A 72,089-nucleotide genomic window follows, 5' to 3' on the forward strand; every position below is an offset into this window, starting at 1 on the left:
ACCTGTGCATGCTCATTATTCCATTTTTGGTGTCTCTAAGTTCACCTATGATGTCAAACACAAAACCACACTCCACCTGAATTTGGCCACACAGATTTTCCAGGGTTTTTGAGAAAGATAGAGATTTCCCTGAAATGACAAGCTCCCAGGCCCTAATAAATATGTAAGCCCTTATCCCCAGGAAGCTGGATCTGCTACTTTACAGCTTGATGTTATTCCACATCTGAGACTACTACTCCACTCCTGGAAAGCTGCTATTCCATCAGCTCCAGAGAAGTTTTTCTACCAACCCCCTAGTTAATAGATCAATTCTAAGGCTATCTAATTAGTACCCAGGCAATCCCATCAGTTATTATACTATCTTAAAAACATTTTTTTCTTCCAAATAAAATTCTTTTCTTATTTCTGAACTGAACTGAGTTTGAACCTCCCATTCTAGGGAAAGGATCCTACTCCAAATTTGGATGTATTTCTCCCATAACAATAGCTTATCCAAAAAAAGTTAAATAAAAGGACATATTCTCTAAGAGTGAAGCTCAAGATGGTAGCCAAATTTGTAATAATCCAAGTAAGTAGAATTCTTCAGTCTCAAGCAACATTCAGTACTTCTCTAGCACATGTGGAAAAACTGAGATTGAGACATAAAGCTAGAGACTGACAACCTGAATACTCTCTCTGGGTTAATTCTACAACTACTTCACATTAGTGGTCTGAGTCCTTAGAGGAAAGCTCACTACTTGTGCCCTAAACATTCTAGACATAGTCCTAAGAGACTTGTTTTTGATAGTCATGTAATAACTGCCACTTGATATCTAGGCACATTGCTTATTAGGCAACCTTAATTGGCTTCTAAAGGGGGTATTTATGAAACAGGTATGACAAATGTAATTGTCAGCGAAATATCACCTACCTCAGCTCCCCCGCCCAAAAAAAACTGGGAGAAGATGTTCTTTTCACACACAGGCTATCCTTTGGAAGAGTGTGCTCAAATTTAGAGAGCAGATGTGGACAAAGGGAACACTCACAGCTCTGATTATGAAAATTCCTTTTATTCCTTCACAGAGTGGGTCTTCATAAAATTCCTCTTAATTTTGACTCTCTGATGGGTTTTGAGAACAGTGCCCTTGTAGAGTTCTGAAGCTTCCTCATTCACCCTTATAGAAGTATATAGTAGATAGTCAAGAGAGGGAGTGATTCTTGGTTGCTAATTCATCTGTTTGATTCAGCCCTAAACTGTTTTTCCTGGATATGAATATGCAAAGCAGCTTATAAAGAAGAGAAAACAAATAAGAATTTACTATATGTGTTGGTACAAACAAGGTACAGATTAATGCAAAACATAATCATGAAGCATTTAGAATAATTATCAGTCTTCCCACATAATATTATAAGTATTACTTATGTGAAGCAAGACATCCTTTAATTGTATGTTCTTTGCTCTTTTGTAAAAGTTATAGAACTGGTAATAATAGTGTTCTTCAGACTGTCTTAAGATAAGAGAGGGGATAAATATATATTTGAAATTCTACCTGATCATGTTCCCTTTTAAGCAAAGAATGAGAAAGGATATGAGCCAGCTGTAAAAGATCAAATATATAGAACCGCTTTGAGAGGAAGAGAAAAGCACCAAGGCTAGAGAAAATAAAGGAGATGGAAAGGTTCCTTATGTCTCAATTGTATTGTAATTGTTTCAGAAGAGTAATTTAAATATATATATATATATATACATATGTATATACATAAAATATGTGCATACATATTTTTACACATACATATATTTATTAGAGCTATTTATTAATGTAAGAGGCACAGTTGTATAGTGGATAGTGTTATGAGTAAGATGAGATTAGCTAGTTATTAGGAATTAAATTGTACCTAGCAGGAAGGAGCTAGAGCTAGGAATTCCAGGTTGGAATGAAGGAGGAGGAAGTCTGTCTGTGCCCTGTGTGTATGGACTCCATTAGTGGTGGGCAAAACTGTTGCCAGGCTGGGAGGCCTCAGAGCAAAGGACACCCTGTTTCCTGATTTCCCCTGGGATCCTGTGTGTTGTGGCATTTAGGAAAAGGACAAATCTACAGAGCCAAGAGAGGAGGAGAAGTTTGAAAACTGGAGGACAGTGCTTCAAGCAGAACCCTCTCTACTTGGTACCTGAGATCATCTTGACTCCTGGCATCCAGAGATCATCAGTGGATTGCAGTGAGAATCCCAAAGCCACTAAGTCCTAGCTGCACTCAAGCCTGGCAGGTTCCAGGTTTGAGGCAGAAACCCAGAGACTCCATTTATAGCTCCTTGGACCCTGTTAGTTTAGTAGAATAAGTCCTCCCATTGCTCTGTGGTTTTATCCCTTAGATTTTAAGTATAGAAATCCTTTCCTACCTTTTAGTCTAACATAATTAAAGCTGTTAAGTCCCCTTTACCTTGTTAGCCTGTTACTATACTCTGGTCTAGTGGAAGCTGGGTGACAGTTAAGATCAATTGCCATTCCTGTGGAGATCCAGTAAACTCTTGTCTCTTCACCCTGGTCCAGTCTCTCATAAATCCTCAAGTGTGTTCCCATAAACCACTTAGTTTATTGCAATATCCCTGGTGACCCCACTACCTTACTTATATTTTCTTACAATAGTCAACTTAAAATAAGAAAGACCTATTTTCCAAACCTGCTTGGTAAGTTTAATATAAACTGTAACCCTGTACCCCAGTATATTTATTAAGGCAGGTAACCAGCCAGTCATGTGACTAAAGGTTTGCATGGGTACCTTGAGACCTGACTTCCTGAGGAGGCTAGCAGAATTCCCACATGGTGGGCCTGGAAGTCAATACTTGGGACTCAGACTGTCCAGTCAGAGAGGTCCAATAGCAGTGGCATCATTGGCCTTATAAGAAATGGTAGAGAGCAATAACAAGCTCTCTTTTCCTCAGGACACTCTGAATGAACTTGAGACTTGCTCTCTTCTCTGGAGTTGTTAATGCTCCACGTGGAGCATGTTAGGAAGAAAAAAGGGTCTGGTCAGAGTTATATGCATTTGTTAATAAAATGAGAGTGAGAGATGAGAAAGCGAAAGAAGGGATATAGATATATCTCCCTTAAAGAAAGATTAACTTGAATAGGATTGATTCTCCATTTGGCTGGCTAAGGCCATATGCCTATCTCTATTGCAGAAGCCCAGAGAGAGCCCACATTGTGTTACTCCTGGGTTTTTCAAAACCTTCCCTGACCCATTTACTTTTACACATGTCAGAGGGCCAACTGTTGACCCTTCTTACTTTACTACAGCCTCGCATGGGACAAAACGCTCTCTCTCATTGTCCCCCACCTTAATTGTTGACTTTCCCACTGAACCCAGGGTGCAGAAGAGATTAGATTGTGCCATTGTGATCCAGATCCCCAAAATAACTTCCTTCACACAAGCAGAAGTCAGGAACTGGAGTAAAGGAAGTGTGACATGGCTTGGAGATTTTTGTTGTTGTTGGAGTGGCCTAGTAATCTTTCTCTCTTTCTTGTTTTCTATCTCTAACTTTTACTAATAAATAATTTTAAATTAGTATGCAGTCTTCAAAGAGATTTTAATTATTACACTACTGTAGAAACATACTGGCCATGATAGAAGGCGAGTCGCTTAGACTCTCAGTCTTCAGGAAACTCCATAACACTATAAACTGTCCATAAATTAATGATCTGCATCTTTGACAGAAATTTCTATGCTAAAAGTTTCTTATAAATCTATAGCAAAATATTAATGCAATAATTGCATTTAGGAATGATGCCACGACATATGTACTGAACTATTTGATGTAGGTGCTCTTGCTCCAGTTTAGATCCATGCTTTTTCAAGTGTTCTAATACTATGTAAATAATGCCACTTCTCTAGTAGTTTGTCCAACATACTGAAGACTGACCTCAGGATCTTCTGTGTAAGGCATTTTATGAAAATTAAGAAGCTATTATTTTCTAAATTCCCAAACTTTCTGAGCATTCCAAAGAAAGACACCACCCTTATTAATCACATGAAAGCATTTATTTATTCGGATGCCTTGATCAATCTATTATTTTTTCACTTACCTTGATATAACATCATAATACCTATTATTTTGGGGAGGTGGTTGGATTAAAGGAAAGAAGAGCACATAAATTCCAAAATGTCAGAAAATGGTTGTTAAAAATTGTGTCAACATGCTATCTGAAAAAAAACAAACACATTTTTAATTTAAAAAATTACTGATGATACAAATTTAGAAGAAATAATAATGACAATTTGCATCTAAAATAATCTAATATAAAGAAATTTATTAGTAATAAAAGGATATTTACATGTCTGGGTTAAAAACTCAACTTTATTATAAAATGAATGGCATATAACAGTGATAGTGGACCTATGGCACAGATGCCAGAGATGGCACTCAAAGCACTCTCTGTGAGCATTAGGCCACCCTTCCCTCCTACCTCAGGTTGTAACTAGAAAGGAAGAAGGATTCAGGTGGAGCTATTCCCCTCCCCCTTCCACCATACCTGACATTGTTTCACATTACCCTCTCCTCTACACAGCAGGTCAATGGAAGCCCACAAGGAATTAGATGGGTGGTTTATTGGCGGCAGAGCTGGAGTGAAGCAGAGCATCATTCCTCTCCCCCTCTCTACATGCACTGAGGTCATTCCTCACTTCACCTACTCCTTTGCCCAGCAGCCGATTGAAAGCTCTTCCTCTCTCCCCTGTGTGGGGTAAGGGAGGCAGGGGGCTCGACCAAAACTCAGTTGAGAGGGGAGGGCACAGCATCTGTTTGGGGGGGGCAAGGCACTTGGTCTAGGGGGTAGGGTGGGAGCAGGTCCCGCTACTCCATCTCAACAAGTTCACCATCACTTAACTATTCAGTAAAGGGGAAAAAAAACCCTACAAATAAGTGGACTATACTCCATGTATGTGTTGGAGCCAATTCAAACCACTCCTGAGAGCTAATCATCAAATTTTCAGTATATTTGTATCTTACAAAGAAGCAAGAGCCTCTTTGTTTTATTTATTTCCATAGTTAAGAAAGTAGAAGTGTGATGATTAGATTTTATCCAATCAAAACCCCTTTTTACCCCTTGCGGAGGAAAATGTCAATAATGCAGATTAATCTTAAAAACATGTTATGATTACTATTTTTTAATACAGAAAACTGGTTATTAAACATTTGTCAGCAGTCTCCTATTTAGTCAATAAAAGGCAAGAATATGATGAAAGTTAAAAAATAATTTATCTTCGATTGAATTAATAGAAATATAAATTTGAATAGAAAATGGGAATAGTTCATCTGGATTATTCACCAGTCAGATCAGACTATGTTGAATTTGGAGTACAAAATTTTGGGAAGGATACTGATAAGGGAGCCTCACTTTCCATTGCAAGGGAACCAGGATAAGAAGAATTTTTTCCCTTTCTTTTTGTCCATGGTGCTTAGAAGACAGCCTGGAAAATGCTAAGCACTTTGGACTAACTGAAACCATGCCTTAAGAGGTGTGACTGAAGGGACTGGGATTGCCTGTACTAGAGAAAAGGATACCCAGGGGGAAACTATACACTTATCTTCAATTATTTGGAGGGTCTTTAATTTGAAATGTATTTTTCTTGTTTTGTTTGATCCTAGAAAGAAGAACTAGCAGTAGTAGCAGCGATGGGTAGAATTTGTGGTAAAATAATTGAGTGGTAAAGACCAAAAATGTCAAATTTATGGGGATCTGCAAAACTTCCTATGGAATTTCAAATCAGATTAAAGTATAATTAGAAATTGTTTAACAAAACAAATAAAAATACAAAACAATGCCACATAAGTAACATTAATAATGTGGTTTTCTAACTTAGTATGTGGCTAGATCTATTTTAGTTTAATATCATGGGTTAGTGCAGAATGGTAGATTTGTAGTCATAAAGATCAGAGATTAATTACTATTTCAAACATTAACTGTTTGCACTTAGTAATTTAACCCATTATAACCTCAATTTCCTAATCTATAAAAGAGGAATGTAATAGCTTTTAATTATAAATACATCAACACATACATCATATATACATTCATGTATATACATTCATGTATTTATATATATGTGTAATGTGTATGTATATATGTGAGAAAAAAGTATTTACATATATACATACACATAAATATATCCCTTTAAAAAGTTTAAATATTAGCTAGTAATAATATTAATAAAATGTAAGAACCTTCTATTAGAACTACCAAAAAATAGGATTGGTTCTTTTTATAAGTAGTGAGTCCTCCATCACTGAATGTTTTCATAAATTTTATAATGACTTGTCAGAAATATGGGAGAAGAGATTTTTGCGCAGTTCTGTCAATGGAATCCATGCCTCCTGAGGTATTATAACCAAGATTCTATAATATTATAGATAAAAATCTTTGAAGATTTTTCAAAGAAATAAATTCCTCTCTTTGATGTCGTGAGAGATGAAATTCAGAAAGATGGTGGACTCCTCTCAATGAATTACTAACATGGAGTCAGGGAGCCTTTCCTTCAAAATAAGTTAAATTTCATGTGCCCAAAATAAGCTCCATTTCAGATAGAAAGTATTGAAACAGTCCTTGTGTTGATTAGTTAAAACTCACTTACATAATTGAGATAATTGGTTTTGTAAATTGCATGTTCATGCTTTCAAGATAAAATGATAACTCTCAAGTAATCCGCCAACAGAGAAAGAGGGGAGGGACTATTTTTGCATGGGGACTAGAAAAAAGGAAGACTCCCTGCTCCATATTTTGTACTTGTTTGCTGTCTGTAATACTTGTATCACTGATTCAAGAATACCCATTCTAGTGAGGATAAAATAAAAGGGCCTTTGACACTATGACTGAGTTCAAGATTCTTGGAATCTAAAAAAAATATTTTCCATTTCAGGATTAAAAGTGAAATTCAAAATGCTCATGTTGCTTTTCTCCCAATTACATAGTCACATAGTTTATGCTTTGATCATCTTATCACCTGCAGTATTGTAATACTGTCCTAAGTATTCTTCCCCTCTCCAGTATCTTCAGCTCCTATTCCATCCTCCAAACACCTTCCAAACTGATATTGCTGAAGCACCACCCTTTCTATAATTCTCTCTTGTTTAAGAATCTTCAATGCCTCCTATTGCCTCTAGAATAAAATATCAACTTAATTCTTTGGCAATTAAAGCCTTTTATAGTCTAGTGCCCTTATACTGTGCCAAACTTAATAATAATAATAATAAAATATTTACATGGTGCCATGTCCTACATGAGGTATTCATTTATGCCACAACTAGTGTAGAACAAAATTAATTTTTATATGTAACCACTCCTGGTTGTGTTGATCCTTTAATGGCAACCATGTGGCCCATGACTGGCCCAAAGTCTCAAAGGTAATAAGTGATTGGAAGAGTCAAGATTCAGATTCACATCCTCCAAATTGAATCTTTACTAGAACAGGATGCCTTTATTATTAAATTAAGTATTCCATGCAATTTGCTATTTTTCTTTAAAAAGTACTTGGCTTGACTATTGTCAGCCCTCATTTTAAGGAAATTTTTCAAAAGAAAATCAGTTCCCACATTAAGAAACTAATTCCCCTCTATGCCCAATTACCCATTTACTTCATTTCCTTCCTCAAGTGTTGTTTGCTGTGTTATATTGTGTATGTAACTGGTGAGTATGTAACTGGTGAGAGAGATCCTGAACTATTAAGTGCTCAGAACTATCAATATAGTGGTAGATGATAAAAAAAATTCTTGGGCAAGATCAGTGCTTTTTGCTGTTCTTTATATATCACAATATTGTGCAATGTATTAGCAACAACAAATTCATAAAAAAATAGATACCCTGGCTTTAGTGGACTCTTCCTCATATGTTTCGCCTATAAGAATTCAGCAGGTTACCCTCCCACTGCTCAAACATTGTATTATTGTATTAAGAGAGTCACATGAACAATTGCTCCAGCTGGAGTAAATGTACAGCTTTTTATTTCCATAGTTCTCTCTCCCAGGTATTCAGGAGGTATAGTCATGTTCTTATTTGCAAAAGAAACAACCCCCATTAGAGCAATCCCTGCTGTCCACTTGTAGGGTCTCTGCAAGATGCTCAATTGTTTCTTCCAAATCTCTAAATAGGGCCATTAACATCTCCCCCTTACTGATTGCCTGACTATATGCTAATAAAAGTCTCTCCCACAGTTAGCATACTGCCAGTGCCATTAGTTGGTCCCTGATCATTCTATGCTAATAATTGGCTCCTCTAAATTAGCTCTCATTTCAGGCCAGGCTTCCCACACAAGTATTTCTCCTCAATGGCTAGTGACTTCATCTTTTTGCCACTCTCTTGAACCTTGCTTCTCCTCACCCACAGTTATCCAAGTACATTTAATTCTTTTACTCTCTACCCTCATTCTTGCTAATGGCTAAACACTTGTGTGGAAATCAGTTCCATTGAATGCATACTTATTTGATATCCTGCTAGAATTAGTCCTTGGACTTCTGCTGATTTTAATCTCCATAAATGACCTGGCTAAGGGAAACAACTGTGAACTAGCTGGAATTACTGATGAGATGAAATTGTGATGAAGGAGTGAACTCAGAGGAAGTAACAAGCAAAACACAGATGGGTTTCAATGTGCCCTATAGCAAGGTGGATGGTAATAAAGCTATAAAATCCTACTTTGGCCTGAGCAATTCAGGAAGAAGTTAGGTGACTCAACAGAACTGAAAGAAGGCTTTGAGAACTAGCCTAAGGAATAATTGTAGACTCATCTCCCACAGAGCGTGAGAACGGCATGACACAGCAATTAAAATTAAAAAGAAGGGTGAAAATTACCAGCAAAGTAGATTTGGGAGTAGATGGGTAGTTATACAATAAAAGACAATTTGGTCTGACCTAGTCGACTCAAAAGCTGAGTCACAATGTGCTTTCCAGTGAAAGGGAGTAAAAAAATAAGATGATGCTTTGTAGAAGGGTAAAAGAACTAGCAAATTAGGTGAAAAATTAGGGTTGTAATAAGGTGCTCTAAATGAATTTAGTCAATAGTTATGGTAACAATCTAATATTTTGGAGTTACTCATGAAAAACTATGGTGTTTTCAAATTTATTCACATAAGAATTAGAATATCTGTTTGTATGCGCACACACATATATATATATACATATGTATGAAAGAGCTAATAACAGTGAAGCAATTTAAATTCAATTGAAGCTTTAATAACTTAAAATTCCACTGAGCCTTTTGTTCCACATTGTATACGGAGAGAATGAAATGTACTAGGTGATTAATCATTCAATGGCATATAGTCCTATGACATAAGGCTCAAACCACACATCTCAATCACCATCTCCTTTACTTTTCTCTAGATTCTGTTAACTTTGAAAAAACACAGAACTATTAAATAGTCATAAAAGCCACTCTTTAATTAAGGGAAAGGGGGAACAGGGCTGATTAGGCCTCCACTCAGAACCACGAACCATGTGCCTTATGCAGAGGGGAGGATTGAACTCTGCTTGCTCTGGTCCTGGGAGTGCTGGGAGTGCCACCATCTAGATGACTGGACCCCAGTTGGAATCAAACCAGGGATCTAAGGATCTACTGTCCTCCACTCTACCAGCTGAGCTATCAAAGGCGCTGCTTACAGTGGATTCTAAAGGATGGTTCCTGCCCAGGTGTGTCTTCCTGGGAAAGGGTCTTTGATACAATGGGGAAGACTACCTAAGACAAAAGGGTATTTAGCATTTACACTAGGGTCCATTATTCAGTCTGAAATGGCTAGTCTGGGATTCCCTTCATGGTGGCTTCTCACAGGAACAGGGAACAAACACAAGCTTTGGGGGTCTCCAACCTACAAGCTATTTCTAAAACTTGGGGTTCATCAGATCTCACTAGGCCACAAGTTTGGGTCTCTAGATTCCACATCGACAATTCAATTCATTTGGGTTCAATTGAATATTTTCCAAAATCCAAATTAAGAATCAATTATGTGTAAGGTTTCATGTTCTTATGGTTTATTTCCCACTGTACTCTTTGATCCGTTGATACTGACCTTCAGTTTATTACACCAAGAAAGACTCCTCAACTCTTGGCTCCTGCTATTGTTGCATGTCTAGAATGCTTTCCTTTCTCTCTTCTGACTTTTGACCTCTCTGTCTTCTTTTAAAGCCCAACCAAAATCTTATATTCTATAGGAATCCTTCTCCAACGCCTCTTTATTCCAATAACTTCCTTCTATTAATCATTTCCTATTTATTATGTATTCACTGCTTTTAAATATTTGTTTGCACATTGCATCTCTCATTAGAGTGTGAGCTCCTTGAGGGAAGGGACTTATATTTTGCCTCTTTTTGTATCACCTGTGCTTAGTACAGTGATTGATACACAGTAAGTGTTTAATAATTGTTGATTGATTTTGTATACATAGACACACAGTGACATAATAGATATGCACATTTATTTCCATGATTATTAAAAATGTAACAGTTTGAAAAAGAGAAAAAAGAAAATTATTCACTAGAAATTATTTTAAAATAGTAATGCCTTTATTCCAAGTTCTCTTTGTTGGGGAATTTCATTATTACTTAGTTCCACTTAGTTCTACTTTCCCTTTTTTTCTCTTTCTTTACTAGAGCCTTTTCAAATTTGTGTGTGATCAACTTTTCAAGTAAATAGATTTTTTTTCTGTTTGTTTTCTCTGTTACTTTCCCCTCTAATTTGACAACGTATTCCTTGATGAATCTACTTCAACCATAATCCTACATATGAACACCCATTCTTTTATCTTTATTCCTTAACTTATTTCAAGGCTCAAAATGCATAGGACCTGATTCCTGCATTGGCATACATGAAATCCAATCACTTTAATTGAATTCATTCATGTTTTGTTAACTATTTATAAAATAGGTAGTTCAAAAGAATTTCTGGGATATTATAAGGGAAAAGCCTGTCCATTATCTTTATAGCAGTAAGTATTAGAATTTAATTTAAAATCATCAAATGTCAGAGATTCAACTAACCTCAACAATCACCTTTGAATAAAATAATGAAAGAAGCAAATAGGCTTACAATGTACACATAAATCTTAATATCAATATTGAAGAGAGGACACATGCAGAAACCTGACTATGAACTACATGAAGGAGGAAAATTCATGGACTTAGGGTAACTTAAACCTTAAACTGCAGGCTTTGATGACACTAGATCAGTGATAGAAAACCTATAGCTTGGGTGCAAAAGATGGCATACAGAGTGCTCTCCATGAACACATGAGTCTCCCTCCTCCACCACCCTCCCCCCCAGAGCTCATTACTAGAAAGACAGAAGGACTCAGGTGGAGCTGCTCCCCTTCCCCTCTCCACCACGATATTTTTTCGTATCAACCACCCCTCTGCCCAGCAGCCAAATGGGAGCACATGGGGGCAGAGCTGGAGGAGAGGAGAGCACTCAGGCATTTGCCACCCACTCTCTACACTCACTGAGGATATTCCTCACTTTACCCACCCCCTTCGCCCAGCAGCCCAATGGGAGCATGCGAAAGACCAGGGATCTTTGGTGGCACAGCAGCATTACTGTGGTTGAATGAGTTCAGCCAGAGATTCAGATGGTATTCACAGAGGCTGTCCTAGTGCCATCTGCTGACTTCTTTTATTTATACCTTTTCTTTCTTAAGATTGCATACAGGGTTGGTATGGATATTACATAATCAACATGCATCTTTTCTTGGAGAGAGTGAACAAGTCATACACAAACCTTATTCCCAACAACTTTGTTACTAACAAACAATTTTATTACTAACAACTTTTCAAGGTGTGTTTACTCGTATCCTTGGCTATGGGGTGGAGAAAGCAGTCCAGTCAGTTGAATGGAACTTACCAACCTTTGAGTGTAATTTCTCCATTTTTCATCCATTGTTAACTACTGAATCAGGGAGGGGGTAAACTTGGCTTGTTTTTGCAGGCACCTGTGTATCTAAGTTAGAGTTTTAAAATCTTTAACATTAACTCACTATTTGCTGGTTTGTTATAGGGAGATTCTAGGGGAATTTTTTTATTATTACATATAAAGGTGGGGCTTTTCCTAGGAGTTTGTAGGGGGCTTGTAAGGGTTCTAATATTAGCTTATAGTGTTCTTCTCTATTTCCCTGGGGCTGAGTAGGGATATTAATCACTAAATAGGGAATGTTGGTAAGAAAAGAGTCATACAGGGAGGCCTGGGTAGGAATCCATTCTCCTGTAAATCTTGCCTTGCAGATTTCAGGATCTGCTTGTGACCTTGTCATCTGATGTGAAATCGATGGCCGTCAGCAGGAGCACTTTCTCCCTACCTGTGTAGGATAAGTGGGGTGCAGGGCACACTCAGCCTTTGGTGTGGGGGTGGGACATGGCATGCAGTATCTAAAAGGTTCACCGTCACTGCACTAGAACATTCATGAGCACTAACACCACACAAATTATTTTTTTTTCACTATAATAGTGTTGGTATTCACCTTTGTTCATTGGTCAAATTCTAACCTCTTCTTTACTTACATAGCTCTTACACTCTTTCCAGTTATCATTAATCTTAAATTTTTAAATGATTTTTCTTAATATTAATAGATTTCATTAAACTAAAGAACTTCAAACTTTATCAAACTGAGTATATCTAGACTATACATGTCACACCAGGGAATATATTTACTCACTTAGATGCAATGTTGTCTAATCAGAATGGTGCTGAGAGCAATATAACTCAATTTTCATGCAGTTGAACAGAATACAATTATAGTTGTCCCTTCTACACTTTTCACTTTAAAAAGCAAAACTCCCCATTTTCACACTTAAAAAATTCATACCTGTGTCCAAAGTTTTTATATTTCCCTTTTTTTAACTTTTTTCTTCTTTAGTGATAAATAATTATAAGCAGATGTGCTGATGTAGCAATAATGCTTACAAATCTGAAGGTTTCAGTGCAATAATTACTTTCTTTTGTGCCTGTGAAATTATGTTTCTTAGATTTTTATTTTGACATTTTAAATAAATGAAAGTCCTTTATCTATTTTAAATACCAAAATGTCCATTTAAATGAAATTCCAATTTTCATTTTTCAAAAGATTTTAATCTTTGTGTTTATGTCACAATTTGATTTTTGTTCAATATTATTTGAATTTTATCTAAATGTTATTTCTTCATAATCATTTATTAGTGGATTATTTTAAATTAAAATGAGGTCCTTTTTCTAGTACTTTTCATTGCAAAAGACTAATTTATGATAGTATAAATATCTTATATTATTTGACAGGTGATGAGAATCTATTCCTTTATCCCAAAAAAGTCTTCTCCTCACTATTACAAATGAAAAGGAACTTAAAGGAAGAATATATCTTATATCTTCATGGAGAATATGTTCAACTAATTTATAGATGAATCCTTAGAAATGTCTTTATCCACAGAAGGAATTCATGGAGTCAGAATGAAGATCAATTGAGACCTTTTTTCACTTTATTTTCTTAAAGATTTTTTATAGCTTTTACAAAATGATAAATATGGAAATATGTTTTGTTTGATAGCACATGTCATATCTGTGTAAATAATATCTAATTTCTTACTGTCTCAGAAAGTGGGGGAGGGAAAGAAGTGGAACTCAAAATGTTATAAAACAAATGCTAAAGATTGTTTTTACAAATATGTGGGAAAACATAAAATATTATTGAAGGGGAAAATGTATTTAGATGTACGAGTAGACATACAAGTCTGATATTATTGATTTATTCTTGTTTGGTATTTTTTTGATTTCTGAGGTCCAAATATTCTCTCATACTTTTAGTGTGACTCCCTCTCATATTTTGTGTATGAATCCCTCAGTTTCTTCATAATCACATTACCTGCATCACAGATCTTTTCTTTATATACTTGTTCTATTCCATTTACTTCTATCTTTCTTCTCTTTAGTGCCATTTCTCATCGCCTTTCTTTTTTAACCCTTACCTTCTGTCTTAGAATAGATGCTAAGTATTGGAGTTAAGTGATTTTCTCAGGATCACAAAGGAAGTGTCTGAGGCCAGATTTGTATATAGGACCACCAGTCTCTAGGCCTGACTCTATCCATTGAGCCATCTCATTCCTTGATAACAACCTCAGGGAATGTCTTCATAGGGTCCAAATCTGTTGAGTTCATATTCTTTGATGAAGAAAAACATTTGTTGGAATGTTTTTGGTAAACATTTTGTGTTTTTTATTCCTCTTTGTTGAGTTCTTTCCATATTCATTCTTAAATGCCTTTAGACTGACTTTAGCTGGACATCTTGCCAAACATTTTTGAAATTGGTTTTACCCTTCACAACTTTTTTGTGCTTTTTGAGAAAATTTTGCACATGACTTTAGACCTTTCATTTGTAAGATTTTACAAAGTTTATATTCCAATCAGGTGGAGCCATGGCAGTCATCTCTCTGTTAAGAAATTTAGAGGTTTGTTGACTGAGGTATTTTCTGAGTTCCTTTGGTCACCTTATTATCCAAACTAATTTACTTTGCTTTAATTTCTGGATGAAATTGTTATGATTATTATTGATCTTATTTCTAGGGTTCATTCTTATTTTGCCCATCCTGATGTCCATTTTTATTTTAAATCAAATATTTGAATAATTAAGCACTGAATCTTTCAAATATTATTTACCATTTTCTTTGCTCCAGTAGGTCAGTGATCAGACTGTGTACAGACAGCTAACTAATGGAAGAATCCCATCTCAAAAGTCTACCAAGCCATTTTACCTACACTAATAATGATATTTTTAAAGCCCTCAAAAGAGGGTTTTAGTCTACATTAAAAAGTAGACTTTTTCATTTTAGAGAACAAAGGAGTAACTTTGTCTACAAAAATAATTTCCATAACAGAATAAGCAGATTAATTCATTATTCACAAATGAAATTTATTCTTCATTGGCTATAAAAGGAGAGCTGTGAAATTCCCAAATGAGGGTTTATGTTTTTTATCTATAAGATCATCAATTTGATCAGAAAATTCTGATGCCATATATCACCTACAAGTAGAAAACTTTTTCTCTAACAATTTATATATGTTTTCCAGAAACTCTAAGGACTTTTACAATTTTATATTTAACCAATTCTTTTCAAAAAAATTTTTGGTGATGTTTCCACCAAAAAAAAAGGATACTACAAGAAGGGAATTTTCTCCTTCCCACAATGTTCAAAAGATTGCATGGAGGAAAGAACTGGGTTTATTATAAGGAAACTGATATTACTGAAAAATTTATAATAATTTTCTAACATTTAGACTCTCTTCTGTTTTCACAACAGGAAAAAATAAACTCAGGCCAATTGTTCATCTTTATTTTATTCCTTCTTTTTATTGCACAACTGATATTTTTACTTAGATCAATGGAGCTATTAGAAAGAGCAACACCCAGATGTAGCTGTAGTTTGTATGTTTAGAGCAAAGAGAGTTCTTATTTTTTTAATGGTTTTTCCTATGCAAATGAAATTAAACCCAGCAGGGACAAAATGCAAGTATCTAAATATTGTCACTAAGAGATTTGGCTAATAGAATTTTTTAAAAAAAATTAAACAGAAATAATATCACATCTGGCTCATGACAACCTAAAAAGCAGAGTTTTCATTGTCATCAATTCCCAATCCTGCATTTAGATAGGCCCATGACAAACTACCAGATGCTCTTCATGGACTGACCATTCTAGCATTTCAACAAAATGAAGATGTTGTTGTTCAGTTGTTTCAGTCAATGTCCAACCCTTTATGCCCCAATTTGGAGTTTTCTTGGCAAACACTGCAGTAGTTTGCCATTTCCTTGTACAACTTGTATTAGAGATAAGGAATTGAGGCAAACAGGGTTAAATGAGTTACTCAGAGAAACAGCTAGTAAGTGTCTGAGTCCAGATTTGAACTTATGAAGATTAGTCTTCCTGACTCCAGGCCTGGAACTCTATCCACTGTGCTACCTACCTGCCCACTGGATGAAGATACTACTCCAGAATTCAAGACCAACCAATACAACTAGTTCATAGTATAGCCAGTAAATTGAAGCTTCCTGAATTGTACTTTCTGAACAGATGATAAATGGTCTCACATTATGCTGGAATCCTTCACTTTAGCATCTGCGTTTAATTTAATTGAAACCATGTCATCATAATACTTTTACATGTCAAAGTCCATACTTATCCTATGTGCCAAGGGTCCTAGTTATAAACATAGGAATGCAAAGGGGAAAAGAATAAGCATTTATATAGTACCTAATTAAGTTCTTTATAATATTATCGCGTTTGGTCCTCACAACAATCCCGTGGAAAAAAAATAGTATTATGTTTCCCATTTTATAATGGAAAGAATGAGGAAAACAGAAATTAAGTGGCTTGCTCAGGATCACAGAAATAATGTGAGACTGAGGTCAAATTTGGACTCATTTCTTCCCTACCTTAGGCTAGTGCCCTAACCATTATGCAAACATCTACCTCAAAAAAAAAAGAAAAAAAGAAAAAGAAAAGAACAGAACAGAAGAAATAGAAACAGAGAATGGAAGACAAAAAATACAAATAAGTCAAGAAGAGAAGCCCATTTCTGACACATCTTTTCGATAAATTCCATCAGATGAAATTCCCCAGGTCCTGTTTTTTATTTTGGTTGGTTTTTTTAGGACAATGACAATATTACAGTGACTCAAAGATAGATATAGGAAAAGATGGGAAATTTAAATTAATACTAAAAGAAAAACTTGATGTTTACATGTGCATTTTTTTCATAAAAATGGCCCTTTCAACTCTTGAGGAGTTGAAATTCTAGGAAATATACAAGAATCCTATAATCCATTAACCACTGTATTAACAAAGATCTGTTCCTATTTATTCCCCCCATTAAAGATAATTAATATTTGATCTTTCTTTTTTATTTTATGCAGACAATATATAGTTAAAATTCAAATTGTGGCAGTCTTGGATGAGAGAAAAATCCTTAAAAAACTGTGAACCTCATCAGCAATGGACAATAGAGTGGATCCCAGTAGCACAGCCCTGTGGATCTAGGAACTGATATATATATAATGGTAAAAATGGGCACATTTTAGCCCTGTGCTGGTGAAACAATGGCACATGTACCAGAGGGAGCTGCTTCCTTCCTCCTCTCCATGCATGCCTAAAGTCATTTTTCACAAGACTTCCTCCTCTGCCCAGCAGCCTAGTGGGAACACTTCCTCCTTCCTCTGTCTGGGGTAAGGTGGTGTAAGGGGTTAAAAGGGGTTTTGATTGGGTGAATATTAAAAGTTTTGGTTGCCATGGAATTGAATGATCATCAATTCCCAATTAAAGAATAACCTCAAGTCAGAATGACTTTTATGGAAGTTTATTTACAAATGAGGAGAGGAAGAGAAAATAAGAAAATCAGAAAGAGGATAAGATAGAATAAGTAATCTAACACACTAGGTAATTTGCTCCCGCCCCCTAGTTTAACCCAGGCAGATCTAATTAGTCCTCAGTCAAGGGAGGCTAGCCTAGAGCCCAAGGCTGGAAGGCTTGAAGGCCCTGGAGGTGAATGAAGCAAAAGCTTCAATCACAGAGTCTCTTTTGAAAGAGCAATTTCTTCAGGCCTAGATATGGGAGGTCCTAGGTTCAAATCTGGCCTCAGACACTTCCCACCTGTGTGACCCTGGGAAAGTCACTTGACCCCCATTGCCCACCCTTACCACTCTTCTACCTTGAAGCCAATACACACTATTGACTCCAAGACAGAAGGTTAGGGTTTTAAAAAAATAAAAAAAATAAAGTGCAGTTTCTTTAGAGAAGTCCAGGAAGATCTAGTCTTTACAGTCACCACATGTAGTTCTAAGGTAAAGATTTAAGAACAGTCTCACTAAGGTCTCAAGGACCCAGGTCCAGCACTCCTCCAAGTCCAAGACATGAACAAGAAGAGAGCAGCTGAACTCACTAAACTCTCTGTTAAATGGGCTTCTTTTGTGTCACTTCCTGTGCTTTCCTCCTAGTTTATGTGTCCCATCACAACAGACCCTTTTCTTAGGACCCCTCTAGAAGCAGTCAGTAAATTCTGATTCATCATTCACTCTAGCACACATGGGTCACAGACCTCCCAACTTGTGAGTTAAGTGGAGTTGTTTCCACCTTTGGTGGTTAGATTTGAGAATGGGCAAGGTAGATTTAATCTCATTATCACAGTAGGGGCATGAGGGTTGCAGTTTAAGTATTCAGTTTCTAAAAGGTTCACCATCACTGATTTAGTCTATTATTTTCTTTAACGTGTAAGTGCTTAACCCCTCCACACTGATACTAGTAAAACATCTAGTTATCGTGATAAAACTCCTAATCATAAAGAGCATGGAAGACCAAAGACTGGCATAAGAGGGAAGAAAGCTTTCTTCCTGGCAACAATGGGCAAGTGAAATTGATGAATTCCCATTGGGGAAGCAGACAGTCCTTCTGAGATTTCATATGGGGTCAATATTTATATCTCCTCCATGGGATGCTCAGTGATGAGGGCCTTCATGGAGTAGTTGTCCAGGAAAATCTAAGTGGATGGTAATGTTTAAGATGGTTTTTTTTTNTTACCAAAGAATTGCTTTATCTTGGTTTTAGGGCTATGCTATCAATTCATCCCTGAATTTGGAGGAGTTTGGCCCAATTGGGAGTGAACTATAATGACCTGGAATTTTTTATTTAAGGGAAAGTTGTATACTTGATTTTTTTCATCTCTATATGAAGGCATGCCTTTTAGGAGCCTAGGCATCAAACACAATTGAAATGTGAAAAAATCAGTCAAAGACTTTGTATACTTACCTTAAATATATAAATATATCCAAGAATCCATATTAGCAAACATGTCTGTTACAGATATTTGATTCTTCAAATACAAAACATTTGGAGAACTGATTTATGTAAGCTTTCCATTAACACTATGATCTCAAATATGTTGAAGCTAAAACTATATTTTTTGGCTTTTGATCCTTTTATCACACCACTCATACTTTTATAGAAATTTATAAGATGAAATAGTGATCTTGATCTCCTTTCCAGAAGAATTTTGTGATGTTTAGATGAAAACCAAACAAATCTACCAAATCTAATGGTCAGTAAAAGCAAAGACAGGGAATTGCTGGAACCCAATATTATGGCAGTTGAAGAGGAAGTAGGTGTTTGTCTAACAAAAAATGATTAATTTGAACAGAATATATTTGAAATAATTTCTATATTCAGATACCTTCTAAAGGGTCTAACAAAAGTTCTCTGGTGTGGGAAAATTAGGTTCATTCTGAAACAGTAAGAACAGCAGAATTATTGTTGACCTAAGGAAAGGATGCTGCCTGCCTTCCTAATTAAATCAATGCCAAAAATGTTAGAGAATTCTAAAAAACAATTTTATTTATGCTGACAAAATTGTCACCATTTTTACTCTGAATCTTAAATTAAAACATTTACCAAAAGAATATGTTGATTAACTTTTGGCTAAATTTCTTTTCTTCAGCATCATGTATTCTTTTCTTGGGTGTTTTTTTTTTGTCTCTGTCTGTTTGTTTGTATGTCATATCAAGTCAGAAAGCATTTAGTAAATGCCTCCTATCACATGCACTCTGCTATATATTTTATCTCCCTTGCCTCTCTTCCTCTTCTTTACTTTTCCTTTATTAGTTTCCTCTTTTCCCTTTGCCTTTCTTCTGTCCCATCTCTTCACCTCACCTCTCTCACCTCTTTTCATAGAAACAAAAGTGCTTTTAAATCATGTGGGTGGCTAGGTTTTCAGAGAAATGAGGCAAAACTCATGACAAGAGACTGGCATTACATATTATGTATGGCTGGGAGTGAGGCAATGATGATTCTTTTTTCTATAATTGCCTTTGCTGAGGAAGAAAATTGAAAGCTCATTTTCATTTAAGGAGCACTTCACACACTATCAAATAACTATTGTGTACTGGACCACAGCAACAGATAAATGGCCTATGTGGCAATCAGTAGTATTAACTCTTACCATGACCTTTCCCTCTCAGTCTCCTCATCTGTAAAATCAGGGCACTGACCTAAATGATCTCTTGGGTCCTTTTCAATTCTAAGATACTGAAAATGTGAATCTAGTGCAAAACCTGTATAGCTAGAAAAGCAAGAAAACAGAACAGTATCTATTATCTATTAGAACCACGAGGAACTCTTAACAAATGTCTTAGAGCTGGACGAGTGATTTCAGTCACATAAGGAATTTATAGGTGAGGAAGTTCCCTATATCAATGTGAGTCTACATCTTCTCTTTAATTTGTGGTCTTGAGTTGCCTAGGATAGAGGCATTAAATTCCTTGTGGGAATCATGCAGCCCCCAGTCTTCCTGAATGTATATTTTTTAGAATTAGATTAAAATTAAATTGAGAAACATTTTTAAATAAATAAAATATAACACAACAAACACATATTTTTATTTTCTATGACAATATGCAGCCTATAAGGATCCATGTCCATTTGAGTTTGACAGCACAGGTCTAGACTGAGCATTGATTGGTTCAGTGATTTGTCCAGAGACAAATAGCAAGTTTATTCCAAAAGTAAAATTTGATCTTCTTGGCTAGGAGGCCAGGTTTCTAATGATTTCATTAAGTTATATGCCAATGCAGCCAGGCAATGTGCTAAGTTCTGAGGATACAAAGAAAAGCAAAAAATAGTGCTTTCTAGGAGTTTGAAATCTAAAAAAGAATTTTGTTACTGTCTGTGTGTATATGTGTGTATTAGAGAAAAAAGACTAGAAACAATATGATGTCCACTAATTGGGAAAATAGCCAAATAAATTGTGGTATATGAATGCAGTGGACTGATAGGCTATAAAATAGTGATTAATAAATAGGAAACTATGGGAAGACATCTGAAATAATTCAGAATGAAATAAACAAAATCAAGAAGAACAATATACATAAGAATGCAACTAAAGTAAAGGGAAGCAAACCTTAAAAATCCCTAAACTGAGATGAGCTACAATGAACAACTTGGAGCTTGAGAAATCAGTGTTGAAATAAACTCCATGCTCTCAGAGAAGAAATGAAGGTCTACTAGAACAGAATACTGTATGTATTAACACTGCACTTGCTTTGTTAGTTTTAACTGACTTTTTCTATGCTTACAAAGGAGAGTACAATGTGAAGGAGGTATCGTTATAAAAAAATTGATTTCTTTAGTCTCAATCAAAGTTGTTTTTAATTCCAATTTAGTTTTCTCCAGAGGTCTATCGAATCTAATTTTATAAAATTCTATTTGCCTCCTTAATTTCTTTGTTATTTTTGTTTGTTTGTTTGATGAATCTAATTCTTAAAGGAAAAAGGTAATATGCCCTATTAATGTGGTTTTCTTTTCTGTTTCCTCATAACTCATGTACTTTCTCCTTTTGGAATTTGACTGTTATGCCATTTAGTGCATATATATTTAATATTGATATTATTTCATCATCTGTGGTTTCTTTATGAATATGTAATTTCCTTCTTCATCTCTTTTAAGTTGGTCAATTTTTACTTTTGTTTTGTCTGAGATGATAACTGCTACTCCTGCTTTTTTTGTCTTTATCTGAAACATAGTAGATTTTGTTTCATTCCTTTACCTTTACCCTGTTTTAAATGAGTTTCTTGTAGACAGTATATTGTGGGATGCTGGCTTTTAAGGCACTCTGCTATTTTCTTCCATTTCATGGGTGAATTCATCCTATTCACATTGAGAGTTATGATTAACTATGCATTTCTCTCCATTCTATTTTTACCATGTTTATCCTTCTCTTTCTCTAATTTCTGCCTTTCCCTGTTCACAAATGTTTTTGTTTCTGTTTATACATCTCCCTAAGTTACCTCTGTCTTTTGTCTGTTCCTCCTTTTTGTTCTCCACCTCTTCTTACTTCTCTATTGGGTAAGAGAGATTTCTACACTTAACTGAATATAGATATTATTCCCACTTTGTGCCAATTTTACAAAGAGAGTAAGGTCCAAACATTCCTCACTATCTCCCATCTACCATTCTACTGTGTTGATTCTTACATGCCTCTACAAGTGAGGTAATTTACCCCTGATTTTCTCTTTTCCCAATGTATTACTCTTTCTTATACCTTGATTTAAAAAAAATTCATTGTTCTAATAGTGATAAAGTTCTTAAGTATCTTCAGTACCTTGAGTATTTTATGTATATTAGGTCCTTCAACTGTCATAGTTATTTTAAATATCCTAGTTATCACCTTTTTTTAGTAATGTAATTAGTTTAACTTCATTGTTCCCCTTGATTACCCTAAAGTATTTTAAATATCTTAAATATCTCTTGTACCTTAATTATTTAAAGTATTCTAGTTATCACTTTCCTACTGCAAGGAATTTAACCCCATTGTTTCCCTTGATTGTTTTAAATATATGAAATGCTTCAGGTATCTCTTGTACTATAGTAATCTTAAAAACCCTAGTTACCACTTTCCCATGAAGTGATTTAATTAGTTTAACCCTTTTCATCCCTTTGAGTTTTTTTTGGGGGGGTTACCTTTTTATATTTCTTTTGTGTATCAAATTTGCTTATTGCATTTTTTTAGCTCTGGTCACTTCATCAGGAATGCCTGGAATTCCTCTTATTCATTAAATGTTCATTTCACCACCTCAACTATTATGCACTAAACAGATTTTGCCCAATAGGTGATTTTTCTTTGTCAGTGCAGGCCCTTTGCTTTACAAAATATCATCTTCCCCATCTTCTGATCTTTATTATTGAAACTGTTAAATTCTATTTAATTCTAACTGTGGTTCTACAATATGTGAATTATTTTTTGCTGGCTACTTGTATTTTCTCCTTGACTTGAGAGTTCTGAAATTTGACTTTAATATCCTAGGATTTTAAATTTGGAATTTGTTTGAGAAAGTGATCAATGGAGTCTGTCAATTTTTATGTCCCCCTCTTGTTCAAGAATATCACAATAGTTTTCTCTGATAATTTCTTTCAAAATGGTGCATAGATTCTTTTTTATAATAGCTTTTAGTTAATTCAATGATTCTTAGATTATCTATCCTGGATCTATTTTACAGGTCAATTATTTTTCCTGTGAAAAAATTTCAAATGTTTTTTCATTTTTTTTAACTTAATTTTCTTGTTTCTTGCTGTCTTATGAAGTTGCTAACTTCTATTTACCTCATTCTAATATTGTGGAAGAAATTTTATTCTTTGAAGCTTTATACTTTTGGGGGGAGTTATTTTCTTTTGAGTGTGACATCCTTTCCCATTTTTTTATGCTTCACAGTACTACTATTTTTAATTTTTTTTTGCTGTCCTCTTCTGAACTTGCATTTTGGTCATTTGAGGGTTATTTTTTCCTTGAATTTGTCTATGTGCTTGAAATTCTGTTACTGAGGTAGAAGGAATCTGATTCCACACTTGTACAGTGGTTGGCTCAGCTTTCAGAGGATGCCTGCATGATCTGTTGTGTGTAGGTTTAAAGCTATTCAGTTCAGCTGGTTTTAGTTGGGCTCTTCACAGTTCTATTTAAGCTGAATCTTGTTGGGCTGAGTTTCTCCCACTCCTACCTGCTATGGGGTATGTCTGGCCTCTGTTATAACTGGATTATACAAAGCCATTTTCCTCTCACTGCTACTTTTTCTGTTTTGTATTGGGTTTTGTTCTTACCCTGCTGAGGCTCATTGATACAGGTATGCCCTGTCTGATTCTATTTGCACTGTATTGTGTTTGAGTTCTGCTGAGGCTTGTTCAGCACTCTCTCTTCATACCCCAGTGAGATTAGCCCTCTTTGCTGTAGCTCCACATTTTTATGGGCTAGTGTATTGCTTTACCTCTCCTACTGTTGATTCTGATGCTCCAATATTCATTTTTGAAGCTTTTTTGTCATTTGGAGGGTGGTTAGTGAGCTTTGAGTGTTTCTTACTTTACCATCTTGGTCTACTCTTTTCAATAATCACCAAATTAGTTATCTTGTCTATGGCCTCTGCAGCCACTACTACTCCCACTGTCACCTACTCAACTAAGGCAATTGCCTAGATTGCCCAAAAGTTGTTTTTGAAAGGATAATTCTCAAAAAAGTAATGTTTAAGCTATGTCTGTCCCACTTTGGTAGGTAACATGAAAAGTTTCATCTCCAAATACAAAGACTAGTCATTTCTTTTGAACACATAATTTTCAATTATACATGTTAATAAAAGTTTATCCACAAGTATATTTTCTCCAACAATTCTGACTTAAACTTTTGGGGCCTTTGTTTACTCATTGTTAAAAGGATCTCTTTGTTCTCTATTCTCTCTACATCTTATGATCCAATATATGTATGTATAAGTATAATGAGTAGCTGAAGATGCATGATTTCATGATATGTATAATCCTTCCTTTAACACAAAATGCAGCCCTTCTATACCAGTGTAGATCATCTGTATGGCCTAATGTATCCAAAAATTTTCATCACTTGGTGGTCAACTCTCTGTTGATAAGCTTTTCCAAATTAATTAATCTAGTCATGGAATATCATCCATGTAATCTACTGATACATACATACTTGAAGCTAATATGGTTTAATAGAACTTGCAAGAGATTAGACTTTGCTTTCATAACTTAAAAAAATCTGGAGCCTCCAAACCAGATAATCTACTATTGCCATAGAACTCAGCTAGAGCTGAAGGGTGGGAACAAGGAAGGTTTGCATTTTGGAGAATGTAAGCCACTTTAAGAACTTCAAATGACAAGAATTTGGTTATAGCCTATATAAAATTGTTTATATACTCAAGAAAATAACAATAACAATAACAAAACTGCACAACATTTATATAGAACTCTTAAGATTTACAAAACCAAATTGTACAGCGAATAAATTATATAATATATCCAATCAATATAGATGGTTGGTGATACTAATTATTTGGATTTAAAAAAAATTCAACTAATTTTTCCCTTTCAGAATCAGGATATTTTAGATCATGCAATCATGAAAAATTTGGTTTTATTTAATTATGTCAATTGAGAAACATTCAATTAGGATTTTTAAAAGCATACCCAACAACATGACCATATTCCATTAAAATTTTATATTGAATAAAAGTTTTGAAGCAGTGAATATTTAGTTTATAACCTGAATTAAGATATAAGTGCTTTTCTGAAAGTAAACGCACTATTTGCTTAGGGATGTAATATTATATATTCTTGGATAAATTGGTATTCAGAGCATTTAAAGAAGAATTGATAGCTGCTTAAATTCATATTTCCTAATAGATTAAGAAATTCCCATACTCAACTCAAATGTCTTATCTACTGTGACAAGAATCATTAAGTAATAAATATATCTAAAGACACAAAGTAATAAGAGACAATCATCTAGTCTAACTACCTTATTGAGAGAATGGAAACATGGAGTTTAATTGCCTTGCCCAAGGTCACTCAAAAGAAAGAGCAAGGATTTTAATTCTAGTTCTGTGAAGCCAAGGCCAATGAATCTTCCAAATTGTATTTATTATCGGCTGTTTTGCATCCCTAGATCCTACACATCTCTTGGAAAAATTGCAATGACTACAACAATTTCTCTTAAGAAATTGTAATCACTTGGCAATGATGTTTTGTAATATTTAAAAATAAAGCTAGAGTGTTTCTACTCCTGCAGTTCTTTCCCTGGATGTGGATAGTGTTGTTTCTCATAAGTTCCTTTCTTGATTGTCCTGGGTCATTGCATTGCTGCTGGTGCGGAGGTCCATTACAAAAAATAAATAAATAAATAAAGCTAGAGCATATTTATTAATGGGCATATAGAAATGAAAACATAGCAAACACTTTGGAGATCATGGATCTAGGTGAGTAGTTATTTTGTAAACCTTAAATTCTTCAATTTAAAAATTCAATGGTCCGTGAGTTCCTTCCATAAATTTTGTTCTTTGTTAGATCACAATCAATTCAGTTCACCTTCAGTTATTCTTATCTCTATCCTCTATAATATAAGTTCTATAATGGGTCCCCCATCAAAATTGGAAAACACCTGCTAGTATAGAATTTTTTTTACATGGAGTAGGTTGATACATGGGTCCATTTATTATCCCTCATCTTACTATGAACACACTTTATTTCCCAACTCATACATCTCTGGGAGGAAATATTTTTGACACTTATTAAAGATAACATCATCATTAATATAATGCAGCCTAATTATACCCCACAAGTGTCATTCTATGAAAAGAGTGTTAGACTTGGAGACTATGGAATTTATATGTTCTCCAAATATTATCTATACCAGTGATGGGCAAACTTTTTAAAGAGGGGGCCAAAGAAAAGGAAATGCTCATCTGTCAGTCTGTTTCTAAGGAAACTTTCGAAGTTTCATTGTATTGTATCCTACTCATTGTATTCTTCAGATTAGGCCAGTTCAGGGGGCCACACCTGGCCCACCAGCCATAGTTTGCCTATTACTGATCTACACTATTAATTCCATGTGTTACCTGCAGAAGTTATTTAACCTCTCAGGATGTCAATTTCCTCCGTAAAATGACAAAAATTTACTAGATTATTGGTACAAAACCCACATATATTGTATATTGATGTAGAAAACCACAAACTAACATTATCTATGTAATATTTTATTTCATTAAACATTTCCTAATCACATTTCTGAAGTATTTGGGGAGTTTTGTGGGTTATGGATGCCATCAGTATGCAAGGGGTTTTACATCTATGACCTTTAAACTTCTTGTAGCTCCAAATCTATGATTATATGTTTTTATCAATAAGAGTAACTGTGAACATATTTTGCAGGAATGCTGAACACTGTATTATAATAAAATTATTATTATATGCATGATTTATAGGTTTTTACATAATATTCATATAAGAAAAGAATTGTAGAATTTTAAAGTAGCAAGGGATCTCTTCTGACATCTAAGATTAGTTACTATTATGTACCCCAGTGTTCATCCAGAGTGAAGAGTTTTGATGAAGGAAATCTCACCACTATTTAAAGTAGTACATCATCTTTTTTTTTCTTTTTTTTCTTTAGAATATTTTTCCATGATTCTATGATTCATGATTCCTACTGTAATAATTAGATATTTGATATTATATATATAATATACATATATACATATATATATGTATTAAGGGGTGGTCGCTGGGAATCAATAATTCTGATTGATTCCACAATTAAAATAGACAGAAGTCAGGATGGGTTTTATGGTAGTTTATTTACAATTAGGAAGTTAGAAGGTAGGAAAACAGAGAGAGAGTCTGGGAAGGCCAAGGTAGGCCAAGAAAGTCAGCCTAACTTACCCACGTGATAATTCAGAGGAGAAGCTGCCTGAGGTCTCAGCAGAGATCCTTTAGCACCAAGTTCAAAGTGGGAACTCCCCAACAGCAAGTAACCAACATACTTGAAGAGATAGTGTCTTTCGTCACTTCCTGTGGGTCCACCTCTAATTCAAGTGGACAAATGGCAGCCTCTACACTGATTTGTACTGCCCAAAGGGTAGTCCCTTGTTCTTGATTTGTTACTTATTGTCATGTGTGGGTAACTCATCTCCCCTCCCCACTAAGGGAGGTGGGGATGACATCATCTCTGGTAGTAGAGTTTTGACTATGAATGGGCTAGAGCTAATTCCATTTACACACTACCCTTTCCCTCCCTACTACCAGAGCTGACAAGCAGTTGCACTGGGTTATACTTGTATCATTGTTCAAAACCTATTTCCATATTATTCATATATGCAGTAGAATGATCCTTTAACATCAAAACCCTAATTATATCCCCATCAAACCACATGATCGATCATGCTTTTCTTCTGCATTTCTGTTCCCACAGTTCCTTCTCATAAATTCCTCTGGATTGTCCTGGGTCATTGCATTTCTGCTAGTAGAATATTCTATTACATTCAATTGTGGCACAATGTATCAGTCTCTGTGTATAAGGTTCTCCTGGTTTGGCTCCATTTACTCTGCATCGATTCCTGGAGGTCATTCCAGTTCACATGGAATTCCTCCAGTTCATTATTCCTTTGAGCACAATAGTATTCCATCACTATCATATACCACAATTTGTTCAATCATTCCCCAATCAATGGACATCCCCTCATTTTCCAATTTTTTGCCACTACAAAGAGCACAACTACAAATATCTTTGTACAAGTCTTTTTCCTTATAATCTCTTTGGGGTACAAACCCAGCAGTGGTATGGCTGGGTCAAAGGGCAGGCACTCATTTAAAGCCTTTTGTGCATAATTCCAAATTGCCCTCCAGGATGATTGGACTAATTCACAACTCCACAAGCAATGTATTGGTGTCTCAATTTTGCCACATCCCCTTAGTACATCCTTTTTAAGGCAATTGTAAATTGGAAGAATTTCCCCCTCTCATATTATGCCAAAATTTGGCCCTTTTTTACTTGCATCCTTTGTTCTTGAGTCTATGTGTTTGGCAGGGTTAGGAAAAGGATGGTATGCAGTGCAACCAAAACAAATCTAATCTCTCTTCTGTATGATAATCCTTATAGAATGTTATCTCCCCACCCACTCCCAGTCTACATGAATCCAGTGTATACATTTCAAATTCTCCTAGCTCAATTGAAAAACTTGGAGTCCAGTAAAAAGCCAATAATTAATAATGGTCAGAATATAAGGTGGAGCCCAGCTAGAACAGTCTAACTAAAATGAGTCTGTGTGAGGCACTTACCAATCAAGAAAGTGTCACACCAATAAGGAGGCCTCAGAAGTTAGTGTGTTAAATCTTCCAGGATATATTCTCTGGTCTGAACAATCAGGAGGCTATCTAGGAGATATGTTAGGTGTTCCAAAATAACTGATGATAGCATTTGCATATCATTTTGTTTATTATTATTTGCTATCTCATTTCAAGGCATCTAGGTGGCTCACTGGATAAAACATGGAGTCTGGAATCAGAAAGTTCTGATTTCAAATTCAGCCTCAGACGCTAGCTGTGTGTCCCTGGGCAAGTCACTTTAAGTAGTTTTGTCTCAATTTTCTCATCTGTAAACTGAGCTAGAGAGGTAAATGGAAATTCACTCCCTTATCTTTCCCAAGATAACCCATAAAGGGGTCATGAAGCATGGGACAGTATCATTTGGGGAATGGCTGAATACATCATGGTATATGTTAGTGATAGAATGCTATTGTGCTATAAGAAACGATAAGCAAGATGATTTCAGAAAAAGCTAGAAAGATCTACATGAACCAATGAAGAACAAAACAGGCAGAACAGAGAGAACATTATAGGTAGTAACAGCAATATTGTAGGACAATCAATTGTGAAAATTTGGCTACTCTCAGTAATGCAATGATCTGGGCCAATTCTGAAAGACTTATGATGAGGAATGCTATCTACCCTCAGAGAAAGAATTATTAGAGTTTGATAGATGTAGATTAAAGCATATTTTTCACATCTTTGAATTTATGGTTTATTTGGGGGTTTTGGTTTTGTATGAGTGTGCTCTTACAATGACCAACATGGAATAAATAAGTAGAATAATAAAAAAAAGAAATGGACATGACAACAGCATCTCATTTTACTCATTACCTGGTTTTATCTTCATAATAACCCTGGGAGCTAGGCATTATTGTCCTCATTTTATAAATGATGAAAGTTAGGTTGAGGGAGTTCTTCGAGGGCAGAAACTGTCTTTTGCTTCTTTTTCCATCTTCAGCACTTAGCACAATTGTTGGTACATAGTAGTCATATAATAAATATTTGTTGGTTGATTGATTGATTGATTGATTAGATAACTTGTCCAGTGTAATAGTAAGTGTCTGAATGTAGATTTTAACCCAGATCTTCCTGATGATAAGTTCAGTAGTCTATCCATTTAGAGACCTATTTCTCAGTAAGTAGTGAGGACCTCCAAAGAAGGGATTGAATCTCTCTGAATTTTATCTGGTTCTTGTTGGTTAACTTCATAGACAAAGCATTAACATCCAGTATCATGGGATAACATTACTAATTTGTTACTTTATTTTTCAAGTTATTTTTCAGGCCTCCTGATAAACTGCTTACATGCTAAAGAAATATTGCCTCTGAATGCTCCCACACAGTATTTTCATTAATAGACTACGTTTACTAAGATGTCTTTACTAGTGACTTTTCTCTAGATTCAAAATTAAATTGACCTTGTAAATTATTGGAAAAAATATATCCCACATATTGCTGTGGGACGGGAAGGAATTTTTCTATTTTTATTATAATTAATAAGCCTCCAAAAACAGGGCTTGTGAGAGGAGCAGTTTTACAGAAAAATACAAACTATGAAGACAAATTCAGCATTATAAATAATATAATAACCCATAGCTCTATTTGCATGAATGAGATTTGCAAATCCCTGAAGTCTGAAAGCCATTTCCTGATGCTAGTAGGCAAATGTGTCCTGTGGTGTCATTTTGATTTAAGTGAAATGATTTGACTACTTATCATTATCTGCCACAAATGTACTATATTAGCTTGAATTCTTAATGAGTCATAACCAGGAAACATGTTACCCAAAGGTACTTTGACAAAGATGCATAAGAATTAAAGTGAAACTCTGCCTTCTAGCCTTGACTGAACTGGATACTGTTTTGCCCATTTCTACTATTTGCTTTAAAAAACAAGTTAGAGTTAATTTTTATTTTTAGAATATCCAAAGCTAAACTCTTTATTTCCTACCCCAACTCCCAATTCTAAATCAAATCCTACCCAAATTTATAATTTTGGTAACAATGTCATATTTCTAACTTTTGTTCCAGGGTCTTTCATCAGTCAGTCAATAAGCATATATTCAGCATCTATGATGTGCAGGCACGGTGTTAAGTGCTAGACTAGCTCATGAAAGGTGCTGCTTCAAACATTACTGCTAGTTCCTTCCCCTCTAAGATTACCTTCCCTATGTATCCTGTTAATCCTTACCCATGGACAGGTTGTCACCCTCCAGTAGAATGCAATTTCCTTGAGGGCAGGAACTTTTTAAATCTTTTTTATGCTTAATACATAGAATAAATGCCTAATAATAGTTTGTTGGTTGAGTGACATTCAAGTGTTACCAGCCCTAAACTTTGTCCTATGAAGTCTCACATCTCTGCCTGATTATTAAACATCTTGATCTGAATATCCTGTAAGTATTTTAGCAGAACATATTCAAAACTCAATTCATTATTTTTCCTCTGAAATTCTCCCCACTTACAAACTTTCTTCTTACTATCAAAGACACCACCATCCTTCCAGTACCCCTAGGCTTAATACCTAGATTTCATTCTCAACTCCTCATATCTCTGGCCCTTCCTCTTTGTCCAATCTGTTGCCAAGGCTTTTGATTTCAACTTCGTAACACCTCTACAATATCTCTACTTTTCTCTTATGGTATTACCAACACCATGGAGCAAACCTCATATCCTCATGGCTGCACTATTGCAGTCACCTGCTAGTTGGTCTGCCTATAATAAGTTCCAGTCTACACCAGTCCATCCTTAACTCAAACACAAAAGTAGTTTTTCTAAAGTTCAGGATAGAGCTGTATCAGCTCCCTACTCAAAAAACCCTGCTGGCTCTATCTACATCACCACCAGAAACAAATGCAACATATTTTTGGTATTCAAAGCTTTTTTATAACCTTACCTTCCTTGTCTACTTTTCATTTGTATTATACTTTACAACCTACACCACCACCATGTTATTCTTTGATCTAGTGACTCTTGGCTCCAATCTATTCTTTGCAAAAATACACTTCATCACTTAACCATTTTCAATGACTTTTTTCCATGTACATCCACCTGTTGGCTTCTCCGGATTCCTTTAAATTCTAACTTAAATCCTCCTTACAAGAAGCCATTGCCAAGTCCTCTTAATTCTAGTTCTTTCCCTCTGCTCAGTATTTCCTATCTATTATGCCTATAGCTTGATTGTACAGTTATTTTGCATCTTATCATGCTTATTAGACAGTCAGCTCCTTTAAAACACAGACTGTTGTACCTTTCTTTCCTCAGTCCTTAACAGAGTTTCTACCATATAGTAGATATTTAATAAATGTTTCTTTATGTACCCAAATTTTGTGAGATAATTTCTCACATCTATTTCATCCTATTCCTTCCCCTCTATGTTCTTCTTCCTTTTTTATTTTGAGATAATGAAAAACAAATACTCTCATGATTTCTGTCCTTTTAAAAATGTCCTCCATAAACCAGACTGATATTAGGGTTTCAAGGGGAAAATTAGTATCATCTACCCATACTAAATAATATTTTTCTTCAGTTCCAACTCATTACCCACTTATATTTACCTTTATATGATTATCTTCATATACGTATGTGCATATATACATAGACACATATGTCTGTATGTATATGTATATATATTTTTTTTCTTGTGATTAGGTAGTTAGATAGAACAGTGTGTTCCACTTGGAATCAGGAACACAAGTTTAAATCTAGCCAGTGATACTTAATAGTTTCATGCCTGCAGGAAAGTCACAATTTCTCTTTGCTTCCATTCCTTCATATGTAAAACTGGAAAAATAATAACACCTAATTCCAAAAGTTATTATGATAATAAAATGCAATAATATTTATGAGGGATATTACAAACCTTAAAGAGCAACATATAAATGATAGTTATTGCCTCATATTATATTTCAATGTTTCAACTCAGCTCTGATATTTTCTTTAGTAATACTTAGAAGTCTTCAATTATATTATGGATTGATTTTCTCCCTGAAAAATTATACTGATGTTTTCTGAGTAAATTAATTTGCATTTTAAAGTTATCCCTTTTGCTTTTACAATATCATATTTTAAACCCTCTGTTCCTTTACAGTGGTGGCTGTTAAGATTTATTTAATTCTGACTATGTTTCCTCAGTACATTGATTTTTATTTAAAAGAATTTTATTGATGGTTTTTCTTATGTCTTATGATATTTCATGAATCTCTCCTCATGGCCTTCTTCTAGAGTCATTCCATATTTTTAGAGATAGGAAAAAATAAGCATAATTGAACAATTCAGTGATAAAGTCCAAAAATATATCCAATGTGTAAAAAACCTTTGAACTTCTCACCTCCACCAAGGATGTGTTGGGGGCATCTTCTCATATCTTTTCATTTAAGTACTACTGTATTTTGATATTTTTGTTACATTGAGTTTTAAATTTTTCTGGTGTGTCATTTGATCTTTATGTTTACATTGCGGTATTTACCATGTATGTTGTTATCTTGTCTCTATTACTTTATTCTGCATAAACTTATATATCTTTCCATGCTTCTCTGTATTCATCACATGAACCATTTCATCAGTGAAATAGTATTCCATTATATGCTGGTACCATAATTTGTTCATCCATTCCACAGTTCATGGCCATTTATTTCATTTCCAATTTTATCTACCAGAAAAAGTTCTACTACAAATATTTTATAAGCAGCTAGATGGCACAATGTATAGAGCAACTTATTGGACTCAGAAAGACCTGACTTAAAATGAACCCTCAGACACTTAGTAGTTGTATAACCACGGGTAAGTCACTTAATCCTATTTACCTTAGTTTTCTCACCTATGAAATGAACTGGAGAAAGAAGAGGCAAACCACTCTAGTATTTTCTAGATAAGAAATTAATTAATTAATTAATTATAATTAGTATTATATTTTATTATTATATATTATATATAATAATTATTATTATAGTTAGTTAATTAGAAGGATAATAAATTAAATAAATAAATTAAGATAAGTTAAGAAAACTCCACATAGAGGCACGAAGAGTTGGACATGACTGAAATAATTAAATAGCAATACAAATATTTTGGAGTATATAGGGACTTTTTAAAAATCAAAACTTGATTAAGGTATATGCCCAGTAATAGAGTCTCTGGTTAAAAGGGGATGGACATTTTAGTCACTTTATTTGCATTATTCTAAATTTATTTCTAAAATGGTTATACTAATTCACAACTCCACCACTAATGTATTAATTCCTAAATCCTAAAAATAAAATTAACATATTAACTTTTGGGGTTTTTGTCATTTCTGACAATTTAGAAAATGATTTGCATTTTTCTTGTTACTGGTGTCTTGGAGCATTTTTGTGAGGTTATGAGTGCTTTGCAGTTCATCTTTTGAGAACTCATTCATTTGTTTATATTTATCTACCAGAAATGGCTATGTCAAAAATGTATGCATATATATGTACATATGTATACATGCAATTATTAATGACTTAAATCTTGGATATCAAACATCTTTGTCCTTACTTCTTTTTAGTATTTCCCTTGACATTCTAGATCTAACATTTTTCCAAATGAATTTTGTTATTATTTTATCAAGTCCTACAAAGCATCCTCATAGTAATTTTGTGAGTATAGGATTGAAAGTATGAATTAATTTTGGTAGAATTGTTATTTTTATCACATTAGCATAGCCTACGAATAGGCACTGAATATTCTCCCACCTATGTAGGATATTCTTGAATCTTTAAGGAGTGCTTTCTGACTGAATCTATACATGTCTTTCTTATATTTTCAGGGAATGATCCCCAGATATGCTATTTAATTTATAGTTATTTGAAAATTCTTCCTATTATCACTTTTTTGTCTTTTGTGATAATTATTTTGAAATGCTAGTAATTTTTGAAGATTTATTTTCTAGTCTGCAACTTTGTTGAGGATATTGTCTCAAATAATATCTTTGCTTTTTCCCTATGATTTTCCAAGTAAACAATGATATCATCAGCTTATGGTTAGTTTTATTTCCTCCTTAATTATCTTTATTCCTTTAAGTACTTTCTCTTGTCTTATTGCCATTCATATTTTTACCAGAAATATATAGAAAAATATTGGGGGAACTGGATAACCTTGCTTCATTTTTATCTTTTATCTTTTTTTAATCAAGATTGATTTTTAAATTGATTAATTATGTTAATTGTTTTCCTAAAGTTGAAATATCCTCATATCACTAGTATAAATTCCACTTGATGAATTATTTCTGGAATAAATTATTGTCATTAATTTGATAGAATTTCATTAAAAAATTTTTCAAACAATATTCATTAAAAATTTTGGCCTTTGGGGCAGCTGGGTAGCTCAGTGGATTGAGAGCCAGGTCTAGAGACTGGAGGGCCTGGGTTCAAATCTGACTTCAGATGCTTCTTATCTGTGTGACCTTGGGCAAGTCACTTGACCCCCATTGCCTACCCTTATTACTCTATTGCCTTGGAGCCAATACACAGTATTATAAAGGGTTTTTTTTTTTTAATATATACAGGGTTATAAAAAACGTTTTGGCCTTTAGTTTCATTCTGTCTTGTCTTTTTATAGGTTAGGTAATATGTCTATATTTGTATCACTAAAGGACTCTGGTAGGGTTCCTGCTCAATTTTTAAGAATAATTTTTGAAGTAAGGGTAACAACTTTTCTTGAAAAGTGGGATATTAATTATCCTGTGAATCCATCAAGTCCAGACTCTCCCACTCCAAACCTTGGTGGTTCCTTGACAGTTGAATCAATATCCTTTTTCAATATCAAATTGTTTGAGACCATTATCTAGTATTATTAAAGTATTTTGTATTTTTGAAGTCATTCTTCTATTTCTTTTAGGTTCTCCATCTTAAAATTATATAACTGTTGTAGTGCAAAAGGGTGCATATCAACCCTGCAAAGCCTTACTTTAGAGTTTCTGACAGTTGAAAAGGGTTTAGAATCCCGAGGTTAGACAGTTGACCCTGCTGACTCAATGAGAGTAGGATGGTCAACTGAGCTCTAGTCTTTGGATTAAAAACCTGGCCTATATTCTGCAGCTTTTCTCTTAAAATTTGTTAGCTTAACTATTTCCTTTGGATCTCCTTAACCTCCCTTATTCCCAATCATCATTTTCCCTTCCTAAATTTCTTGGGGTTTTTGAAAGGAGGGTGGATCTGGTGTTAACTTTCAAACTTGGTAGACATAGTTTCCCTGTAGACAAATAGGGCTTACTCTTGTTACAAATTATCTCTTGAATCATTGTATCCAACTTTCCTAATCCTATAGGCTACAAAACCTCTTGGAGCTGAGTTAAGGCAGGTCCTTTCTCAGTCTCACATTCCTGTCTCCCTCCCCCACCTGAAGCTTTCCCTAGGCGGCTATTAGAGTTACCTTGTATCCCTCCATCCCTTCCAATCAACACTAAAAATCAATAAACCCTGTTTGTCACTTAATCAAATCTTTGGCTAGTTCATTAGTTGATTGATAAGAGAGGGAGAAGAGGAGAAAGGAATAATATTGTTTCTGGGTTGTGAAGGGAATTAGAGGTGTTCATTTTGGAGGAAGTGCAATCTCAATACTTCCTCTGAACTCTTCCTTTGTAAACCTGAGAAACTGACTAGAAGCCCTCTAGTCAGTTTCAAGCCATTCTTGGCTGGCCCTAACCTTTGTCTGTAGAAGTGCCCTTCCTACTTAAAGGGCTCAGTCTCTTTCCCTTTAGTGTCCCTGTCTCAAACCTGTGTCCCAGTCTGTGTCTCTCAGGCTGTAGCTGTCTGCCCTTGCAACTCTTTATACTTCCGTGTTTATATTCCCTAAACTCAGTCATTCCCTTACTTCTCCTACCACCTCAATCTACCACCTTCACCATTGTATCTTCATTAACTGTTTACTGCCTTAGGGATCCACAAACCCCTATCCAGAGTGCCTTATCCCTATTCACATTACCTTTAGTCCTTTACCTACCTTAATCCCCTATTGCAACCTTACCTTGCCTTAATCTCCCTATTACCTCTAGCCTATTCCCATATTACAATCAGCTATTACCAATACTAGCTTAATTCCCCTTATAACACTCTACATGTTATGTTCGGATTCTTCTTTTAATTTCTTCCAAATTTGCTGTGATTTCAAATTGCTTATTTGATATCTCATTGATTTGATTTTCTATTCTCTTCTTTTTCATCATATTACCTGAATTTATCCATTTTATTAGTCTTGTCAAAAACCAGGTTTTTGTTGTGTTTATCATTTCAATGTGTTTTTATTTCCAATTATATATTTCTCTCCCAATATTTAGTATATCATCTTTTTTGCTCTTTAAATTTTCCTTATATATTGTTTCTCTAATTCATGAGTCTTCTCTTTCTTTACTTAATGTATGTTTGCAAAGCTATGATTTTCCCCATTAGTCCAGCATTAGCTGTGTCCCAGAAATTTTGCATATTGTTTTAGCATTATTATTTTGTTTTGTATTGTTATTAATTATTTCTGTGATTTTTCTCTTTGGACCACTCATTATTTATTATTTAATCGATGAAATTCCATTTGGATATGTACCTTTGGTTTATGATCTCTGACTCGGTTTCTATTTTTATTCTATTATGGTCTATAAAGGATATGTTGATTAGTTCTTTTTCATTTGTTTGAGATTCCTATGGAAACTATTGATATGGACAATTTTTGTAAAATTGTCATATAGTACCAAGAAAAATACATACATATGTATACATATGTATGTGCATTATATATAGATATTTTTCCTATCCTCTTTAAAAGATGTCATAAGTTTTTTTACATAGCTTCACCACTCTATGTCTTCTACTCTGTTTGGTTTCATCACCATGCTGCTGACTCAAGCTTTAACTGACATTACATCCCTTAACTTCCTCTCCACTTTGATTAAAGAGATAAAGGATGGATTACCAAATTCCACCCAATGACTTACTTTATAGAGGCAATACCCTGGAATTTTGGTCTCAGTCCATTCTGTATTTGTTGCTCTTCTGTGTTTTAACTGAATGGAATAAGATGCCCCAATGCCAGGTACCCCTTTTTTGCCCGCCTAAGACTCTCCTTTTTCTTTTTTTTTGTGTTGTCTTCCCTCCCATTGGATTGTAATTACCTTTTTTGAGGGCAGAGACTGTCTTTCTTTTTTATTAATTGTGTACCTATCACTTAGCATAGTAGTATAGAATAGGCACTTAATAAATGTTTTTTGGACTGAATTTTAACTCTAATGTATTCAGAAAAATGTTGATTCCATATTTTCCCTTTTGTTTATTGCTATTAGAAGTATACAAAACTAATGGAGAGATACTGAAGTTTTTGTCATTGTGTTGCTATATATGTCTTTTTGAATCTCAAATAATGTTTCCTTTGAGAATTTGGATGCTAAGATATTTGGAGTCCAAAAGGTTACAAAACAGTATACCTTGACCCCACAATATCTCTACCTAGGTGTTGCAGTCAGGGAAAAAATGAAATGCCAGGAGGGCCACAGAGGTTCTTGAAGAATGGGGGTGGATATACGGCAAATGGGAAAAGAAAGCACTCAGTCTTCTGATGTTCAACAGTCCATCTTTAATTTCCACACAAAACTAAACAACTAACTATTCCCTAACAATAGGTACAGAAGTATAGTTATAATTTTTACCCAGGAGAAAATCAAGCCCCCCCTAGCATCAGAAACTATCCAGTCACGAAAATAGATTTTTGGAAATGTGATTTCCTTAGAGTTCTGGGAACTCCTTGTTTTCTACCAGCAGTGGACAGATTAGACACCTGGAGCAATGGCTTTGTTTAGATCATCCTCCCTGTCTGAAACTTGTCTTTTCCCTGAGCATGTACTTGTCTGATCTTGTCCAAGAATGCCTAGTGGGGAGGGGAACAGAGCAAAGAGGACTTAGCACTTTACATTCTCTACACCTAAGTCTAGAACCAAAGAGATCAAAGGAAAAGAAAAATGACACATATGTACCAAAATATTTCTATCATCTTTTATTTACTGTGGCAAAAAGAAGAAAAATCAAAGAGATATCCATCAATTGGTGAATGGCTGATCAAGCTGTGATGTATGATTATGATAGAGTAACATTGTGCTATAAGAAATTATACCAGCGGTGTTTACAGAAGTATACATGGGAAAACCTATATGAAATGATTCAAAAGAAGAACAGCTGGGAGATGAGTGTCCAGAGCAATGTCTTGCTATTATGTCTCATTGATCAACTGTGAAAGATCTGGCTACTCTGATCAATGCAGTAATCTAAGCCAGTTATAAAATTGCAAAAAATGCAAAAAAAAACCATATCTCTCTCCAGAAGGAGAAATGATGAAGTCTGAGTGCAAACTGAAGAATAATTCTCTATTATTCTTGTAGTTTTTAATATGGCTAATACAGAAAAATGTTTTGTGTGATTTCACATAACCAATTGATGTATTGTGTTTGTTCTCAATGGATAGAAAAGTATGGAGTAGGAGGAAAGACACTTGGAAACTTAAAATTTAACTAAGAAAAGAATGTTAAAAACACAAAAAATAAAATTTAAAAAAGTCATAGAGGGTAAGTTCAATATAAAGAAACAAACATAGTAAACCATGTTAATAACACTAATAATTTTTAAAACTGTTTGATTGTAGTAATACATGTTGAAAAGACTTTTGACAATATCCAAAACTCATTTCTTCAAAAAGTTGGAAATAATATTAAAAATGATCTTTCCAGAAATGTTAATAATCTTTCTTTTCTGTTATTTATTTAATTATTATTAGCTATTTATTTAGGTTACATGTCAATGCAATTTTAATAATAGTATTCTGACAGTTTGTAATCTATGCTCTTTCTCTTCCTTTTACAGCTCCCCCTTGCCTGAGAAGGCAGGTAATAAGAATTAGGTGTACATATATTTTCATACAATATATATTTCTGTTTGTCATGTTTGAAACAAGATACATATTATTTACACTGTAGAAAATTCATGGAGGAAATAAAGTGAAGAATGGTATGTTTCAATCTGCATTTAGACTCTATCCCTTCTCTGGTCATGGTTAATCTTTTTTGTTGAGTCCTCTAGAGTTATGCTTGATCCTTGCCTTGCTGATAATAGTTGTCATTCACAGTTGATCATCACACACACTATTATTACTGTGTACATTTTCCTTGTTCTGCTCACTTCACTTCATAAATGTTTTTCCAGTTTTTCTGTGATAGACTTGTTTGTCATGTCTTATAGTACAATATCTCCTTATAATCATATACTACCACTTGTTCAGCCATTCCCCAATTGATGGATAGCCCTTCAGTTTCTAATTCTTTGCTACCACAAAGAGAAATAATATACATATGTTTGTCAGAGGAGGTCCTTTTCCCTATGTTTAATCTCTTTGGGAGAGGTGTGATGATTAAAATACTCTGTATGTTGTATATTTATAATCATTTTTCAGAGAGAGAAAGAGAGAGAGAGAGAGAGAGAGAGAGAGAGAGAGAGAGAGAGAGAGATGGTCACTTGGCTGTGCCTAACTAAAAACTGCTTCCATGTTTTGTAGTAGGAAAAACCTCAGATTCCCTCTTGAATGGTCCCTTCTAATTCTCCCTTGAATGGTCCCTCCAAATGGTCCCTTTAAACATCTCCCCCATGCTCTGAGAACTAGCTTTCCCAAGTTGACCCCACCCTGCTCCAAACACAATGCTGCAACAGGATATTAGAGTGGACTTTCCCTGCTTGCTGAATTGCGATCCCCTCAGTGCCTATGTTCTAATGCACATATCTGCCCATCATGTTTGTGTTTGTATCAGGTAACCTATGAAAACCCACAGAAACCTTGATTGTGTCTGTATCATGTAACCCATGAAAACCTTCCCCGATTCTGTATAAAATAGCCAAAGTGCCCTGCCTTGGGGCCCAGATCTGATAGCTATCCTGTCAGGTCCACACATAATAAATTTTCCTTACTCTGGAGTGACATTGTGGCTTTCTTCTGCCTGGCTAAACCAAAAATCCCACATTAGTTCCCACTGTTCAGACTCCAAGGGGAGAAGCAACATGCAGCTTAAGTGGCTGGATGATTGTGAAATAAGACAGTGTCTGCCAAGTGTTAAATGCTCCAGAGAAGGAATAGAGAGCAGATTCCACATCCAGCAAGAGAAAGAGACAGCTTCCTCTACATTCACTTATAGAGCCCTTTTTTGCCACTCTTCTGGGGGAGTTCTCTTATTGGACAGTTCATGTCTTGAGTCCTGACTTCAGGATACGTCACTCTATGCATGGTGTCTTCTGTCAGCCTTCCATTAGTCACAACTCCATTAAGCCACAGGGCACATGAGCCAACCTCTCTCAGGAAGCCAGAGATCCTGCCACAGTATGCATGCATGGATAGTCAAGGGTGTGGCTCTCAAATAGAATAAGGGGATACAATTTATATTAAATTAATATAAATATAATGCAGACCTAATAGTGCTAAAGCATATGACCAGTTTTATTGATTAACCTTTCTAATGATATCAAAGGAAAAGCAATGAAGACCATTTCACCACTACTATTTGACACTATGTTAGAAATGCTCACCACAGCAAACAAAAGATCAATAAGTCCATAAGCATAAAAAAGAGAGAAAAATTATCACTTACTGTAGATAATATATCTATTTTGCTTAAATATATGTATAAATATATTAATTATGGAAGACATTAGAAAGAAGTTAAAATAAATTCTTATAGAAATGCAAATTTTTTAACTTAAAAATTAAAAAAGAATGCTATGATGATGAACCATATGTCACTGAAAGCAAAGAGTGGAAAGTCAGTCAGTGAGGAGCACTTAATTTAGACGTAACACTATGTTGTCCCAGTAAAACCTAACATATATCCAAGTAGTGGAATTTGCATATCCCCAAGAGTATTGCAAGTCTGAAAAACAGATCTCCATTCTTCAGTCCTACAGGCCCAACTTACAAGGGATTTTTTTACATTCCTTTTTTTCTTAGGAGACTTTCATATAGCATATTTTTTCACCTGTAAATGTCAATTCCCTAGATGGATTTTCTTTGTTTGTTAATTAATATCTTATTACATTTCCTATTATTTTGGCATTCCTAATTCTCTTCCTCCCTCTATCCTCTTCCCTCTACCATAGTCGGCAAATAATTTGGTATATGTTAGTCATGTGCAGTCATGCAAAACATATTTTTGTATTAGTCATGTGAAAGAAAACAGACAAAAACATTAAAAATTACAAAAAATTTTAATAGTATCCCTTCAATCTGCATTCAGAAGCCATCAATTCTTTGTTAGAGTTTCATAGCTTTTTTCTTCAATAAGTTCTTTGAAATTGTCTTGGTTCAGTGCATTGCAGATAATATGTAAGTCATTCACACTTGATCAATATACAACACTGTTGTTACTGCATATACTCTTCTTTTGGTTCTACTTAGTACACTCTTCATCAATTCAAGTAAATCTTTTCAAGTTTTTCTGTGATCATCTTCCTCATCCTTTCTTATAGAAGAACACAATTCCATCATAATCAAAAACCACATTTAGACATTACCTAAACGATAGATATTCCATGAGTTTCCAATTCCTTGTCATCACAAATGTGCTGCTATAAATATTTTTGTACAAATGGGTCTTTTAACTTTTTATCACTTTTTATATTTATAGTAGTGGTATTTCTGGGTTAAAGGGTAGGCATAGTTTTAAAGCTTTTGGAGGATAGTTCCAAATTGCCCTCCAGAACAACTGAAACATTTCAAAACTCTACCAACAGTGTATTAGAATCTCAACTTTCCTATACCATTCAAACATTTAACATTTCCCTTTTATGTAGTATTAGTCAATATGATAGTTGTGAGGTGGTACCTCATAGTTGCTTTGCATTTCTCTAATCAATGATTTGGAACATTTTTCATATTGCTATAGATACCTCTCCTTATGCTCAAAAACAGCTTGTTCATATCCTTTGATCATTATCAATTGAAGAATGGTTTGTATTCTTATAAAATTGACTTAGTTTTATATATATATATACATGTAAATGTATATATATATATGAGATATAAGGCCCTTATTAGAGAAACTCATATTTTTTTTAAATTTTATATCATTGTTCAATTACTCTCCATAATATTTTCAACCATTTATCATATTTTCCCTCTTTTCACCCTGTCCCTCCTCAAAAATACTTTGCTTCTGATTAGCACCTCTTCCAATCTGCCCTTGCTACTTTGGGCACCTGTTTCTCTTATTCCATCCCCCTCTTATTTTCTTGTAGAGTAAGAAATTTATACACCCAACTGAATATGTAAGTTATTTACTCTTTGAGCCAATTCTGATGCAAATATAGTTTAAGCACTCCTAACCCCATTTCCCCATCTTCCCCACCACTGAAAAATTCATAAATACCACTTTTATGTGAGATAATTTATCCCATTCTATCTATCCCTTCCCCTTTTTCCCCAATTCATTCGCCTTTCTTAAACATTTTTGGTTTTTTAGATGTTATCTTATCATAGTCAATTTATACCTATGCCATTTGTCTATGTATACTCTTTCTTTTTTTTTTTTAAATCCTTAACTTCTGTGTATTGGCTCCTAGGTGTAAGAGTGGTAAGGGTGGACAATGGGGGTCAAGTGACTTGCCCAGGGTCACACAGCTGGGAAGTGTCTGATGCTGGACTTGAACCTAGGACCTCCTGTCTCTAGGCCTGACTCTCAATCCACTGAGCTACCCAGCTGCCCCTATGTATACTCTTTCTAACTATTCTTAGGAGTTATAAGCATCACCTTCCCATGTAGGAATTTAAACAATGTAAACTTATTGAATCCCTAATTATTTCTCTTTCTGTAAGGATGAGATATGTGCAAGGGGGATGGGGCAAAAGGAGCCAGAGAAGGAGTGGCTGACAGTTAGTGGCAGTTGGTGACATTTGAGACCAGAGGATTCTGGGAGTTTTCCGGAGGAGGAAGGAGAGGAAAAGCCTTCCAGCAAGGACTGGAAGGAGAAAGGAGGAGGATATCTCAGCTCGAATCCAGTCCTGAGGGCTCCCTGAGGATCGTTCTTTGGACATTGATACCCTGATTCCCTGGTCAAAGGCATCCCAGAGCTTCTCACCCAGAAAGTTAAGTTTTGGGGCTCCTTTTTGGAAGTGATCTCTTAGACTCCTTCTCCCATTATCCAACCTTGGTGAGAGACCTTTTCCAGTCTAACTTACAATTATAGAAAGGATAGAAATAGAAATAGAAAAAGAAGGAGAAGGCGGTGAAGCTTGGGATTGGGAACCCCAAAGGTTCCTACCCGAGTGACAGACCCCATAGAAATAGAGAAGAGGGCACCCCAAAATCCCTCTGCCCTTCACCCATTTCCCCAACCCCTAAATTGTGAATAATAAAAGTCATTCATTAGTCAAATAGCATTCCAGCATGCCTGAGAGTCAACGAGGGGCAGGGAAACCACAGTTTGGTCTGGCTGCCTCCATCTTGGAGCCAGACTACCCGCTGTGAAATTGAGTGAACTTGGGGGAGGCTTGTGTGAACCTTGCCCTCATTAAGAATCTGATTAGGGTCCCACATACCTCATCTTATATAGAAGCCTTGCCCCCCAACTCCTGTGGGGCAGCACGACCATCCAGGTCACCCAGTTTTGGGGTGATGCCCCTTCAAAGTCTCAGCAGTGTATATTTAGCACTAGGGAAGAGCTAGAAGAGAGTCTCACTTCATAGACTTTCTCTCTCTTCCTCCTATCATAACATTGGTAACTTGGCTGTCATTATTATTACAGTATTGGCAAAGGCTCTCTTTATTCTTATACAGTCTAAACTTATTGAATACCTAATTATTTCTCTTTTCTGCTTAACTTTTTATTCTTTTCTTTCATCTTGTATTTGAAAGTTAAATTTTCTACTAAGTTCTGGTTTTTCATAAGAAATACTTGAAAGTTCTCTATTTCAGTGAATATCCACTTTCTTTGAAAAGGATTATACCATTTTGCTGGGGAGGTAATTCTTAGGTGTAATCCTTACTTATTTATCCTCTATAATATCATATTCTAAATCTTATGATCTTTTGTTTTAGAAGCTACTGCCTTTATTATCCTGACTATCTTCACAATATTATTTCTTCTTGGCTGCTGACTGTGTTTTCTCATTGATGTAGGAAATCTGGAATTTTACTATAATATTCCTCTGAATTTTCATTTTGGATTCTTTTTTTTTAATTTTTTAAAACCCTTACCTTCTGTAATACACAGTATTGCCTCCAAGGCAGAACAGTGGTAAGGGTAGGCAATGGGGATCAAGTGACTTGCTCAGGGTCACACAGGTGTGAAGTGTCTGAGACCAGAATTTTTTATTCTTTTTAAGGAAAACAACATATTATTTTCATTTCTATTTTTCCTTTTAGTTCAAGAATATCAGGTCAGTTTCCCTTCATAGCATTTCCTTCTTGACAAATGATTTCTCTATTCTTTTTTGACCATGTATTTAAGGTAGTCTAATAATTCATAAATTATTTCTACTCAATCTATTTTCTAGGATTGTTGTTTTCCCATGAGATATTACATATTTTCTTCTATTTTTCATTCTTTTGTTTTTGATTTATTGTTTCTTGATGGCTTGTGCAGTCATTATTTTCTTCTTGCCCAATTCTAATTTTTGAGGAATCCTTTTTCTAGAGTGATATCCCTCTTTTGGTAGTAGTCAGGGAAGACTAGTACCTCTAAGATGAGAGCTTTCCAAACCTTTTTCAGGTATGTTTTTCTTTTTTGTCCTTTTCACTTGCCACCCAGTTCTCTCACCTGTGGCTCCAAGAAACTGTAGTATGCACAGTGACTATATCCCAATAAATCACCTCAGTAAGCAATGCTAAAAATTGTTGCGGGTAACCAATGTAGTGAGTTGAGAGGGATATCTGCCTGAGGCCTATGAAGAACTCCCTAGACAGGAAAAATTTTTTTTCACCCAAGGAGGGAGCGTGACTTTCAATATATCCATGTTCCTAATCACTGTAGCTAGAAATTCATCTCCTAAAAATCACTGGTAAGGAACTAGTCTTTCCCTCTAAGAAGGAAGACTTGGTTTTTCTTTTCTTTTTAATATTTAACAATGTAAAATAGTTTTTATTTTGAACTGTTCCACATGGATTTTTCCCCAGAAACTCTTTAGTACAAAATACTAGGAAATACATAGGATATGTATACTATAAATCATCCAAAAGTCCCTAAGGATATATCCAAGATTTGGGTCTGTGGACCTTGTCAGCCACACTCTAGTATATTTACTGGGCATAACAAATATGAAAACTGGAAGAAGAATATAACCATGGGATTGATTGATTTACTGAACTCCATCTCATGTAAGATAAGTGATAAGATGTTCAATCAACCAACTTACATCAAAGACTTCAGACCAAGTGTGAAAATGAGACAACAAGAAAGAAAAAAAGGTCTCTTTCTCAAGGAGCTTCAATGGAGAAAGGCAAAACATAAAGGGAAGCTGAAAGAATGAGGAAGGTAGAGGAAAAGAAGACATCCAGAGTATATCCTGAAGAGTAGTAAGCCATGGTAGGCCTGGATAGCCTTCTCAAATAGTGGATTAAGGAGGCCCTATTAAATCAGAAATTCAGCATATGGGATGAAGTTACTTTCAGTGTGCTATTACTTATACTGCTGTTAGTGTAAAGCTTCAGGCTGAAGACCTGGTACATAATAGAGAAGGTCCTGAGTATAGCATGAAGAGGATGAAAATTCCTCAAAAAAATTTTGATAGGAGGCAGTTAGGTAACTCAGTGGGTTGAGATCCAGGCCCAGAGATGGGAGGTTCTGAGTTAAAATTTGTTCATAATCATTTCCTAGCTCTGTAACCCTGGGCAATTCACTTAACCCCCATTACCTAGCCCAGTGGTTCCCAAACTTTTTTGGCCTTCTGCACCCTTTCCAGAAAAAATATTACTTAGCCCACTGGAAATGATTTTTTAAAATTTTAATTGCAATTAATAGGAAAGATAAATGCACTTGTGGCCATCACCACCCTCCTGGATTGCTGCAGCACCCACCAGGGGGTGGTGATACTCATTTTGGGAATCACTGACCTAGCCCTTTCAACTCTTCTGTGATAGAACTAATACACAATATTGATTCTAAGACAGAAGGGAAGGGATTTTTTTAGTTGATAAAGTAGAATCATATAAGATAGATAATCTATTCCAGTTGGATGAAAAATTTCATCAAACCTGAGTCCAGAAATTAGAGCAAGAGTGAATTTTCAGTAAAATACTGAGGAGAAACCATGTGAGAGTGAGAAGGAGTCAATCTGGGTTTAGTTTCAGTGAGGTTTCCTCCCACTTCCTAGACAACTACCCTCCAACCCTTGATTGAAATTGGACCTTGTAATCTTTGGAGGGTGTGGAGGATGTTGTATTTTTAAGGTTCTCATCAGTGACCTGGCATTGATTCTGATATGAGGAGAGTGGTAGTTGGCACTAGCTCATATATCATGAGCCAAGGTCCTATTAGACAAAAATTCACCATACTTGTGGGGAATTTCTTAAGCATCCTGTCAGTGAGAGAAGAGGATTTCCAGTAACCATATCTATGAGTGTCTCCTTTGTCAAATGTTCTTTCCAAACAGACCTTTTAGGTAAGACTGTGCAAACTATTCTTTAGTAAATAAGCTATTCTTGAAATTACTTAAGATTAACTAAATGATTATTAATTGACGCTCATAGGGTGAAGCATACTGATGGATGCCAGCACTATTAGAAGGTCACTGTGATTTTTTATAACAATAATTTTTCCCAGAATACATCAAAATATTTTAAATTTGTTTTCTGATATTTTGTAATCAATGCTCTTTCTATCTCTTTTATTCCTCTCCTCTCCCTAAGAAGGCAGATAATATGATATAGGTTGCATGTACATTATCACATAATCCACATTTCCGTGTTCATCATGGTGAGAAAGAAGAAAATATATTGCTTACACTAGAGAAAAATTCAGATAGGAAACAAAATAAAGCATGGTATTGTAGAAGTGGCCTGTAAAAATGGCCTCAGGGTCTAAGCTCCTTTTTCCCCTTTCTCTCTCTCTCTCTCTCTCTCTCTCTCTCTCTCTCTCTCTCTCTCTGTCCCAGTCAATAGTTCATGTTTAGCACAAACACAATAGTCACTTGATGTCTCACCATATACATGCCCCCTTGCCCCATCCCCTTCCCGGATGTGTTCTGGCCTTGAATCTCTGGCTCCCTACAACCCTCCCCATTGACTATGCCTCCTCCCTGAGTCATTGACCTTGAGTTTGTCTGGTTTCTTAGCTTTGAATATCTAGTTAGTTATCATCAATAACTAGCTATCTTCAGTCAGTACTCCCAGCTCCTGCTTTGTTTCTTACCCCTCCCTATTCCATAGCTCCAGCATGCCTATACAACCTATATAAGTTATTTCCTGAAGCTCTTCTGAGCTTAACTTTATGGGAGATTACTCCAAACTAAGCCCATGCCTTAAATAAAGTTCTCTTCCTACAATTCTGGGGTCAGTGTCTTTCCTCTACCAAATCAGTATGTTTCAATTTGCATTTGGACTCCATCTGTTCCTATGGCAGTGGATATCCTATTTTTGTTATAAAGCTCTTGAAGTTGCCTTGGATCCTCATCTTGTTGATAATAATTAAGTCATTCACAGTTGATCATACATTATTATTACTACTGTGTATAGCATACTCCTGGTTCTGCTTACTTCACTTTATATTTTTCATATAAATCATTCAAGGGTTTTTTTTTTCATCATCTTGTTTTTCATATCTTATGGTTAAAGTATTCCATTACAAGCACCTAACACAACTTATCCAGCCATTCTCTAAAAGATGGACTTAGTTCAAGTTTCTAATTCTTTAACAGGACAGAGCTACTATAAATATTTTTGTAAAGGTAGGTCAAAGTTGTCTTAATTTGCATTTTTCTAATCAATTGTGATTTGGAGCAGTTTTCATGTGACTAAAGTTACTTTAAATTTCTTTATCTGAGAATGGCCTGTTCATATTCCCTGACCATTTGACAATTGGGAAATGCTTTGTATTCTTAAAAATTTGATGCAGCTTTTTATATATTTGAGAAATTAAGCCCTTGTTAGATTTTTTTCTATATAGATTTATATAAAGATTCTATAATTGTATAAAGTTTTTTTCCCAGTTTGTTGTAGGATAGATTTCAATGCCAAATGAGTATGGATGTTTTTCCTACTTTGAGACAATTCCAATAAGCATACTGCCACTCCTTCCTATCTTTCCTTCCATATATCCTTTCTTATATGCCTCCTTATGTGAGTTAATTTACCCCAAACCTTTTCTCCATTTATATTTTTCCAGTCTATTCTCTTTATAACCCGTTGATTTAAAAAAATATATCATCTCATCACATTCAATTTACTACCTGCTTTTGGTTTATATATGCTCCTATTCAGTGCTCTAATAGTGATAAAGTTCTTAAGTATCTTCAGTACTTTAAGCATCCTAAATATTTTAGATATCTTAGATACTTCATGTTTCAAAGATATCAAAGGTATCTTACTTATGATCTTCTTTCTAGTAATGTAACTAATTTAACCCAATTATTTCCCTTGATTATCTTAAAGTGTTTTATGTATCTAAAATGTCTTTTATATCCTTTTATATCCTAAGTATCTTAAGTATTCTAATTATCACTTTCCCATGCAAGGAATGTAATCTCATTAACCCCATTGTTTCTCTTGATTATTTTAAATATATCAAGTCCTTTGTGTATCTCTTGTGCAATAGAAATCTTAAGTATCCTAGTCACTTGTAATAGTTTTAAAAAAAAGATTGTGGTCCCTGATTATGATTATGATAATCAAATATTAAGTTATGAGCCTTTTAGTAGCTTTTAACAATTTGGTCTAATAGAAATATAGTAAAAAGAGGGAAATGTAGGAAGGAGGTAGAAAATATTGCCTAGCTAAATACTCTAAGGGCCAACATGATGGGATCCAGTTCATCACCTACAAAGATCCCTCAGGTCTGGATCTCCAGCCAGGAGTCATGGTAGTCTCTTCAACAAGTCTCCCCAACTCAAGAGAGAGCTCCTCCAAACAGTGCCCAAGTCAGAATCTGAGTGCCTCCAGAGCAGGAGTGTGAATCTGAATGCAAATCTCACCAGCCCAAGAGAGTGTCTCCAGCCATGTATATCACCAAACAAAAGAAGGTTTGAGCCATCAAGAATGAACTGCCAAAGAATCCACATCAAAAATGGAGCTGAACTTCACCCTAGGGAGTGTCCCGACAAACAGTGTCCCACTGAAGAGAGTATCCTGCTGAATAGAGTGTGTCCCCTGAAAAACCCCATGGGTTCCACTAGTACATAGTTTTCTCGACCTATTAGCTCTCCCACTCACATCTCAGGAACCAATCTTAGTTTCTGGCACTGTCTAGGGGTCAGTGTTGGTGGGATTCACCTCTTGTCTCTGAAGGTATGAACATTTATCAAAAGGATCTTCAAGTTTCTGACTGATTAAGTTAGAAAGGAGGAGAATTCCAAGTTCTTGACTGATCAAGTTAAAAGTTGCTGATTGATTATATTAAAAGACAAAAATAGGGTAATTCTATTTTCACACACACAGGGATGTGATTTCTTTAACCTCACTGATTCACTTAAATTTTCTTTTTAGCTCTGGTCACTTCATCAAGAATGTCTTGAATTTCTCTATTTTATTAAATATACATTTCTGTCCCTGAAGTATTATGCTAAGATTTGCTAGGTAGGTGAATTTGGTTGTAGGCCTAATAATTCATGCCTTAAGTTCCTTTATTATAGAAGTTGCTAGGACCTCTGTAATCCTGATTTTGTGTCCACAATATTTAATTTTTTTCTAACTATTGTAGTATTTTCTCCTTAGCATAGGAGTTCTGGAATTTGGCTATAATAGTCCTGGGATATTTTAATTTGGGGTTTCTTTCAAGAAGTGATTGATAAAATTCTTTCAATTTCTAATTTCTCTCCTTGTTTAAAAACATCAGGGCAGTTTGTTTTCTCTGATAATTTCTTTCCATATGTGTCTAGGTTGTTTTTTGGTTTTTTTTTATTGTGGCGTTTAGGCAATTCAATGATTCCTGAATCTGTTTTGAGGTAAGTTGCTTTTCCAGTGAGAGTTTAAATTTTTCTTCTATTTTTCATTCTTTTGAATTTGTTTTATTGTTTCCTCCTGTCTCATGAAGTCATTATCATAATACTTCAGGGACAGAAATATATATTTAATAACATAGAGAAATTCAAGACATTCTTGATGAAGTGACCAGAGCTAAAAAGAAAATTCAATGATCAAATTTGATACTCAAAAAAAGCATAAAAATGTAAACAAAAAATTTAAGTGAATCAGTATATTTTATATTGCAAAGCCATAGAATTTGAAAATTTAGGGGACATCTGTTGTCTTTTTTTTAACATAATGATATTCAGCCCAAGATAAAAAATGAAAATGGAATTTTGGGAATAACATTATAGCCCCCCCCACACACACACAAAATGGGGGTGGCCCTATAAGGACACTATAAAACTATACAATGAGCTGCTCATCAAAGAAATCCAACAGGAACTGGGGCAACAAACTACATGTATGATTATGTGTGTGATGTGGAGGTAGTACTTTCATGAGCTTTTCCTGTGTCTGGGATTGGCTCAACTGTCTGATTAACAGACCAAGCACTCTGCAGAGGCAGCTTGGTTGGCTTGCTGTGTGGAGATTTACAATTATTCATTTCAGCTGGTTTGAACAGACTTTATTCTGCTGAGACTGGACCTTGTTGGGCTCCTTTACTCCCACTGATGTTTTTCTGTAATGCATTAGTTTCTGTTCTTACCCTGCTAGACTGGACTGAGCTGCCCATGCTCTTTTTTCTTCTGCCTGCACTATATCAAGTCTAAGTTCCATTGAGGCTTGTTAAACACTGTCTCTGTACACAGGTGAGCATTTATTTCAACTCCTTATAGGCAATTACTTTGTTTTTTGAGAATAGAATTGATGTTTAGGGGGAAAATCATGAATACTCAAGAAGTTCCAAATATGAATTAAACAGAGGTATCAATTTAATACATATATAGTCTTGCAAAGTTACTCTTTAAAAAGTTTGAAAATTCACTTGTATATCAATTCTTTCAAAAATTTTTAAAGGAATGATTTCATAGTCATTGCCTAGCTCAGTTATATAGTTAATATGTGCTTGATAAGGAGCAAATAAATGCATTAATATTAGGATCTTAGGCATTAAAATTAAGAATTTGGATAAAATAAAAATATTTTTGCATGGCATTTAAAACACTTCACAGTTTAATTCTCACCTGCTTTCCCAGGTATTTTGTATCTCCTTTTCACATACTGCATGAATCAACCAAACTGGCTTCCTAACTTTCCTCCATATATTTAACCCATTTCCTATCTTCCTAATATTTCTTAGATTTTTCCCTTATAACTTGAAAACAATTCCTTCCTCTTTTCCATCTAGTAAAATCTTTCACTCAAGTGCCACCTGCTATAGTTATCCTTCCCTCACACATTTTACCCTCTTGAAATGCCAAAACAGATATTAGAGTTCTCTTCCTCTTTAAAGAACTTTATATTTACTTATCTGTCTATATTATGTCACCTCAAATAGAATAAACATTTTGAGATCAAGGTCCCTTTCCTTTTTTTGTTTTTGTAGCACTAATACCTAACCCAATCTATATATTTGTTGTCTAATAAATATTTTTTATTTAACTTATTTTTTCCTTTATGCACTAAATTCAATATGATTTGAAATTGGTAGAAAGTATATTATTGTGAAAATATCTTCCACTTAAAATCTAAGAATCTTCCACACATCAATCAGCCAGTGTTTCTAGTTTTTGAATTTTATTACCTATAGGATATATTTTTTTGATTTTTTTAAAAGGATGCTTTGTTTAGAAAAAATTTCTATGGAGATGACTCTTGGTCTGGAATATCCTCCCACTTCATCCCAACATTCTCCACGGTTACTTCCCATTTCAAACTCTAAAAAAAAAATTGTTGACAACAATCCCCTACACTAGGTGAAAAGAGCTTGGAGGATAAACTCATACTTGCAATTAGGTAAAAGTTAAATGTAGCCTTTAGAAATTAAAAAATAATAATGAAGTAAGCAAAGAAATAGGTTAAAAGTTTAGCGATTGTCATTTACCAGCTGTGCAAATACCAAAACCTTCATGTTAAATTTAAATGAAATTCCCATGAAGATAGAAGATAAAGCTTGGAAGACAAGTAAATCTTAGCATTTTTAGAAATAAGACTATACGACTAAGCTGACATGTGTGGATTCATTCTATGAGTAATTACCAATGCATGTAGGCTACAATTATTCCAAGGACAAATCTGGTGATTGTTGAGCATGTGCTTTACTTTTGTTTTACATTATTCTTATTGTAAGAGCTTTTTAAATTTGCATGAGTTAAAATATACAGAATGATGCAGTGAAAGGAACATTGAATTGTTGAATCAGAAAATCTAAGTTCACATCTTAGCCCTGCCACTAACTGCTTCTGTGAGTTTGGGCATATTGTAGAGAGTGTAGAAGAGGGAGAGGAAGGGGAAATACCAAATAGAGACAGACTTATTTTTTCAAGAATTTACCTGATCAGTTCTATAATGAAGATTACATTCTATTTTCAGTTGCCAGCTTTATTTTGGAAATGGCAAAAATTTGTTGACTAAGGTGTTAACTTAGAAAAAAACGCAGAACTATTAAATAGTCATAAAACCACTCTTTAATCAAGGGAAAGGGGGATGAGGGCTACTTGGCCTCTTATGCAGAGCTGAGCCTTGTGCAGAGTCTAAATGAACACTCCTTCGCTCTGCTCCCTGATCCCCCTGGGAGTGCCACCGGGCTAGATGACCACTCCTGAGAACAAAGGAAATTGGGGAACTTATTTACCATTTGGGAAGATCCAGGGGCTGGGAGAGATGATTGACATTATACTGACAGGATACAATCAAGCTAGAGAAAGGGATCATAGCCAGAGGCTAGGGTGTAAGGGAAAGGGACTGCTTACACAATGGATACTAAAGGAATGGTCCCTGCCCAGGTAGTCTTCCTGGGAAGGGATTTGATACTATGGGGAAGACTACCTAGGACAAAAGGGTATTTAGCATTTACCCTAGGGTCCATTATTCAGTCTGAAACTGCTAGCCTGAGATTCCCTTCAGGGTGGATTCTCATGGGAACAGGGAACAAGCACAAGCTTTTGGGGTCTCCAACCTACAAACTATTTCTAAATTTGGGGTTCATCATACCTCACTAGGCTACAAGTTTGGTAACTCTAGATTCCATGTCGACAAAGGGGTCTTTGTTTTCCTCATCATGTGAATTAGTGTGCATTGGTGAAACTTTTGTATGAAATTATTACAAATAGTGTGGTCATTCTTTCTACCATCCCTTGCCCATTTTTATTGATAAAGAATAATCTAAATTAACTAATTTTGAAGAAGAGTGTTTTTATGTAATCAAACAATAAATGAATTTTTACTAATTGCTTGATATGTGTCAGGCACTAGACTAAGTGTTAGGTAAGCATTAAAAAAAGAAGTTTTAAAAAAAAGTTCAAGAAACTTATAATCTAATTAGTATATTTATATCAAAGAAGATTATCTAGTCCTTTGTGAAAGATGAGCACTAAATGGTAAACAGCCTGTGTAAGAATCTGGCACCCTTGAATTATAAAAGAAATCAAGGAAGGCCTCTCTCATGTGGAGTGGACCCATTTAAAAAAACTTACAGGAAGGCACGAAGAAGATTGACACAGTTTTTACAGACATGGAGGAATTATGATCTGCTTCTTTGAAGCAAACATCCAAATCAGTGAGATCCTAAATCTATTTGAATATTTGTCATTTATTAGATTATGTTTTTCTCCTATTCAATTTCTCATCTATAACATCTTGATATCCACTCAATTCCACCATCTACCTTTCTGTTATGCTCAGAACAATTCATAAATAAAACTCTTTAGACACATTGATTTTTGTGCCTTTTCTACATATAAAATCACTGTAAGAATATTTGTGTTAATATGTAACATTGAGATGACAGAATGGAATTCTAGTTGCAAGATAGGGGGTCAAGCCACAGCTCAGAATTCCAGGGGGTCCCCAAGAACTCTGGTGAGGGGGCAGTTTAAGGCAGTTAAGGGCAGTTGATTCCTGAGGTTTGGAAGTGAGCAGGTCACTCTGTTTGCTGTTCCCAGATTTTAGTTGCTCTAGAGGGCTTTAGGCTTAAATCCCTACAAAGCCATTTTAGTTCTCTGCTGCCAACCTGTTTTAGCTTGACTAGACCTTCAATCAACATCACAATTACCTCTAATTAGTTATTAAACCATAGGAGAAGATTATAAAAGTTAGAGTGTTAATTAGCTAACCAAGATACCTTTCCCCTCTGGGGGGAGGGACTGCTTGGACATAACAGTTTAGGGCTTCCCAGACCTTGTCTACTGTTGTTAAATCTCCCTTCCTTCCTTTCCCCACATAACATTAAACCTTTCATCATTTGGGAGCTGTGTCTGGCTATATTCAGGGGAATACTCACAACTCCTCAAACTGACTTCCTCCTGCTGGGTAGCCCCAAAAGCAAGTCCTTTTCTCTGTTCCTGAAAGCTTCAAAACATCAAGCTTTTACTAATTTCTCCTACTCAAACCTCTGGGGAAATAGTTTAGAGAAAGTTAACATCTTTAGGAGATTTTGTCCTTCCTAGTTTCCTGACTGACCCCAGAAGATAACAGATCAACCTCCATTTTATAACTGATTTCCTAACTGCCTAGTGGGAGGGGGGAAAGTGAAGGAGTACTCAAGCAAGATCATACCCCTCCCTTCCTCCCAAGCTTGTCAGTGGGGGTGGGTGAGACCTGCTTGCTACAGACCACTAGCATATATACAGCTTCCCACAAATATAACTGTTTAAACAAATATAACAAATACTACCTCTATGCCAATGAATAAACAAAAATCTGTATAACATCAGAAATGTAATCATGAAGTCTTCATATTTAAAAAATACGGTTTTATACTTATTTAAAGTTTGAAAAGTACATGATATACATTATTGCATTAAACCTTTCAACAGCACTATGAAGTAAGTATGATAGGCAACACCCTCATTTTACATATGGAAACACTAAGAATTAAATATCTAAAGACTCATACTCATGATCACACATCCATTCAGAATAAAAAGCAATCAGATGTATAAATATTACAAATATTGTCTGTGTATATATGTGTTTGTGGCTTTGTGCCTAAAGTAAATATTTTCCCCTATGATTATAATATTCTATGATCTTTTCTTCTCTCCCTCCAGTTTCCTTATTTTGTTCATCCTTCTTCCTGGCAGCACAGATCTCTTTATAGAAACTTAATTATGCTAAATCACTTTTATTTCCTTCTTCACCTGGAAATAGTCTTTTATCTGCAACATCACAATGAAATAAATAAATTCACAAAATAAAACAGTGATGCTTTTGCAATATAAAATATTAAGTAGACATTTTTGTTCCTCGTAAGCATTTGCCTTGTGAGAGAATCCAACATTTCTCCTTTTCTGAAAAGATTATGCAAATACTTTTTAATTTTTCAGCATCACATATTTTGTCTTCTGAATTTTCAAATCCTGGGAATATGTTCCTATAATTTGTAAATAGAGGATCAATCAAATCTTCTAGATATATTCCTACATATCTCAGTATCTTTATATTTCAATAGGAATGTTACCTAGGCTTTGTGTGGTTTAATAGTACCTTTCTATTGATTTTAGAGCCCAGCCTATCACACAAGAAAGGTAGAGATAACATAAAAGTCTGTTTGACATGTGGATGCATCAATCAAAAACATAATATTGAATATCATAAGTGAGAATCGCAGAATTTTTTGGTGCTATAATAGGCTAGTAGGTCTCAAAGATAATTTCTTTCTCATGTTACAGATAGTGAAACCTAGGACCAAAGAGAGGAAGTGACTTAATTTAGGTCACACTACGATAACAACAACAATGAGAATTAGAATAACATAATACTAGCTAGAATTTATATAGTATTTTCAGATTTGCTACGTGGTCTAAAAATATTTTCTTATTTCACAATCACAACAACCCCAGGAGATAAGTACTATTATCATCCCTACTTTACAGACAAGGAACAGAGTCAGGCACAGATTAAATGGATTGTTCAAGGTCAGAGTGCTAGTAAGTGAGGCCAGATTTAAACTCAAGTCACTGTCTCTACGTCCAGTGCTCTATTTACTGTGCCACATAGTTATCTATACTATAAGTGAGAGGCTCATCTGGGGACTGAATTCCAATTTTCTGTTGTTTTGAGACCCTGGTACTTTTTCTATTACTCCATGCTTAATTAGATACAACACTGGACTGAGGAAAGCTATAGCATAATGGTGCCACTCAGATGACAAATATAATTTTGAGATATTTTGTAGCTTTATTTTTTTCTAGAAAAAGCTTCAAGAGGGGGCAGCTGGGTAGCTCAGTGGATTGGATTGAGAGCCTAGAGACGGGAGGTCCTAGGTTCAAATCTGACCTCAGACATTTCCCAGCTGTGTGACCCTGGACAAGTCACTTGACCCCCATTGCCTAAAAAAAAGAAAGAAAGAAAAAGCTTCAAGATTTTGATGGCTCAGTGTAAATCAGTAATGAGTTAGTTAATAAGAATTTATTCATAAAACACCTACTTTATTTCAGGTGCTATCCTTAGTGCTAGGGATGAAAAGCAAAGCAAAATAGAGTCCTACCCTCAAGGAAATAATACTCTAATAGGGTAATAGTGAAATATGAAGGCCAAGAAAATTAACATGTCCTGAATTCCTTAAACAAGCATCTATCATGTTCTTGCTGTGTCCCAGGAACTTTGCTAAGTACTAACTACATAAATACAAGTAAAAAGAAAAATAGTCTCTGCCGTCAATGAGCTTACATTCTAATAGGAGATGGTAACACATAAAATGGAAACAAAAAGCAAAGGGAAGGTGTTACTTCTTCTGGCATTATGGGAAAGTGGGAAGAATGAAGTACTGGTCTTTTCAAAAAAAAAAAAAAGAGGTTCTGGTATAAACATAAAAATGGAAGAAAAGGCCAGCAGGAGCAGAGACAGAACACAGTAAAGTCATGATAGCTAAGTACAGAGAACTAAATGAAATATAATTTCCAGAAATTGATTATGCAAGGTCATAGAACCAGTAAGTGAGGCCAGATTTAAACTCAAGTCACTGTCTCTACCTAACAACTCTTTTTTATGAATACTAGTCAGTCTACACCTAGAGCATTGTGTTTAGTTCTGGGCACCGCAATTTAGAAATAACTAGAATACCCAAAGAAAGACAACTAGGAGGGTGACAGGCCTCTCTTTTTCATGCCTTTTTAAGGATCAGATGAAGGACTTGGAAATATTTACCCTTTATAAGAGACAATAACGCTTAAGAAGGCTATTATAAGTTTTTCAAGTACTTGAAAGTCTGTGATGTGAAAGAGATATTAACCATATGTTTTATGTGTAAATATATATGTATATCAGTATCTTTATAATTCAATAGCAATGTTACTTAAAATTTGCATAGAGCAATGGATAGATGTTGTAAGGAGGAAATTTAGGCTTGATATTAGGAAATACTTTTTTTTATTATTGTTTAAAAGTGTAATGGACTACCCTTGGAAGTACTGTCTTACAACCCACCACGTTCCCATTGATGAGATTCAAGCAAGGATTAGATAGACATTTTTTCATATGTGGTAGAAAGGAATCTTTTGTTTACATAGATTGTACTAGATGACATCTAGGCAATTCTGAGTCCCAAATTTGGCAGATGTGCCAACTTACACCAATAATCAACATTTTAAAATATTGGGTTGTAATCATATAGGGTCCCAAAAGTCCTAGCATGCTCTTAAGAATTTTGGAATATTCTATGGTTGTTTGCATACTGGAATATGAGGTACTTGAAGGCAAAGCGCATATCTTTACATTGCTTTTTATCCTCTAATCTTAATACATTAAGGGTTCAAGGAATAGTTTTTGAATGATCACCTACTTCAATCAGTTTTAACTTTAATTCAAATCCACTGAATATGAGAAATTGCATTGCAATAACTACCTGGATAATACAGGAAATCAAGGGGGAAATCCACATTTTTAAGCACCTATTATGTTCCAGATGCTAAGATTTTTATAATATTATCTCTTTTAAGTCTTACAACAGCCAGGGAAGATAGATGCTATAAGTGATTTTCCCAGGGTCACACAACAAATAAATATTTGAAGTCGAATATAAACTCAGCTCTTCCTAACTTCAGCCCTTGATGTTAGCCATTGCACCAATAGCTTACATCTGCAAAGTAGCAGTTCAGTATCTTGATTGAATATCAATTGAATAATGTCCCACCCTTTTTCCTTTTGATTAGACTATGTGATTCCAAATAAATTGGTTGAATGAATTAATTTATCAGTTCAGTGTGAGCAAGTGGATTCAATGGCTTCATTGTGTCCACATAGCTTCATAGATAATTATTTCCCTCAATAAAATTTGACCTTTTTGGCGGCAAAGATTGTTTTATATTTGTTTGTTTGCTTTGTCTTAGTATACCAGAAATTAGGCACAATGCCTAACACACTGTAGTGTTGTGTACTGGATAAATATTTGTTGAATTTGGTGAAATGGAATTCATCTGATTGTATTTTTTATTAATAGAATTTATCCAAAAGTGATGCAGACCTTTCCCACTGCATCATAGCGGACTGTCTGGGAAACAGATATGTTCATACAAATGAATCTTTCATGTTTCTACTTTTCAATTCACTCTCTGGAGGTAACATTCACAATTTACTCTTCCAGTATTAATTCTGTGGCTGTGTATGACATTCTTCTGAATCTGCTCAATTTGGTATTCATTATCCCACGTAATTCTTTGCTCATCATTTCTTATAGTTTAGTAGTATTCCATCACAGGCATATATCACAATTTTTTTAGCCATTCCCCAATTGGTGGGCATCCCCTCAAACTCCAATTCTTTGTCACCCCAAAGTTACTAAAATAGTTATTTTTCTTTTTTCCTGATCTCCTTGGGAAACAGATCCAGTAACAGCAATAGTATTTCTGGATCTCATGGAATACAGTTTTATAAATCCCTGAGTGTAATTCCAAAATTGCTCTACAAAATGGTTGGATCAATTTTGTTCTCCCTACTTTTCCAAATACCCTCCAGGATTTGGCATCCTGTCCTTTTGTCATTTTGGCCAATCTGATGGTTATGAGATGATACCATGAAATTGTTTTGGTTTGCATTTCTCTGCTTAGTAGTGATTTAGAGCATTTTTTAAAATATATGTACAAATGGCCTTGATTTCTTATGTTAATAATTTTGGTCCTTTTATCCATTGGTTATAGCATTTATTCTTATATATTTAACAAAGTTCTATATATATTGTAGATAGTAGAACTCTATAAATTTTTTTATCAGTTTTCTGCTTTCCTGCTAATTTTGACAATATTTACAAAAACTTTTCAATTTAATGAACTCAAAATTATCCATTTTATATTCCATGATGCTCTTCATCTCTTTTGAGTCATAAATTCTTCTTATGTCTCCAAATCTGATAGACAATAAGTTCCCTGTTTTTCTAATTTACTTATGATATTTCCTTTTATGTCTAGATCATATATCCATTTTGATCTTATCATAGTGAATGGTATGAGATAGTGGTCTATATCTAGTTTCTGGCAAACTGCTATCCAGATGTCCTAAGAATTTTTAACAAGTAGTGATTTCTTTAACCTCAAACCTGGATCTATGCTTTCATCCAATACAAGTTTACTATAATCTGTTATCTCCGTTTGTTGAATGTTTGTCCTTTTCCACTGATCTGCATTTCTACTTCTTAGCCAATACCATATAGTTTTGATAATTACTGTTTTACAATACAATTTAAAAACTAGTGCTGCTAGAACTCTTTCCTTTATATTTTTTCTCATTAATTCTTTTGATAGTCTTGATTTTTCTTCTTCTAAATGAACTATTTTAATATTTTTTCTAACTCATAATTTTTTGGGATTTAGTTGGGAGATCATTTAATAAGTAGATTAGTTTAGGTAGAGTTGTCATTTTGGTTATATTGGCTCTGCCATTTAATTAATAATTAATCTTTCTCCTATTATTCAGATCTGATTTTATTTGCATAAAAACATTTTAATTATGTTCATATAGTTCCATGATTTGTTTTAGTGGACATACTTCCAGGTATTTTATTTTGTGGTTATTTTAAATGAAGAATTTCTTTTTATCTATTATTGCAGGACTTTGTTAGAAATATATTAAAATGATGACTATTTATGTGGGTTTATTCTATATCCTGTTTCTTTGCTAAAATTATTGATAGTTTCAATTAACTTTTTAGTTGAATATCTAGGATTTTCACATACACCATCATGTTGTCTGCAGACATTTAGTTTTGATACCCCTTTGCCTATTCGTATTCCTTCACTTTCACTTTCTTCTCTTATTACTATTGCTAGAATTTATAATACTATGTTAAATAATATTGAGGATAATGGGCATCCTAGTTTTACTCCTGATCTTATTGGGAAGGTTTCTAGCTTATCCCCATTATAAATAATACTTGCTGATTTTTTTAAAATCCATACCTTCCATCTTAAGATCAATACTATGTATTGGTTTCCAAGGCAGAAGAGTGGTAGGGGCTAGGCAATGGGGGTTAAGTGACTTACCCAGGGTCACACAGCTAGGAAGTGTCTGAGGCCAGATTTGAAACAAGGACCTCCCATCTCCAGGCTTGACTCTCAATCCACTGAACCACCTAGTTGCCCCCTAATGATGTTTTTAGATAAATGCTTCATATTATTTTGAGAAAAATATCCATTCGGACCTATGCTTTTGGGAGTGTTGTATTTTGTTAAAGGCTTTTCTCTTCATTTAATGATATAATTTTTTTTATTATTTTTGTCATTGATATAATCAATTATGTTGATATTTTTCCTTATATTAAGTCATTCTTGCATTCCTGTTATGAATACTCCTAGGTTACAATGTATATATTGCTATAGTCTCTTAACTAGTATTTTATTTAGTATTTTTGCATCCATGTTCATTAATTAAATTGGCTTATAATTTTCTTTCTCTTTTTATTCTTCCTCTTTTATATATCAGTGCCATATTTGTTTTATAAAAGGAGTTTGATAAAATTCCTCCTTTACCTATTTTCAATAATTTATTTCTTATTGGAATTCATCAAAGCCTAAAGTAGTTTCATGGGTATGTCTATTCCTTAGTGATTTTTAATATCCTTCCCAAAATGTCCTAAACACTTTGTTCTTTTAAAGTTTGATACTATTTTGAACTCAAATTTTTAAAAGTGTAAAAAAATGTACATTTAATTGAGAATTAATTATATTTTGAAAAAATAAAAATATAAAGTTTTTTCCTGAAATAGAAGGGATTATTGAAGGTAAAATAGATCGTTTTGATTACATGAAATGAAAAAGCTTCTGAACAAACAAAAATGCAGCCCCAATTAGAAGGAACACAGGAAATCAGAAAAAAATTTGCAACAATTTTCTCTGAAAATGGTTTCATTCACCATGTTAACTCGTACATAACACAGAATTACTAAAGTGGTCAGCAAAAACCAAGTCTTTAATGAGGAAAGAGATGGGTCCAAATTGGCCACTATCACTGAGCCAGGTGCCAAGATACTACAGAATCAGAACCCTGGGACTCTGGGGACAGTATTCCTGGGAGGATCACCGTGGGATATTATTCTCCAAAGAGTAAAAGAACTTGGGGGTCTTTTATATTCTCTGGCGAACTTGGTACAGCAAACATACATTGACTGGCTGCAAACAGGCTTGGGAAAGAAACTACAGCCAGCAACTGGGGTATCAGGGAGTGGTCTACTATAATTAATACGAAAAGAAAGGGTCAAACCAAGAGGTAGGCTTCCTGGAATAGGACTTTAATACAAGCTACTAAGACAAATAAGAGTACTCAACATTTGACTATGTCTACTAGTCCCACCCAAACTGGGGTCATCAAACACTTTAGGGTTTATTGTTCAATCCAAAACAGGTACATCTGGGACTTTTCTCAGGGTGAGTTCTCAGGGGGTAAGGGCAAACTTGAAACTTGCAGAAAACACAGTTGAAACTCAAATATATAGGAAATTTAGTAAAATTTCTATAAACTAGGGCCATTCCCCAGTTGACAAATTATCAAAGGCTATGAATAGTTAGTTTTCAGAAATTGGAATTAATGCAATCAATAGTCACATAAAAATGCTTGAAATCGCCACTCATTAGAGAAATGTAAGTTAAAACACTTCTGAGTTATCATCTCACACCCCTTAGATTGCTAACATGGAGAGTAAAGGAAAATGATAATTGACTGAAAGGATGTGAAAGAAATAGGACAATCATGCATTTTTGGTGGAGTTGTGAACTAGTCCAATCACTCTAGAAAACAATTCTGAACTATGCCCAAAGGGCAATAAAACTGTGCATCCTTTTGACTCAGCAATGCCACTACTAGATCTTTTTCCCAAAGTGACCAAAGAAAAGGGAAAATGACTTCTTTATACAAAAAAAAAAATTATAGCAGCACTTTTTTGCAGTGCTAAAGAAGTAGAAATTGAGATATTCATCAACTGAGGAATTTCTGAACAAGTTATGGTATATAATTGTGATGGAATACTTGTAAACTATAAGAAATGATGATCAGGATGGTTTCAGAAAAATTTGGGAAGACTTATATGAACTCACAAAAAAGTGAAGTGAGCAGAACCATAAGAATATTGTACATAGTGACAATATTGTATAGATCAGTGATGGGCAAACTATGGCCTATGGGCCAGATGCAGCCCCTGAAATGTTTTATCCAGCCAGGTGACATTATTCCTAATCTGACAAATATAATGAGTAGGATACACTACAATGAAACATAGAAAGAGTTGCCTTAGAAAGAGACTGACAGATGAGCATTTCCTTTCCTTTGGCTCCCTCTTTAAAAAGTTTGCCCATCACTGGTATAGATGATTAGCTACTTTGATCAGGACAATGATCAAAGATACTTGCAAAGAACACATGAAAAATACTATTCACTTCCAGAGAGAAAACTAATGAACTCTGAGTGCAGATTTAAACATACATTTCTTACTTTATATTAAATATTTCATTCTATTTGTGTTATCTTATATCATGTCAATATGGAAATTTTTTGCACGACCTCACATGTACAGTGAAACTTAAAGTGTTTACTTTCTCAAGAAGGAAGCAGATTTGAGAGGGACGGAGAGGATTCAAAACTCAAAATTTTATTAGTAAATAATATTTTATTTTTTAATTGCATATAAAAAACACCTCAACATTTACTTTGATTATTGGGAAGACTTAAATTTTATCTCATTACACATAATATTTGCTAATAATTTTAAATAGATATTACTTAATATCTTAAGTAAAGCTCCAATTATTCCCATGTTTTCTAGTGTTTTTAGTAGTAAAGTAGTGTATTTTGTCGAGTTTCTTTCCTGAATCTATTGAGAAAATCATATAATTTCTGTTGGTTTTGTCATTTATATGGTCAATTATGACAATAATTTTCCTAGTATTTGAAATAGTCTTGCATTTCTAATATAAATCTCATTTAGTCATAGTGCATAATCCTTGTGATATGTTACTTTAATTTTTTGTAGTATTTTATTTAAATTTTTGCATTTATTATGCAGTAAGGAAATTGGTTTTCTTTTCATAATTGTCTTTCTCTTATTTTGCTTTTCCTGATTTAGATATCAGCATCATATTTATATCAAAAAGGAAATTTGAAATGACTCTCACATATTTTCCAAAGTAGTTTATATGGTATTACAAAGGCAGCATCAAGATGGCTGCCTAGAAGCAGTGAAAATCAAGTCCTCTCTGAAAACTTTTCCATACCAATCAAAAACAAAAGGCTTTGAGGGGAACAGAAAACCAAATCCAACAACAGGACAGAGCCAGGGGACCCTCCTGATTAAGTTGAATTCTCTGGTTTAAGGAAAAGAAAGAAGGAAGGTCCCAAGACCCCTCCCACATCTACTATGCTGAGACTCATGTGGTTTCTGCGACCTTGGGGCAAGGGTTCCAGCCCAGAGTGAGTGCCTTGCTAACACAGCTAAGAATCTGACTGACTGGGACCTCAAGGCAAAGGTGCAATCCTGACAGAGTACCTTGGTATCACACCAGGAAGTTCAGGCTCTGACCTGGCAACTGGCAGGGAAGTGGCTGGCAGAAAGGAGTAGAGAGGAGGATGAGGGTAACTACCCTCAACTTCCACACCTTCACCTTCACATTCATGTTCTACTGACAGCTGGGGAAAATCTGGTCTCTGGGCTCATTAATAAAACAGGCCAGCTTGATCAGCCTAATCTGGCTAATAAGCAGAGCAGAGAAGTAGTCCCTTCATGACAGAATAGCTCAAGCCCACAGATCCAGCAAGGAAACAGAGGAGCAAGATTACAGTCAATTATTGGGATGGGGGAAGAAGGAAAAAATATAAGTAAAAAACAGAAAAAGAAAAAGAATTAAAATCAACAGCTTCTATCTAGGTAATGACCAAAGAACAAATGGAACAGAGGAGCATCAAGGAACACTAAGAAAAAACTCAGGAACTCCAGCAAATTGGACACAGGCTTTGGAAGAACTCAAAACACAATTTAAAAAACAATTAAGAGAGGCTGAAGAAAACTGGGGAAAGAACTTGAAAGCAAAATAGTCTATCAGGAAATAGGCACATGAACTAAAACAACAAAATAGTGTCTTTAACATCAGAATTTACCAGCTTGAAAATGAGAAAAGAAAGTGAAAGATGACCTATAAAGAAAAACAGACCAGAAGGAGAAGGACAACCAAAAAGCCAGGGATGAAATTAAATCTTTAAAAATTAGAATCCAACAACTAGAAGCAAATGAATTCACAAGGCAGCAAGAGTCTATAAACAAATTCAGGAGAATGAAGAAATCAAGGAAAACATTAAACACTCTATTGATAAAACAAAAGATCTGGAAAATAAATCCAGTAGAGACAATTTAAGAATTATTGGACTAGTGGAAAATCATGACAAAAGAAAAAGTCTGGACATCATTCTACAGGAAATTATCCAAGAAAACTGCCCTGACATTCTTGAACAAAAGGGTAAAGTGGCTATTGAAAGAATCTACAGATCACCTCCTTCATTAAATCCCCAATTGACAATGCCCAAGAATGTTATAGCCAAGTTCAAGAACTACCAGACCAAGGAAAAGATACTACAAACTGCTGAAAAAGAAACCATTCAGATATAATGGAGCCAAAGTTAGGATAACACAGGACCAGGCTACATTCACACTGATGGACTAGAAGGCATGGAATATGATATTTTGGAAAGCAAGGGAACTTGGTCTACAACCAAGAATCAACTACCCAGCAAAATTGACTATATTCTTGCAGGGGAAAGTACGGTCATTTAATAAAATAGAAGACTTTCAAGCATTCCTAAAGAAAAGACCTGACTTAAACAGAAAATTTGATACCCAAACACAGAACTCAAGAGAATCACCAAAACGTAATTAAGAAAAAGGGGAAAAAGAATTGTTCTTTAAATGTTTGGTAGGATTTTGAAGCATAAGATTTTTAAATGATTTTTTTACATTAAGTTGTAAAATATTTAACAACTTAAATAAAAAAAATTTTTTTTAAATAAAGTTTAATCCTTACATTGATTTCAAAACTCCCTCCTTCTGACCAATAAATTTTCTACTGCCTGTAAAGGCACAAAGTATGGTATCCCATTTTGGAAAGCCTCATAGTCTTGCACAGTGGATCAACACCTACTCAACATCTGGGTCAGATATTCCAAATGCCAATTCTGTAGACTTTGCCAAAATCACATAATTACTTTCATAAAATCTGACTACAATTCTTATCATGGCATGGAAGCCACCCTGAGTTGTTTAAAGCTATGTTGTTAGAGAATAAAGTCAATCAGACCCCTCACTGAAAAAGTACCACCTCTGATTATTTTTTGTCTTCATCCAATATGTATAAGTTTCCTAAGAGTCTTCACTGGTGGCCTACATGTAAAGTTGTTAAACTTTTTCACAACAATTTTTGAAACTCATCTGTTAAGCAACAAAGTGACTAAAATTTGCTTCAGTAGAGGAATTATCTATAACAATGAAATTAAATATCCCTGGAATACGTGCATGTTAACTACTATTATTTGTATCATTTGTACCATTATTTTAACCCCCTGGAAGGTCATCCTACTCTAGAGTCATATTTCTGTTTAAGGAATTAGGAATTTTGTTGTGATGACAAGGAAATATTTGCTGTGATTTGGGCTCAGTCATAATTTATTCAGTACCATCTGCTAAAAATTAAAAAGAAATAGCAAAGCATGGGATAAGTGTCTTTATCTTACAAATCTAAATAATAAGCATCTTCAGTTTACTTTAAATGTCTGTAAATGAGAGTTTTTAAGTGAAATTTTTATTTTAATTAACTTCAAAGACCATCCTTTGCCTGTTCAGCCTCAGCCAAAAACTGGCAAGTATTCTCTCTCTGCTCTAGGCTATCTAGGGTTTAGGATTGATTATTTTAGGATTTAGAGGCTGGATTTATATAACTATAAAAAGTAACAGTCATTTTAGAAGAAATAATCAGTTGAATTATTTGCTTTGTGTAATGTCAACAAAATAACCAGATGATGAATAATATTGATACTTTTGTGCCTTGGGCAACCACAATGATCCCACTTAGTTTCATCATCTATAAAATAAGGGTGGAGTGGACAAAATAACTTGAATAAGATAATATTGATAAAGCTTTTTGCATACCTTAAAGATATTACTACTATCACTATTATTACTGTTATAAAATTATTCATTGTTATTTTCCAGAGGAAAATGGGATATTGGCCATTACTATATTTAGTCTAATGTTAATAAATTAATACTTATTATTAATAACTAAATATTTCCAGCAAAACATGACCTCTGATCTGAAAATTACCACCATCATGCCCTCAGTTCCTTACTTTTTGCTTTTTAAATAAAGATAAAAATTTTTAAAACTATCTATGAGGGATCCTGCTTGGAATTATATTAGCTTCACTAATGGCATATATTGCATTAGTTAATTTAATTTAAAAATAATTCATTTAAGAAATAAGCAGATAATTTTCTGTCAGGAATGCTACAGAAAAAAACAAGTTTGGCATTGGCTGTTATGTTGAACTAGATGACCTCTGAAGTTTATTCCTGTACTATGAAGAGAAGTGGCAGGTCTGTTATTATTCTTGGGAGTTGAAGGGTAAGGATAAAAAAAAAATAATAGGTAGACAGGGGCTTATAAGGAGCCAGAAATAATAGACTTGGAGAGAATCAAAATATCTAAGGAAATGGAAAAGAAAGCACAATCCATTTCCAGATATCAAGGTCAGACAGCGAGCCATTAAATGTCAAAACCAAATTCTAAAAAGTTGCATGGGATAACATGCTGTGTGTTTGGGGGTAAAAGGGTCATTTTCCCTTTTCTAATCCTCATTTTCCTTGTCTATAAAATGGGCACATTAAAGTGTATACTACCTAATTTATGAACTTATTGAAAGGAAATTTAAAAGTTTCATAAAAGTATGAGATTCTAAATGGCAGATAAACCCAAAGGATCATGTTCCTAGGCTAAAGTTGAAAAATGCAAAGTTTCAGTGTCCATTACATATTTTTATATTGTGTCTCAAAAGCTTCTTTATAAGCTTTAAAACTGCAATTAGACTTTTGGGACAAAGTCATTATCTGATCTGATCTTCATCATTGACCTTTTGAAGAGATATGGTTATAACTGAATTTTGTAGAGGAAGATCCTCAAATTTCTGAATGGACCTATGCTTTCATTTATTTGTGAATGTCTTCTGTCAAACCACTATCATTCAAAGTGTCTGACCCCACCAGAACAGAGTAGAATTGAGAGAAAAACAGAGGAACTTGAGGATGAATCTAAAGATATTTTAATGTGTTCTCAGAAGAATGAACATGCACTTGTGAAATCCTCTCCAAAGGAGAGGAATCCCTCCTGGTGAGATAATGATCTTATCAAGGGAAAGTTCCTAGGATTAGTTTCATTCCAGGTCCATATACAGTCAAGGGAGGGCAAGTTATTATTCCAAGAATCTGTTTTATTCCAAAGGGTCAGGAATCTCAGTGGGGTTGGGGGGGAGGGGATGGAAGGTCGAGTAGCTCCATCTGATTAATGTAATCATTGTTCATTTCATTCTCACCCAACTTAGTTTATAATCCATCCATTCCTGTCTGTAGCATCTTCAAATTTCGTCCAAATAGTTCCATACATTCTCCAATTGGATGGTACACCACCCAAACAAACATGGTGCAAGGCCTTCCTTAATTTCTTCTAACATCATGTGGATATCAGCAGTGTACGTTTTTTGATCCTTATTCTAAGAAGTTTCTTCTCATCCATCATAAGCCTTACCTTTGATTTCTATGTGAGTTTTTTTTTAAGATTGTTGTATTCATTCACTGCTATACTGTTGAAAATAGTAAGGCTTAAATACTCTGAAATTTGTCCAGGATCATACAGATTTTGTAAGTGTCTGGACCAGGATTCAAACCCAGTGCCTGCTCAGTCTAACACCAGCACTTGAACCACCACACCAAGTTATTTCTAGCCAGGTCTTCAATTCAGGGTTATCTCCTACATATATTTGTCCAGCAGATATATGGGAAAAACAGTAAATGAAAACCTCTACTCTTTCTATATTCAGATCCCTTGAATTAAGACCTACTTACTTTAAAGAATTAGATGGTATTTGTTTGGCTTTTGGGTCAATTACCAATATTGGTATCTATTCAGAATGCAGCAGCTTCAGTGATGCTGTTGAGTTAGCACCATCCCTTAGGGCTAAGCCATCTCTAATTTGATTTTCTGTCATTTGGAATGCCAGGTTTACCAATACAGTTGTCCTCGAGTAAAAAAGTTCCATTCCAAATCAAGGACAGAAAAAAAATTATCTTAATCCCTCTCTCCTCTGGAAATGTGTTTACTGAATTATATGTATTTTTACTTTCCTGATTTGAAATATCATTACTTGTATGATCATTTTTGCTGCAAAAAGGATTGTTTGGATGTAAACACTGTCTGTGATCCTTCTGTAGTGGGAGGACAGTTCCCATACAAATAGGTTTCAAGCTAAATCCATGATTTCTCTCTCCATCAGAACATCCACAAATACCATTAAGTAATGCTGGAAGAAAATAAGATGTATAAAGACACATTCTCCATAAGCAGGTGAGTAAAGAGTAAAAGACAGAAATCCATCAGAGGCTTGTCTAGCATTAAATGAGAGGGAAGAAAATAACTGAAATCTATTCCTACTATCTGACGTATAATGACTTTGTATTTAACACTGAAAAACACCTAGTTCTGTAGGGAAGGGAAAATGAAACACATAGACTTGATATAATGAAGTTCTTTCAACAGTGAGGGATTATAGTTGTGTTCTCAGTAAGAGTTTCTTCTAGAGCCAGGAAACTTTGTTAGAAATTATTCTGGCTGACATCTCCAAATGTAACTTTTCTGGTTTAGACTCATACTTCCTCAGAGGAGAGAATACTTTATTAAAGATCTATAAGTCATCTGGCCCCAGTGCCCCTAAAATACTCCACCTCAAGAATCTTCCTGTGTCATGATGGTATTGCTGTCCCTGCCCTGGACCTCCGTTGTCCTGATTAATGAGAATCTAATAATGTTAGGTTAGATATCTTGCCCTCTCTTCTCTCTGATTTTCTTACTTTCACTCTCTCTTCTTATTTGTAAATAAACTACCATAAAAGTCATTCTGACTTGAATCTTTCATTTGGAATTAAGTACTTAATTACTGGTGACTCTACCTTTAAATAATTTAGTCCAATCTTTTATTTTTCCTCTTTACACATTTTCATGCATTCCAATTTGGCCTCTGTCCCAATGGCATGGTGTAATCAAGTTCTTGTTGTCAGAACACATGACCCAGACTATCATATTAAAAGTAGAGTAGGTATAACATCATGGCAGGATAAGAGCTAAGGCAAATGGGAACTCTTGGTCCTTTGGATCTGGTTCCTTCCTGAACTCATGCCTGCTCTTTGGCTGGCCTTAATTTATCTGGCTTGACCATGTGGTTACCTGGGGCCCCTTGCACCATTTGTAAAATAGGCCAGGGCTGGTTGGGAATCTAGGACCTGATGAAGCATCAATTCACCTGGGAGACTTTGGTTAGTTAGATTGCTAATCTTCTTTTTTTTTCTTTTCTCTTTTTTGCTTTACTAATAAATAATTATAAATATAGAAAAATTTAAATTTTAACAGGTGACAAAAGAGTTAGCAATTTAGTAATGAAGTTAGAAATGGAATTCTCAGCTTTTGCCAAATTCACCTTCTCTTTTAAACTTAAATGATCTCTTCTTTAAAAAGAACATAAATATACATATACATGTTTATATAACTATGTCAAATGTACACACATATGGATATATCTAAATAAATGCTTTGTTTTATTATTTCATTTCAGCAACACTATTTTATTTCTCTTTCAACATACAAATTTCTTCCTTTTCCATGACTTTTATTTTTGGAGGCAGGGTGGAGCAGGGAAACTGTATAGATTACTATCCCCCAAATGAAAGTGGTTTTGAGTCAGTTTAAACTCTTGAAATATTGCAGGCAGTCTTATATTACTTCCCAAATAAGGAATAACTTTCATTTATATCTTACTTTTTCCCTTTATTTTGAAAGTAAAGTTTCGAGTTAATCTTATACTTTTTTGTGACAATTATTTTTGCCTTTGTTCCTCAACCCCAACTTGAACTGTCTCCTAAGTTCTTCAGTTCAATAAAAATTTTCATGAGGAAATTTGTAGTGCATTTTCCCAGAGACAGTGTTCCTAGAGTTCTAGAACTTGGCTCTGGATGGTGTTGCACATGACTCTGTTTGGTTACCATGAAAGCACTGTCTCCCTTGTTCTGATTAAAGACTTGTTCTTTTGTAATTGCTTTAGTTGTTCTGTGTTTTTCAAAATTGGCAATATTCATCATTATATCAAATTTATTATTGCAGTGACACTAATGTATCTGTAGATACTCATGATGACAATTGCACAACCCCAAATTTTCTTGCCTTCTAGTTTCTGGCTAACAAGAAAATATTTCCTAAACTTTCCCTTCACCCTTTCCTGAAGATCCACTACAGGCCACTTACCTAAGCAAAATTTCTTAATGTACTCATTTACTATTTTGGGGGCACTGTATGTCCCCTTGAGAAATGAAAAACAAAAGTTAGGAGGTACTTATCACAACCTACTCCCCT

Source organism: Gracilinanus agilis, chromosome 2 (genome assembly GCF_016433145.1).
Source record: "Gracilinanus agilis isolate LMUSP501 chromosome 2, AgileGrace, whole genome shotgun sequence".
Classification (NCBI taxonomy): Eukaryota; Metazoa; Chordata; class Mammalia; order Didelphimorphia; family Didelphidae; genus Gracilinanus; species Gracilinanus agilis.